The sequence below is a fragment of the Coffea arabica genome, chromosome 9e, assembly GCF_036785885.1.
Source record: "Coffea arabica cultivar ET-39 chromosome 9e, Coffea Arabica ET-39 HiFi, whole genome shotgun sequence".
Taxonomy (NCBI): Eukaryota; Viridiplantae; Streptophyta; class Magnoliopsida; order Gentianales; family Rubiaceae; genus Coffea; species Coffea arabica.
The window spans coordinates 28,549,329-28,621,417 of record NC_092327.1 but is presented as its reverse complement, the minus strand read 5'-3'; the positions used below and the strand labels follow the sequence as shown (position 1 = coordinate 28,621,417).

At 36.2% G+C, this 72,089-nt stretch overlaps 3 protein-coding genes across 6 annotated transcripts; 2 read left to right on the top strand and 1 right to left on the bottom strand.

The window, feature by feature from the left end:
- Window positions 1-27,360: 27,360 nt before the first annotated feature.
- LOC140014813 (uncharacterized) lies at window positions 27,361-30,420 on the bottom strand. Of its 4 annotated transcripts, none has more exons than XM_072066307.1 (4): window positions 30,201-30,420; window positions 29,979-30,130; window positions 28,403-28,484; window positions 27,361-28,083 (listed from the first exon to the last, which is right to left on the bottom strand). In XM_072066307.1, exons 2-4 carry the CDS (start codon window positions 30,009-30,011, stop codon window positions 27,470-27,472), a joined length of 729 nt encoding a protein of 242 aa, XP_071922408.1. In that variant the 5' UTR covers window positions 30,012-30,130; window positions 30,201-30,420; the 3' UTR covers window positions 27,361-27,469. The 4 variants fall into 4 exon arrangements, with proteins under 4 accessions (XP_071922408.1, XP_071922407.1, XP_071922409.1 ...); XM_072066306.1 differs by having other exon boundaries at window positions 29,979-30,118; XM_072066308.1 differs by having other exon boundaries at window positions 29,979-30,107.
- A 931-nt stretch (window positions 30,421-31,351) lies between these two features.
- Window positions 31,352-34,399, top strand: LOC113708265 (uncharacterized). Its single transcript, XM_027230727.2, has one exon. The coding sequence runs from the start codon at window positions 31,352-31,354 to the stop codon at window positions 34,397-34,399; it is 3,048 nt and encodes a 1,015-aa protein (XP_027086528.2).
- A 6,600-nt stretch (window positions 34,400-40,999) lies between these two features.
- On the top strand, window positions 41,000-44,093 carry LOC113709477 (uncharacterized). The gene is made up of 2 exons (XM_027232249.2): window positions 41,000-43,734; window positions 43,841-44,093. Exons 1-2 carry the CDS (start codon window positions 41,181-41,183, stop codon window positions 43,945-43,947), a joined length of 2,661 nt encoding a protein of 886 aa, XP_027088050.2. The 5' UTR covers window positions 41,000-41,180; the 3' UTR covers window positions 43,948-44,093.
- Window positions 44,094-72,089: the final 27,996 nt, after the last annotated feature.

Here is a 72,089-nt window from a genome sequence, read left to right as displayed (position 1 = left end):
CTTTGCCTTCCCTCTCTTCAACTGTGACCCCCGAACCATTTTTCTCTGATTTATCGTAGATTTTGGAGTCAATCTAAAAAGGTTTTACATTTAAATCCATATTTTTTGGGTGATTTGGTACACCCTAACTCAATACCAAGTGGCGACTCCTACATTTTACCAAAACCTTTTTAGATTACTATCTTTGGCCAAAACGTCGCATTTCAAAGTCCCATGGCCTTTCCCTTTCATTTTCACACACATCACCATTTTTCAAACCATACTTCACTCACTTATCATATTTTTATTTTATTAAAAATGGGGCGCGACAGTTGGCGACTCCACTGGGGACTTCCTAAATGGGTCCGAGCACTTGATTTAGTTATTCTTTTCCTTTTTTACCCTTTTCATGTATGGCATTTGGATGTTTAGGGTTGCATTTTCTCTTTTTTAGGATTTTTCCATATCGCGCGTATCAACTCACTCCCTCACTCATTTGCGTACGTTTGATTTGATGGATGGATGGTTTATTTATGCTATCCCGCGCTTTGCATTGCATTTGGATGGGGGGACATTACCCTAGGGCCTCGCGTTGGTTCTCGATCCCTCCCCTCCAAACGGCACACTAGCATATGTGCATACGCTTTATTTTTTATTCCTCATTTATTTTCCTTTTAGTGGCTTGTCAGCCACTCCTCCCTATTAGAATTAGGCGACCCACTTGGTCGTGTGATCGCGACACGATGTGTGCGTAGCTTGATCCGAGGGGTCACTCAATCTTCCATTCTAAGTTTTGGGTTGATAGCCTTTAACTTTTAGTCGAAGGTTGAGGATTTTTGATAGATTCACTCAGAAATGTAGCCGTGACACGATGTGTGCGTAGCAGTGTCTTGGGAATCGCTCGAGCCACCGACAAAGAACCTTGGGATTGATGACCTTTGGTTTCCAAGTTTGAAGATTCGGGGACCTAAAACCTATCGAGTCTAGATGCATTAGTGAGCCAATACCTCATGCATCCATGATAGTTTACCTAGGGAAGAGTCTGCCTTACCCTATTAGAGACACTATTCACGAGGGGAGGGATCCAACCCCTCTTTTCCTTTTATTGCTTTATCTCTTTATATTGCCTTGCTACAAATGTGTTATGTGTATTTGTCTGATTGAACTAATTTTTCTTGATTTTTGTCTCCATTGCATTCATAAGCCCTAGAAAATAAGAGTCCTGACATGGTAATCTCTAGGAGCCTACCCCGTTTGATGTGATACGTTTTAATTCAATACTTTGCATTTGTAACATTTATACATTTCATTTTAGGCTCACCCCGGCATACAAAAAAAGGGGTTCCTTCAGGTCACTTTTCATTGGTGTACTGCATATTTACGCGCTTTGATGAAATGACATCATGCATAAACCCTATAAAAGAAATGCCATTTAGGGGATCTCGTGTTAGAAATAAGCCATCTCGTGTCTCGGATAGTTAATCTAAGAAGACTGGCACGTTTACATTTTGAATCATCCAAAGGGATAGTGCACGAGATAAGGTAGGACCGACTTTTTCCTGATAATACAATAACTTTGGCACATTAGGATATTAGCATCTAACAATCATCTTTTGGCCATTTAACATACATAGTAAACATCCCTTGCGTAAAGGATATTAATTTGAAGAAATTTACAAATGGTCACTCATGGTTGAGACGATAAACATATTGAGACCAAATCTTGATTCTAGAAGACTCATAGACTAATGCATCGCAATGATTTTTTGAAACTACCAATGGGTAGATAATTCAATCAATTTTTGAATAAACCATCAATTTCATCCAATCCATTTTGTCAATTAATTCAATTTTAGGACAATCTAATCATTTTTGAATAAATCATCAACTCCATTTCATTCATTTGGCCAATTTGCCCATTTTTAGGGCAATCGAGTCGATTTTTGAAGAGATCATCAATTTCATTCAATTCAGTTGACCAAGTCTACCTATTTTTAGTGCAATTCGGTCGATTTTGAATAAATAATCATTTTCATCCTATCCTTTCAAGAGTAGACTCTTTTACACATCATTTTATGTGTTGATCAAAGCAAGCAATCCATTCTGATTTTGTCCTCACTTTTAGGACAAATGTCTTTTCTCACTCCAATTGACCAAATTTGTTAAAATTATTTTTTTCACTCAATAAGTTGGTCGGATTCATCAGGTATTGTATAGTGCCTACCCCAAAGGATTGTATTTTTCATGATAGGCCTACCCTTGGCATAAAAAGGGCTCCCCCATAGGACATGTATACCGATTTTACAATTTTGCTTACTAATTTTGGGTATTTTTTTTTCTTTTCATTTTTTCCCCTCCCCTGCATTTATAAAAGATGTTTCAAGAAGGTGAAAATATTTTTCTATATCTGATAACGATTTTTATCGAATAAATCTTGAAAATTCCAATTATCACTTGATTCTTGGGCAAACCCTACAAATTGAAGAATTTATCTGGAGGCGCTAGGCTAAAACACCTAAGAGACTTCATAATTGTTTGTCAAGAAAAATTTCTGATTTGTTAATACATTTTTGTTCCCAAAGAAAAGAGGACAAAAAGTGTGTATATGTGGAACTCTTTAGAAATTTTTTCTATTCTCATTTGTATTATAATTGAATAAGAAATTTTGTTTCAAACTTTTTCAGCAATAAAGTTTTCATTTGGACAATTATTGTTTTGTGTATAATCATGTATATTTCATTCTTTATTGGCTATTTGAGGGATTTCATGATGAATTTTAAGAAAAAAGACTAAAGTGAGATTTTTTCAACCTCTAGCCTGAAAATTCACAAGTGTATGATTTCTAAAATCCTTACATACACTAAATTAGTGATCCGAATTATACAATAAGCGTGCTCAAAATTAAAAAGAAGTCATTCAAAAGACCCAATGAGATACCTTTTCGTCCTTCACTGTACAGTTCATAATTTTTGCCCACTTCTATTAGTTCCCCCAAAATCAGTCACATTGATTGATAAATTGCAAATTGGGGCAATCTTTGCTTGAAAATGTCCACTGTATTTAACCGATTCAATCCACATCTAAGTGAAAGCAAAAATGTACATTATTCTTATTTATTTTGAAAAGTTGGAATGATACTTCAAGCGTTCGTTTCTCTATCTATACAGATTTCATCATTTGCTCTCCTATTTGAGCCTTCAAAGAATAATTTCGTCTCAAATAAGAGCCTTAATGATCACTACCCTACATTAGAAGATTTTTAAATATCAAATGGGATTGAATTCTCAACGAGCATTTCATTACTTTGGTTGTCATGAACCGTAAGAATGATGCCTTGGCCATCGTTTCTATAATCTAAATACTATTCATCTCTTGCATTCTCATTTGAACTAAAATAGGTGGTTCTTTTCAAGGCACCTAAGATCGCACCCCACACCGGGGAAGGAGATTGAAGAATTTTTCAAGGAAAAGAGAGAAAAAAGAAAAATGCTAAAATTTAAAAAAAAAATAGAGAGAACCACAAATTGGGGAAATTTGGTTCTATCTGGGCTTCAATTTTGAAAAGAAGAGAAAGAGAAAAGAAGAGTATTGTCCGACGGATCACTTATGTTGCATAGATATGGATGAACAGGAGTCTTCCTCAGTCAATTAATTCAGATACATGCAAAAAAAAAATAAAAACAAAAATAAAAAAAATCGCATTAATGAAAGTTTCCTTTCAGAGTTAATATAAGGAACGGAATAAAAAGTCAGGCCCTCTTCTTTTTCAATCAAACATTCTATCCCTAGAATAAATTATTTCGTTTGGCAACCCCTGAAAATCGCAAACCCCACACCGGGGCAAGTTTAAATTGAAAAGGAAAGAAAAGTCTCAAGAGGTGAAAAGTGATAAAGCAACAAAAGCAAAATGAAAGAAAAGAAAACCTTGATCAAGTATAAACTGGGGCAAATTTTAAAAATTTCGAAGGAATGGAAGAAGGCCGAAGAAGAAAAATCAAGATCAGAAAAGAAAGAGAAAAGAGAACAAAATGAAAGAAAAAAGAGCCTCAATTGAGAATAAACTGGGGCAAGTTCTGATTTAACCCTAAAAGAGGGTTGATACAATAATCCTATCTCAGATCATTTAAACCACCTTTGAAAATTCGCTTTCAAGCCTTAACTTTTCTAAGCACCCCACTAGACCCCATTACAAAAGTCTAAAGTCCTGACTTCTGTTCTTTGCAATATCTCTGTCAAGAAATTTCCTAATTGGCAGGTGATGCTCCTATACTGATGCCAAAAAATTTTTTAAATGTATTTCTGAATTGATTAGCTGTGAGGTCGACAGTACTCATCATCTTGAAAACCCATAAGGACACCTTTGAAAAAACAAGGGAAAAAGAAGTAAGAAAAAAGAAGAAAAAGCAAGAAAAGTAAATGTAAATGAAATACAAAAGATTCGATGGTGAAGTCCCTGTTGAGTGGTGATAAAAGTCAAAATCTTCGAGTTCAAAATAGGGGCAATTTTGGAAAAAGTGCGATCTTCAGTGCAATGTCCTTGAAAATCTTATTTCTTTAACTATCGCTTTCAAGCCACATTACAAGTTCATAAAGTCCATCGCTGACTTATCCTTCATGACAATTCGAAGTGAAGATTATGCTTCTAAGGAACCCATCAATCATTCGGGATCATAAGGCCATAACCAATTTTCACATGCTTAGCTATCGTTTCTACCCATATGTCACAAGCTTATAAAACTTATATGTTGACTAAGTTTTTTTAAGAAATAAGGGTGATAAACTGTTTGCTTTCACTAAGATGTGATATTGAAGGGATTACATATAATTTGGGCGCAAGAATAAGAGAAATCATGACCTCTCATTTTCCTTAGCCACCTCAAAATCAGAAATAACACCCACTCGATTGGTCTTGAAAGACGAGCTAACAAGAAGTGGTGACCCATTACCCTATCAATGCTAAAGTGAGGAAGAAATCTTCTGTAATTTGGTATTATTTTAAAAAATTCATCATAAAATTTTCTGTATGGGTTTAAGCAAGGCGTTTAATTGTCTTCACAATTATATCTTAGAAAACACAGTTTCTTACTTTGTTCAAATAAATGGAGAGTCATCCGAACAAAATTTTTGCAATCGAATGGGCCCACACTGGGGCAAATTTTTAAGTGCATATTGTACTTTGGTAAGCCCCCTGTGCAGGTATACATGGCTGAAATCGATGAAAAAACATCTAGTGATGTGGAAGGCCGATACCGCAGAAAGAGAAGAAAGAAGGAAAAAGGGCCTTACATTGAGGCAAATTATTTTTGAAAAGATTCTCTCAAACAAAAATCAAAAAATCAAAATCAGAAAAAATTCAAAAATTCAAAAAGTCAAAAATCCAGTACAAATTCTTGTTTCTTGGAAAATCAAATTTAATTTCTTGTTTCTTGGCACATCAAATTTAATTTCTTGTTGAAAGATTCTCAAGGCAGGCTCGGGTGTTATCCTACTGACCGATTCTCAAGGCAAGCTCGGGTGTTATCCCACTGACCAATTGTCATGGCAGGCTCGGGTTCAATCCCACTGACCGATTATCAAGGCAGGCTCAGGTTTAATCCAACTGATCAATTATCAAGGCAGGCTCGGATTTAATTTCACTGATCGATTCTCACGGCAGGCTCGGGTGTTATCCCACTGACCGATCATCAAGGCCGGCTCGGGTGTTATTCCACCTCAAGGCAGACTCGGGTGTTATCCCACTGACCGATCATCACGGCAGGCTCGAGTTCAATCCCACTGACCGATTATCAAGGCAGGCTCGGGTTTAATCCCACTGACCGATCATCAAGACAGACTCCGGTGTTATCCCACTGACCGATTCTCACGGCAAGCTCGGATTTAATCTCACTGACCAATTCATCACACTGGCACAAATTTTTGGATAATTTTTCAAGTAAATCTTATACAGTTTCTTCATACATACCAGCATTTCATTTGCACCGCCACTAGCCGTGGGCCAGTCCCACTTGTGAGCATTTCATTTTGCACTGTCACTAGTCGTGGGTCAGTCCAACTAGTGAGCACTTTATTTACATTGTCGTTAGACATGGGTCAGTCCCACTAACACTTCATTTCACTTCACTTTATCATGATTTAAATTCTTGTTCGGGTCAGTCCCATGATTTAAATTTCTCGATCGGGTCAGTCCCATGTTTAAATTCTTGTTCGATTCAGTCCAATGATTTAAATTTGTCGTTCGGGTCAATCCCGTGTTTAAATTTCTTGTTCGACTCAGTCTCATGATTTAAATTTCTCGTTCGGGTCAGTCCCATGTTTAAATTCTTGTTCGGGTCAGTCCCATTTTTAAATTCTTGTTCGGGTCAGTCCCATTTTTAAATTCTTGTTCGGGTCAGTCCAATGATTTAAATTTCTCGTTCGGGTCAATCCCGTGTTTAAATTTCTTATTCGAGTCAGTCCCATGATTTAAATTTCTCGTTCGGGTCAGTCCCATGTTTAAATTCTTGTTTGGGTCAATCCCATGAATTAAATTTCTTGTTCGGATCAGTCCCATGTTTAAATTCTTGTTCGGGTCAGTCTCATGTTTAAATTTCTTTTTCGGGTCACTCCCATGTTTAAATTTCTCGCCTGGGTCAGTCCGATTTTAAAATTTTTTTTTAAAGAGGTCAGTTCTGATTTCAAAAATATCAGTCGTTCGAGCAGTTTGCAGCCGAATAACACAAGTAAGTATTTTGGTGTCTACTTTTTTGTCTCAAGTTTTTTTAAAACTCAAACAAAGAGGGGCAAATTGTAGACACCAAAATTTTAAATTTTTATTTTATTTTATTTTTTTAGTTGATTTGGTTTTAATTTTTGCTTATCTTATATTTATTAAGAAAATTGGTTTATTATTAATTAACTGATTCATTGGAAAAAAAAAAGCAAGCTCATGCACTTTAAGTTGCACAAGATCCTGACCCTTTCTCCGTATCACATTTCAAGCAAAAATCATGCACGGAAGGACACCCCATTTTTCATTGATTTTTGTTGCTCCGTTGGATCAAGCCAGTACATGATCACCTGGCTTTGATTCAACAACATAAAAGGTACAAAATCAAATACCATATGATGGTTTGATAGGAAGTGCCAAAATGCAGCTCCAAATCTCATCCCTTGGTCTTAGGTTACGGGGGGATTTCGGATGCCTATATAAAAGAGAGAAATGAGAGGGTTTGAGGGGAGGAGAGGTTGTCGGCTGTGGGTAGGAAAAAACCAGAAGGCTAGAGGGGGGTTTTTGGAGAGAGAGGTGACGGCAGAGAAAATCTGGGAAGCGAGAGACAGGAGGAAGAAACCGAAGGGAAACAAAGAAAGTGGGGTCGGATGACGGCTGAAAGAAAAGGCTAGGTTTTGAGAGAGAGTTTGGGGGGAGGTTTTGATAGAGAGAATCAGGAGAGTGAGGCGGGCGGCTGAGCAAAGAACGAAAAAAAGGAACAACGGAAAAGGGAGAGCTTTGGTGAGAACCAGAGGGAAAAGCTACGGGTAACAAGAAAGGGGAGACCAGAGGAAGGAAACCAGAAATGGGAGGGTTGAAAGGAAAAGAAACGGAGAGAGGGCAGGAGGGTGACGGCGGAATAGAAGAAGAAAAACCGAGAGAGAAAGCGGAGAGAGAAAGAGCCGAGAGTGAGAAAGAGCTTGAGGGTTGGAAAAGTAACGGGGAGAGTGAGAGGGAGAGCCGGAGAAGAAAACTAAAAAAGAAAGAAGAAAGGAGCTTCAGCCACTATGGGGAGCAAGGAAGTAGGAACGTGAACCCAACGAAGTGCAGCCTCCAATCTCAGGCCAAGAGAGATAATCTCCGTTTCAGCTTCTAGGTATCTGATAGCCATTGCTTTTCACCCCTTGTGTTTTGGAATTGCAAATGCCGACTTCAACATCTTCCTTTTTGCTTCCGAAAATGTTGATAAAAATCAAAACTTTGACTTGCTGTTTGCTTCTTGTAGTGATACTAAGCATGTTGGTAGCCATGATAAGTAGAATCAGATTTGCTAAAGTGAAGCCTGGTTTCGTGTCTTTTGTTGGGGTCCCTGTTGAGTCGATATGCATCAATGTTTTGTCTGATTCGGCTGAAACTAAAGGCTCATGGTTGCTGTTTTCTTGTCATTTCTCCCTTTTTGCTTTCTGTCTATTCTTTATACAATGATCTGTTCTTTTTCTTGTAAACTTGGGTAACCTAGTTGAGTCTCATTTTCGGTGGCTATGCTGGGATTTGAGGTATGTGAGACAAAAATGATGGGTTCGGTTTGGAAAGTCCATAGCAGAAAATCTGCTGCAGCGTCGTCCATGTCGACTTGGCTACATTGTTTTTCTTCCTTTTTGTTCGTTGTTGTTGTTAATTGAACTATCATGGCTGTGTTTGTTTCAGTTTAGGAAATGTTCAGTCAGAGTATTAGGAAAATGAAGCTTTGTTTAAATTTGCTAATGGAATTTGTGGTCCTCTTGTTTGGCTGAAGTTACAAGCGCAAAAGCTGCTGCAATAAGCATGAAAATTTTCAGCTTATTGCAGCAGTACATGCGGACAGTTGTTGCTCCCTTTGGTTTGCTGAACTTGTGGTTTGGTTAACATGTTCCTTTTGTCTGTTGTTTGACTGTTATGTCATAAACATATCAGCTATCGATTAGTTTTGAACCTGGGGGGAATGTTAACTATGCATTTAGTATCCATTTCTTGTCTAGGTTCAATGTCTGGAAGAGCTAAAGTTTCTTGCTCATAAGCATAGCCCATTTCTTGTTTCTCTATGATGATTTCAGTGTTAGGTTGAAGAGTGGCATGTGTTTCTTTTGTTTTTGTTGAAAGTTTTAATTGGCCGTTGCAAATAGATTATAAATATAGCTCCGGTGCATTTTTTTATATACATATATGGTCGCACTTTCAAACCATTAGGAAGCACTGAACTTAGATTTCGCAGAGAGCCCGTGGTTGAGTTTCTTGCTCTTCCACGATTCCTTTTTCTTTCTTTTGAGTGTTAGCTCACGTTCTTTGTAATTCTGAGATGAATTGGGTCTTGTGTTTTGATTAAAAGTTGATGCTTGCCAATGATATATTTGATTGGCTATCAAATGCCGCATATTGCAAAAGTGGTAGAAGAAAGTTGCAGTGGCCAAAAGCCTTCGCATGCATGCATGAACAAATCTGAAATTTGCAATTTGACCTCTACATTTTCATAAAATTCTGATTAGGCCCTAAAATTTTCTGATATTTGCGATTTGGTCCTCAGCAGTTTTAATTTCGCAACTTCATTGCTTTTTTACTTCAATTAACCACCATACATCGTTTAAACTGCATTTAATGCATAATTTTAAAGGCTTTAGGACCAATTGAGTTTGTGTTTGTATATTTTCCTTAATTTTCTCAACTAAAGTGATGCCTTGACATTTTCTTTTATTTTGGAGGGTAAATAAGTAATTTCACTCTATTAGGGCCCCAACGCAAGAGAGGTACACCATATTCCTTGTTTCTCACTTTATTTGACCCTACGTGCCCTATGTTACTTTACGTGTTTAATTGCATGCCTCTTGAATATGTATTTATTTATTTCATTTATTTATTTGCATTATTGGCTTTAGTTTTGTATATTTATTTTAGTTCAATTTTGATCATTTGAAAGGCACTTGAATGCCAAATTTGTAATAGTTAGGTATTTAATCATTTATTATATCTCATTTTCCCCTTATAGATTGTAGTACGCCCCCCTTCAAATGTAATAGTTAGGGCTTATTTGCCTTGCGTGATTTGCATGCTTACTTGCTATGTGTTATCGCTTTTCTAGGATTTAGCATCTAGATACGCATGCTTATGTGTTATGTGAATTACGTGCTCACATGCCTATTTGTTTTAACTATGCCCATTTACTTGTGTATATATGGTGAATGCAAATGTACGATATAACCGTGGCTAGTCCAATGCTAGTCATGGTTACTTATTCCCGATCGCTCACAAGTCCAATGCTTGTGAGAAAGCGTTAGTAAAGGGCTAGTCCAATGCTAGACCCAATAGGGCCGTCCCTCGCTAGTACATACTCGCATGCCCTCACTACATTTCATGCATTTGTTAGTATTTTTACATTTTTGCATGATCCTTTCCCCTTTTCCCACATTCTAAGTATGATCTTTAGGACTTTGCATTTCACTCTAGTCATTAGGGTCATTTGCTTGATTAGTTTAGGGAGTTACTCTTTTGGTAAAGGGGATGGACGAGTTTGGCTACACATAGCCTTAGCACGCTCATTCTTTTTCTAACCAAAAGGAAAAGCAAAAGTCACGATTTAGGGTCTCCCCGTACCCATCTTGCTCGCATTTCTCTAGGGTTCATGCATTTCATTTATCCACTATTATTTTGCACTCTCACTTCATATTCTATCCCTTTTTCTACATTTTTCACTTCACACAACTCTTATTTTGCACATTTTCACTCTACCATTTGCACTTTATATACTACCACTGAGCACACATACACTTCACACTATCACTTTACATACCTCACCTTGCACCACCATTTGCACACTCTCACTTACACACTATTATTTTTATTATTACTTTTTTCATTTCACACAAGCTCATGTTTTCACATTGCATACATTCATTTCATTCATTCTTTTGTCATTAGCATTACTCGTGACCTCTTGGAGGGCTTATCCTTGGCTATCACAACTCATGTGATTTAGTCCGTTCGAGCCTCTAAGAGATATTTTTCCCTTCCGATTCCTCACTAAGTTTAGGATTGCATTCATATTAGTTACATCCAAATGCTATACATCTTTTGGTTAGAAATTAGGAAAATCATGACTAAATCATGCAACTAGCTTAGGCTAGGTTGAGAGGGTGCTTTAGACATTGTCTTTGCCTTCCCTCTCTTCAACTGTGACCCCCGAACCATTTTTCTCTGATTTATCGTAGATTTTGGAGTCAATCTAAAAATATTTTACATTTAAATCCATATTTTTTGGGTGATTTGGTACACCCTAACTCAATACCAAGTGACGACTCCTACATTTTATCAAAACCTTTTTAGATTACTATCTTTGGCCAAAACGTCGCATTTCAAAGTCCCATGGCTTTTCCCTTTCATTTTCACACACATCACCATTTTTCAAACCATACTTCACTCACTTATCATATTTTTATTTTATTAAAAATGGGGCGCGACAGTTGGCGACTCCACTGGGGACTTCCTAAGTGGGTCCAAGCACTTGATTTAGTTATTCTTTTCCTTTTTTACCCTTTTCATGTATGGCATTTGGATGTTTAGGGTTGCATTTTCTCTTTTTTAAGATTTTTGCATTTGGCGCGTATCAACTCACTCCCTCACTTATTTGCGTACGTTTGATTTGATGGATGGATGGTTTATTTATGCTATCCCGCGCTTTGCATTGCATTTGGATGGGGGGTCATTACCCTAGGGCCTCGCGTTGGTTCTCGATCCCTCCCCTCCAAACGGCATACTAGCATATGTGCATACGCTTTATTTTTTATCTCTCATTTATTTTCCTTTTAGTGGCTTGTCACGCCACTCCTCCCTATTAGAATTAGGCGACCCACTTGGACGTGTAATCGCGACACGATGTGTGCGTAGCATGATCCGAGGGGTCACTCAATCTTCCATTCTAAGTTTTGGGTTGATAGCCTTTAACTTTTAGTCGAAAGTTGAGGATTTTTGATAAATTCACTCAGACATGTAGCCGTGACACGATGTGTGCGTAGCAGTGTCTTGGGAATCGCTCGAGCCACCGACAAAGAGCCTTGGGATTGATGACCTTTGGTTTCCAAGTCTGAAAGTTCGGGGACCTAAAACCTATCGAGTCTAGATGCATTAGTGAGCCAATACCTCATGCATCCATGATAGTTTACTTAGGGTAGAGTCTGCCTTACCCTATTAGAGACACTATTCACGAGGGGAGGGATCCAACCCCTCTTTTCCTTTTATTGCTTTATCTCTTTATATTGCCTTGCTACAAATGTGTTATGTGTATTTGTCTGATTGAACTAACTTTTCTTGGTTTTTCTCTCCATTGCATTCATAAGCCCTAGAAAATAAGAGTCCTGGCATGGTAATCTCTAGGAGCCTACCCCGTTTGATGTAACACGTTTAAATTCAATACTTCGCATTTGTAACATTTATACATTTCATTTTAGGCTCACCCCGACATACAAAAAAAGGGGTTCCTTTAGGTCACGTTTCATTGGTGTACTGCATATTTACGCGCTTTGATAAAATGACATCATGCATAAACCCTAGAAAAGGAATGCCATTTAGGGGATCCCGTGTTAGGAATAAGCCACCTCGTGTCTCGGATATTTAATCCAAGAAAACTGGCACGTTTACATTTTGTATCATCCAAAGGGGTAGTGCACGAGATAAGGTAGGACCGACTTTTTCCTGATAATACAATAACTTTAGCACATTAGGATATTAGCATCTAACAATCATCTTTTGGCCATTTAACATACATGGTAAACATCCCTTGCGTAAAGGACATTAATTTGAAGAAATTTACAAATGGTCACTCGTGGTTGAGACGATAAACATATTGAGACCAAATCTTGATTCTAGAAGACTCATAGACTAATGCATCGCAATGATATTTTGAAACTACCAATGGGTAGATAATTCAATCAATTTTTGAATAAACCATCAATTTCATCCAATCCATTTTGTCAATTAATTCAATTTTAGGACAATCTAATTATTTTTGAATAAATCATCAACTCCATTTCATTCATTTGGCCAATTTGCCCATTTTTAGGGCAATCGAGTCGATTTTTGAAGAGATCATCAATTTCATTCAATTCATTTGACCAAGTCTACCTAATTTTAGTGCAATTCGGTCGATTTTGAATAAATAATCAATTTCATCCTATCCGTTTGACCCGCTTTTTCCCCTTCAGGGTTTAAGTCTAAGATTCACTGAATAAATTAGTCGAGACATTGCAATCCTTTCAAGAATAGACTCTATTACACATCATTTTATGTGTTGATCAAAGCAAGCAATCCATTCGGACTTTGTCCTCATTTTTAGGACAAATGTCTCTTCTCACTCCAATTGACCAAATTTGTTAAAATTATTTTTTTCACTCAATAAGTTGGTCGGATTCATCAGGTATTGTATAGTGCCTACCCCAGAGGATTGCATTTTTCATGCTAGCCCTACCCTTGGTATAAAAAGGGCTCCCCCATAGGACATATATACCGATTTTACAATTTTACTTACTAACTTTGGGTATTTTTTTTTCTTTTTATTTTTTCCCCTCCCCTGCATTTATAAAAGATGTTTCAAGAAGGTGGAAATATTTTTCTATATCTGATAACGAATTTTATCGAATAAATCTTAAAAATTCCAATTATCACTTGATTCTTGGGCAAACCCTACAAATTGAAGAATCTATCTGAAGGCGCTAGGCTAAAACACCTAAGAGACTTCATAATTGTTTGTCAAGAAAAATTTTTGATTTGTTAATACATTTTTGTTCCAAAAGAAAAGGGGACAAAAAGTGTGTATATGTGGAGCTCTTTAGAAATTTTTCTCTTCTCATTTGTATTATAATTGAACAAGAAATTTTGTTTCAAACTTTTTCAGCAATAAAGTTTTCATTTGGACAATTATTTTTTTGTGTATAATCATGTATATTTCATTCTTTATTGGCTATTTGAGGGATTTCATGATGAATTTTAAGAAATAAGACTAAAACGAGATTTTTTCAACCTCTAGCCTGAAAATTCACAAGTGTATGCTTTCTAAAATCCTTACATACACTAGATTAGTGATCCGAATTATACAATAAGAGTGCTCAGAATTAAAAAGAGGTCATTCAAAAGACCTAGTGAGATACCTTTTCCTCCTTCACTGTACAGTTCAGATTTTTTGCCCACTTCTAGTAGCTCCCCCAAAATCAGTCACATTGATTGATAAATTACAAATTGGGGCAATCTTTGCTTGAAAATGTCCACTGTATTTAACCGATTCAATCCACATCTAAGTGAAAGCAAAAATGTACATTATTCTTATTTATTTTGAAAATTTGGAATGATACTTCAAGCGTTCGTTTCTCGATCTATACAGATTTCATCATTTGCTCTCCTATTTGAGCCTTCAAAGAATAATTTCGTTTCAAATAAGAGCCTTAATGATCACTACCCTACATTAGAAGATTTTCAAATATCAAATGGGAGTGAATTCTCAATGAGCATTTCATTACTTTGGTTGTCATGAAGCGTAAGAATGATGCCTTGGCCATCGTTTATACAATCTAAATACTATTCATCCCTTGCATCCTTATTTGAACTAAAATAGTTGGTTCTTTTCAAGGCACCTAAGATCGCACCCCACACCGGGGAAGGAGATTGAAGAATTTTTCAAGGAAAAGAGAGAAAAAAGAAAAATGCTAAAATTTAAAAAAAAAAAAGAGAGAGAACCACAAATTGGGGAAATTTGGTTCTATCTGGGCTTCAATTTTGAAAAGAAGAGAAAGAGAAAAGAAGAGTATTGTCCGACGGATCACTTATGTTGCATAGATATGGATGAACAGGAGTCTTCCTCAGTCAATTAATTCAGATACATGCAAAAAAAAAAATAAAAACAAAAATAAAAAAAATCGCATTAATGAAAGTTTCCTTACAGAGTTAATATAAGGAACGGAATAAAAAGTCAGGCCCTCTTCTTTTTCAATCAAACATTCTATCCCTAGAATAAATTATTTCGTTTGGCAACCCCTGAAAATCGCAAACCCCACACCGGGGCAAGTTTAAATTGAAAAGGAAAGAAAAGTCTCAAGAGGTGAAAAGTGATAAAGCAACAAAAGCAAAATGAAAGAAAAGAAAACCTTGATCAAGTATAAACTGGGGCAAATTTTAAAAATTTCGAAGGAATGGAAGAAGGCCGAAGAAGAAAAATCAAGATCAGAAAAGAAAGAGAAAAGAGAACAAAATGAAAGAAAAAAGAGCCTCAATTGAGAATAAACTGGGGCAAGTTCTGATTTAACCCTAAAAGAGGGTTGATACAATAATCCTATCTCAGATCATTTAAACCACCTTTGAAAATTCGCTTTCAAGCCTTAACTTTTCTAAGCACCCCACTAGACCCCATTACAAAAGTCTAAAGTCCTGACTTCTGTTCTTTGCAATATCTCTGTCAAGAAATTTCCTAATTGGCAGGTGATGCTCCTATACTGATGCCAAAAAATTTTTTAAATGTATTTCTGAATTGATTAGCTGTGAGGTCGACAGTACTCATCATCTTGAAAACCCATAAGGACACCTTTGAAAAAACAAGGGAAAAAGAAGTAAGAAAAAAGAAGAAAAAGCAAGAAAAGTAAATGTAAATGAAATACAAAAGATTCGATGGTGAAGTCCCTGTTGAGTGGTGATAAAAGTCAAAATCTTCGAGTTCAAAATAGGGGCAATTTTGGAAAAAGTGCGATCTTCAGTGCAATGTCCTTGAAAATCTTATTTCTTTAACTATCGCTTTCAAGCCACATTACAAGTTCATAAAGTCCATCGCTGGCTTATCCTTCATGACAATTCGAAGTGAAGATTATGCTTCTAAGGAACCCATCAATCATTCGGGATCATAAGGCCATAACCAATTTTCACATGCTTAGCTATCGTTTCTACCCATATGTCACAAGCTTATAAAGCTTATATGTTGACTAAGTTTTTTTAAGAAATAAGGGTGATAAACTGTTTGCTTTCACTAAGATGTGATATTGAAGGGATTACATATAATTTGGGCACAAGAATAAGACAAATCCTGACATCTCATTTTCCTTAGCCACCTCAAAATCAGAAATAACACCCACTCGATTGGTCCTGAAAGACGAGCTAACAAGAAGTGGTGATCCATTACCCTATCGATGCTAAAGTGAGGAAGAAATCTTCTGTAATTTGGTATTATTTTGAGAAATTCATCATGAAATTTTCTGTATGGGTTTAAGCAAGACGTTTAATTGTCTTCACAATTATATGTTAGAAAACATAGTTTCTTACTTTGTTCAAATAAATGGAGAGTCATCCGAACAAAATTTTTGCAATCGAATGGGCCCACACTGGGGCAAATTTTTATTCTTGAGATTTTGCAAAATAGGCCCACACTGGGGCAAATTCTTGTAACACATTTGAGGATTTCGTCCAAAGACTCAAATAAGATGTCTTTGAATCAATCATACTGTTCTTTACATGAGTAGTAAGTGCATCAATTAAAAAATAATAATTTTAAGTGTATATTGTACTTTGGTAAGCCCCCTGTGCAGGTATACATGGCTGAAATCGACGAAAAAGCATCTAGTGATGTGGAAGGCCGATACCGCAGAAAGAGAAGAAAGAAGGAAAAAGGGCCCTACACTGGGGCAAATTATTTTTGAAAAGATTCTCTCGAACAAAAATCAAAATCAAAAAAATCAAAAAATCAAAATCAATAAAAAAAAATCAGAAAAAATTCAAAATTTCAAAAAGTCAAAAATCAAATTCAAATTCTTGTTTCTTGGAAAATCAAATTTAATTTCTTGTTTCTTGGCAAATCAAATTTAATTTCTTGTTGAAACATTCTCAAGGCAGGCTCGGGTGTTATCCCACTGACCGATTCTCAAGGCAAGTTCGGGTGTTATCCCACTGACCAATTGTCATAGCAGGCTCGGGTTCAATCCCACTGACCGATTATCAAGGCAGGCTCAGGTTTAATTCCACTGATCAATTATCAAGGCAGACTCGGATTTAATCCTACTGACCGATTCTCACGGCAGGCTCGGGTGTTATCCCACTGACCGATCATCAAGGCAGGCTCGGGTGTTATTCCACCTCAAGGCAGACTCGGGTGTTATCCCACTGACCGATCATCACGGCGGCTCGAGTTCAATCCCACTGACCGATTATCAAGGCAGGCTCGGGTTTAATCCCACTGACGATCATCAAGGCAGGCTCGGGTTTAATCCCACTGACGATCATCAAGACAGGCTCGGGTGTTATCCCACTGACCGATTCTCACGGCAGGCTCGGGTTAAATCCCACTGATTGATCATCAAGGCAGGCTCGGGTGTTATCCCACTGACCAATTCTCACGGCAAGCTCGGGTTTAATCTCACTGACCAATTCATCACACTAGCACAAATTTTTGGATAATTTTTCAAGTAAATCTTATACAGTTTCTTCATACATACCAGCTTTTCATTTGCACCGCCACTAGCCGTGGGTCAGTCCCACTAGTGAGCATTTCATTTTGCACTGCCGTGGGTCAGTCCCACTAGTGAGCACTTTATTTACATTGTCGTTAGACATGGGTCAGTCCCACTAACACTTCATTTCACTTTACTTTATCATGATTTAAATTCTTGTTCGGGTCAGTCCCATGATTTAAATTTCTTGTTCGGGTCAGTCCCATGATTTAAATTTCTCGTTCGGGTCAATCCCATGTTTAAATTCTTGTTTGGGTCAGTCCCATGAATTAAATTTCTTGTTCGGATCAGTTTCATATTTAAATTCTTGTTCGGGTCAGTCTCATGTTTAAATTTCTTGTTCGGGTCAGTCCCATGTTTAAATTTCTCGCCTGGGTCAGTCCCATTTTAAAATTTTTTGTTAAAGAGGTCAGTTCTCATTTCAAAAGCATCAGTCGTTCGAGCAGTTTGCAGCCGAATAACACAAGTAAGTATTTTGGTGTCTATTTCTTTGTCTCAAGTTTTTTCAAAACTCAAACAAAGAGGGGCAAACTGTAGACACCTAAATTTTAAATTTTTTATTTTATTTTATTTTATTTTATTTTATTTTTTTAGTTGATTTGGTTTTAATTTTTGCTTATCTTATTTTTATTAAGAAAATTTGTTTTTTATTAATTAACTGATTCATTGGAAAAAAAAAAAGCAAGCTCATGCACTTTAAGTTGCACAAGATCCTGACCCTTTCTCCGTATCACATTTCAAGCAAAAATCATGCACGGAAGGACACCCCATTTTTCATTGATTTTTGTTGCTCCGTTGGATCAAGCCAGTACATGATCACCTGGCTTTGATTCAACAACATAAAAGGTACAAAATCAAATGCCATCTGATGGTTTGATAGGAAGAGCCAAAATGCAGCTCCAAATCTCATCCCTTGGTCTTAGGTTACGGGGGGATTTCGGATGCCTATATAAAGGAGAGAAATGAGAGGGTTTGAGGGGAGGAGAGGTTGGCGGCTGTGGGTAGGAAAAAACCAGAAGGCTAGAGGGGGGTTTTTGGAGAGAGAGGTGACGGCAGAGAAAATCTAGGAAGCGAGGGACAGGAGGAAGAAACCGAAGGGAAACAAAGAAAGTGGGGTCGGATGACGGCTGATAGAAAAGGCTAGGTTTTGAGAGAGAGTTTGGGGGGAGGTTTTGATAGAGAGAATCAGGAGAGTGAGGCAGGCGGCTGAGCAAAGAATGAAAAAAAGAAACAACGGAAAAGAGAGAGCTTTGGTGAGAACCAGAGGGAAAAGCTACGGGTAACAAGAAAGGGGAGACCAGATGAAGGAAACCAGAAACGGGGGGGTTAAAAGGAAAAGAAACGGAGAGAGAGCAGGAGGGTGACGGCGGAATAAAAGAAGAAAAACCGAGAGAGAAAGCGGAGAGAGAAAGAGCCGAGAGTGAGAAAGAGCTTGAGGGTTGGAAAAATAACGGAGAGAGTGAGAGGGAGAGCCGGAGAAGAAAACTAAAAAAGAAAGAAGAAAGGAGCTTCAGCCACTACGGGGAGCAAGGAAGAAGGAACGTGAACCCAACGAAGTGCAGCCTCCAATCTCAGGCCAAGAGAGATAATCTCCGTTTCAGCTTCCAGGTATCTGATAGCCATTGCTTTTCGCCCCATGTGTTTTGGAATTGCAAATGCCGACTTCAACATCTTCTTCTTTGCTTCCGAAAATGTTGATAAAAATCAAAACTTTGACTTGCTGTTTGCTTCTTGTAGTGATACTAAGCATGTTGGTAGCCATGATAAGTAGAATCAGATTTGCTAAAGTGAAGCCTGGTTTCGTGTCTTTTGTTGGGGTCCCTGTTGAGTCGATATGCATCAATGTTTTGTCTGATTCGGCTGAAACTAAAGGCTCATGGTTGCTGTTTTCTTGTCATTTCTCCCTTTTTGCTTTCTGTCTATTCTTTATACAATGATCTGTTCTTTTTCTTGTAAACTTGGGTAACCTAGTTGAGTCTCATTTTCGGTGGCTATGCTGGGATTTGAGGTATGTGAGACAAAAATGATGGGTTCGGTTTGGAAAGTCCATAGCAGAAAATCTGCTGCAGCGTCGTCCATGTCGACTTGGCTACATTGTTTTTCTTCCTTTTTGTTCGTTGTTGTTGTTAATTGAACTATCATGGCTGTGTTTGTTTCAGTTTAGGAAATGTTCAGTCAGAGTATTAGGAAAATGAAGCTTTGTTTAAATTTGCTCATGGTGTGGTCCTCTTGTTTGGCTGAAGTTACAAGCGCAAAAACTGCTGCAATAAGCATGAAAATTTTCGGCTTATTGCAGCAGTACATGCGGACAGTTGTTGCTCCCTTTGGTTTGCTGAACTTGTGGTTTGGTTAACATGTTCCTTTTGTCTGTTGTTTTACTGTTATGTCATAAACATATCAGCTATCGATTAGTTTTGAACCTGGGGGGAATGTTAACTATGCATTTAGTATCCATTTCTTGTCTAGATTCAATGTCTGGAAGAGCTGAAGTTTCTTGCTCATAAGCGTAGCCCATTTCTTGTTTCTCTATGATGATTTCAGTGTTAGGTTGAAGAGTGGGATGTGTTTCTTTTGTTTTTGTTGAAAGTTTTAATTGGCCGTTGCAAATAGATGATAAATATAGCTCCGGTGCATTTTTTTATATACATATATGGTCGCACTTTCAAACCATTAGGAAGCACTGAACTTAGATTTCGCAGAGAGCCTGTGGTTGAGTTTCTTGCTCTTCCACGATTCCTTTTTCTTTCTTTTGAGTGTTAGCTCACGTTCTTTGTTATTCTGAGATGAATTGGATCTTGTGTTTTGATTAGAAGTTGATGCTTGCCAATGATATATTTGATTGGCTATCAAATGCCGCATATTGCAAAAGTGGTAGAAGAAAGTTGCAGTGGCCAAAAGCCTTCGCATGCATGCACGAACAAATCTGAAATTTGCAATTTGACCTCTACATTTTCATACAATTCTGATTAGGCCCTAAAATTTTTCTGATATTTGCGATTTGGTCCTCAGCAGTTTTAATTTCGCAACTTCATTGCTTTTTTACTTCAATTAACCACCATACATCGTTTAAACTGCATTTAATGCATAATTTTAATGGCTTCAGGACCAATTGAGTTTGTGTTTGTATATTTTCCTTAATTTTCTCAACTAAAGTGATGCCTTGACATTTTCTTTTATTTTAGAGGGTAAATAAGTAATTTCACTCTATTAGGGCCCCAACGCACGAGAGGTACACCCTATTCCTTATTTCTCACTTTATTTGACCCTACGTGCCCTATGTGACTTTACGTGTTTAATTGCATGCCTCTTGAATGTGTATTTATTTATTTCATTTATTTATTTATTTGCTTTATTGGCTTTAGTTTTGTATATTTATTTTAGTTCAATTTTGATCATTTGAAAGGCACTTGAATGCCAAATTTGTAATAGTTAGGTATTTAATCATTTATTCTATCTCATTTTCCCCTTTTAGATTGTAGTAGGCCCCCCTCAAATGTAATAGTTAGGGCTTATTTACCTTGCGTGATTTGCATGCTTACTTGCTATGTGTTATCGCTTTTCTAGGATTTAGCATCTAGATACGCATGCTTATGTGTTATGTGAATTACGTGCTCACATGCCTACTTGTTTTAACTATGCCCATTTACTTGTGTATATATGGTGAATGCAAATGTACGATATAACCGTGGCTAGTCCAATGCTAGTCATGGTTACTTATTCCCGATCGCTCACAAGTCCAATGCTTGTGAGAAAGCGTTAGTAAAGGGCTAGTCCAATGCTAGATCCAATAGGGCCGTCCCTCGCTAGTACATACTCGCATGCCCTCACTACATTTCATGCATTTGTTAGTATTTTTACATTTTTGCATGATCATTTCCCCTTTTCCCACATTCTAAGTATGATCTTTAGGACTTTGCATTTCACTCTAGTCATTAGGGTCATTTGCTTGATTAGTTTAGGGAGTTACTCTTTTGGTAAAGGGGATGGACGAGTTTGGCTACACATAGCCTTAGCACGCTCATTCTTTTTCTAACCAAAAGGAAAAGCAAAAGTCACGATTTAGGGTCTCCCCGTACCCATCTTGCTCGCATTTCTCTAGGGTTCATGCATTTCATTTATCCACTATTATTTTGCACTCTCACTTCATATTCTATCCCTTTTTCTACATTTTTCACTTCACACAACTCTTATTTTGCACATTTTCACTATACCACTTGCACTTTATATACTACCACTGAGCACACATACACTTCATACTATCACTTTACATACTTCACCTTGCACCCCCATTTGCACACTCCCACTTACACACTATTATTTTTATTATTATTTTTTTCACTTCACACAAGTTCATGTTTTCACATTGCATACATTCATTTCATTCATTCTTTTGTCATTAGCATTACTCGTGACCTCTTGGAGGGCTTATCCTTGGCTATCACAACTCATGTGATTTAGTCCGGTCGAGCCTCTAAGAGATTTTTGTCCTTTCCGATTCCTCATTAAGTTTAGGATTGCATTCATATTAGTTACATCCAAATGCGATACATCTTTTGGTTAGAAATTAGGAAAATCATGACTAAATCATGCAACTAGCTTAGGCTAGGTTGAGAGGGTGCCTTAGACATTGTCTTTTCCTTCCCTCTCTTCAACTGTGACCCCCGAACGATTTTTCTTTGATTTATCGTAGATTTTGGAGTCAATCTAAAAAGATTTTACATTTAAATCCACATTTTTTGAGTGACTTGGTACACCCTAACTCAATACCAAGTGGCGACTCCTACATTTTACCAAAACCTTTTTAGATTACTATCTTTGGCCAAAACGTCGCATTTCAAAGTCCCATGGCCTTTTCTTTTCATTTTCACACACATCACCATTTTTCAAACCATACTTCACTCACTTATCATATTTTTATTTTATTAAAAATGGGGCGCGACACTCTTTTGGGTACATACAAATGCTTAATCTAATTGACTTCCAATTTAAATAGGCATGCACTCTCTCTCTATTTCTGTCGTACATAATCATATACTTTTTTTCCGGAATTGAAATTAACACACACACACTTAATGTAAACGAACACAGAGGTAACCCCACTTCGGCCCAAATGGAGGGCTCCATCCCCCCGAACACGATAACCACGAGACTCGGACCTTTGCGGGCACTGGACACCAGCTCCTAAGGAGGCTTGCTGAGACCAATCGAGTTACCCATGAGGGGCAAGCAATTTGGTGGAAGGCAAAGGTTGAACCCCTGACCTCCCACCCCACCAAGAGAGGTGGTGGCCACTGAGTTAGAGCTCTGTGGTTCCTAAGGTCCTAACTACATACTAGTATTATTTTGCTTCGATGCATTCCTTGCATGTACCGCCCAGCAAACAAAATTAATTGATTAATTTGGATGCTTTTCAGTTTTCATATCATATCTTCCCATGTAGTAGAAGAATAAAACTAAGGTCACCCATCAAATTCTTTGCTTCTCTCACATAATCATACAGTCCCCAGTGTTCTCCTCACTGAAATAATTGCAGTGGCAGTACGGTTAACCCTTCCGGTACCTGAACTCGTACCCATAACCATAACTATCATAACAGGGTGGCGGGGGCGCGGGCCGCCCGTACCCGTAGTAGCATGTCCCCTGCCGTAAACATGGGACACAGTAGAACCCCACTGACACTGACGGGTGTAAGCACGGTTTAGCTGGAACCGGTGGTGGTGGTGGTGGTGGTGTAGGCACCTTCGGCTTTTGAACTACTATAACTGGGGGTTTTTCTTGAGGCTTTTTGGCGGTGGTATGTGCTTTTCTGTCTCTTTGGGCTTTTTCGGCTATTTGGGTTTTTCAGGCTCTTTGGACTGTAACATTGATACTCCTTTTATCACAAAAAAAGAAAAATTGATACTCCGTTGTATCTTTCATCCAGATGAATTAATATGCCTCAGTACATTAGTTTGTCTATTGACAATTAGATCTGATTAAAACTGATTCAAGTTCAAAAGAAATTTAGGTTTGTCAATAATGAGGAAATTATAAATTTGAGAAAATAGATTCTAAATTTACAAAATCTCAAATTTCACAAATATTAAAATCTAAAAAACTCTCATAGACAAAATCTATGAGAGAATAAAACTCTAATTAGAATGATTTAGGAAAAAAAAAACTCTCACTAAGGCATCCTAGGAATCATTCTAAAAGAGAATTTATTCAGACAAAAGAAACTAAAAATTATAAAATGTACTCCTCTGAGGGAAAAGACTAGATTTGGCCTCTTTTTCGTGGGAGAGAAAAAGAAGATCTTGGCGCGAGCACGATTCAGCTGGAACCGGTGCTCGTGGTAGTGGTGGTGGGATTATTGGGGCCGGTGCAGGTGCCTTAGGAGGTTCTTTGGGCGCCAGAATCTTCAGCCTTTCAACTACCGTTGACAGGGTTTTTCTTTTGGTTTCTCAACCACATCCTTAGGCGGATTAGATTCCTGGGGCGGCTTAGGCGGCTTGGGCTCCTCGGGTGACGCCATGATCTTAATGCTCTTAATGATTTTGCCGCCCTTGTAACATAATATGTCGCTGATTTTCTACAGACTATAGCACACCACAGTGATGGTCACCAGATTTTGCTTGTCATCATGTACCTAGTCTTTGATTTCTCGTCCAAAAAAAATGAAAAAACTCAAAATTTTTTCCTCTTTTTTTTGTGGGGGCTGGGGGAGGGGAAGAGTAGAGAGAGTGGGGAAGGGATGTAGGCAGCAATAAACCTATGTTTTTAGAACCGGACCGGATATCGATTCGATCGAGTTCAGGGATCAGGGGTCAATGGGTTCAACTGAGTTCGATAGGGGTTGAACCGGATGACTTCATAAATAAAATTTATTTAAAAATTAAAATATTATATGTAAAATACTTAATAACATGTTAATATTAATAAAGGTATATTCATATATATTTGATGTTTCAAATATATTTAACAAGAAAATACAAATAAATTAGAGCAATCAAGTAGCAATTTATATTATTTAATAAGCATTAACAAGTTTAGAATTAAAATTATGGACTTAATTGAAAAATAACACCAAATTTTAAGACAACATTTATAAAGTATGAAATATTTGAGGTATGTTAATAATTTTTAACAACTTAAGGATCAAAACATCATATTAAAAATATTCTGCCCTTTCAAAAAAGTATAAAAAAAAAAAAGAGACCAGGTTCATTTTTCCGGTCAAACCGGGTCAAAACCCGAGCCCTGCAACCCAATTACTGAATTGCCCTTTCTCTTTCCTCCAAGATCAAATCCGGACCGTCTATCCTTTGGATGGATGACACGTGGTCCGGTCCGAGTTTAAAAACAGAGCAATAAACGAAACTGATGCTAATAAATGGTTGAAGAATTAGATGGTAGGAGGCAATTAGGTAGAACAAAGGTGCGAGGGCTTTATGTAGAAGGATAGCAACCGGGCGGCTTGCAGTACTAGCATGGAAGGAAGGAGGGTGGAAATGAAATGAAATGAAAGGGGGCGTTGAATTTTGATGCGATTGTCTGCTTTGTAGTAGTACATAAGGTAATAAGGTGTATATGCTGGCTTGGAATTGCTGAGTTGTGCGGAGCAGTGACGGCTTATCCTCCCCTCCACAACATCCACACTCCGTTGCTGCCTTTGAATTGATAAGCCCACCTCACCTTCCAAAATATATTTATATTACCTCATCATTCACGTATTCATAATCCCCACAAAAGCATGACTTAAGCAAAATTTGAGATTTGAGAGCCGGCACCACCTATCGCGTCGTTTTCCTTCGTCCAACTCCAATCGAGATAGAGAGAGAGAGAGAGAGATCAGACTTCACCAGTGCTGCAAGTAGAAGGACTTCAACTTGAGGGACTTGCAAGTTATAGTATTATGTCACACTAATCGCAAGTCCAGTGGCGGTCACTTTGATGCTATGCATAAGTGGCAATCAAACTCATTTAATTAAATTTACTCATACCCATCCATAAATAGGTGGGTATGGATATTTTAAGTTTTTACGTATAAGTATAGATGAGTTACCTAATAATACCCATTTAAACTCAATTAACCCATTAAAATTGTCTTTCCCCAAATCTCCTTTCTTCATCCACCCATTTTTTTTTTTCAGATTCTTCATTTTATCATGATGTTAACTACTTTTGTTTCATTATTATTATTATTATTATTATTATTATTATTGATTGATTTTATTATTTTATTTTATTTTCTCTTAGTTTATTAACTTGCTCATTTTTCAGCATTACCAATTTATGACAAGTTTTAGCCTTTTTTCCTACTTTTCCAAAATGAAAATTTTAATTTACACAAGAAAAAATGCTAGGAGTTCAAAATTTTTGGAATAAGTTTTTATGTTAACTTTTATAGTTCTTAGTTCAAATTTCTATATTTTTATTGTTCAATTATTAAATAGTATATAATTTTGCGTTATAGAGTACGGATGGAGAAAAAATTGGTAATTTGGTTTATTGTGCATTATAAGCAAATATTTAAAACTAATGCTAGATGCAAAGGATGATATAAATTGATAACTTAGTTTGCAAAAATGAATTTAAATGAGTTTATAAAAGTTAAAATAAATGGGTTATAACTGGATAATTGGGTTACTCAATTCATTTTTTGACTTATCCATTTATACCCATCTAATTAAATGTGTATAAATGGGTTGATTCACTTATACTCATTATCCATTTTATTCAACCCAAACCTATCCAAATCAGCCATTTTGACATGTCTATCCAAAACCCCCAACCACAAAGTCGCATTTGAGAATTATTAAAAGCCTTTTTAGACCAAAATGGAAGGATTTGGTAGGACTGTCAATAGGGCCGGGCCAGCCCAAACTCGGCTCGTTCGGCCTGACAAAAAACCCGATGAGTCCGACCTTTTAGTAAGCCGATCTGAGTTTTAGCCTAAAAATTAGGCCCGAATTAAATATGAGCCGAGCTTGGGCCTTATGAGGCTCAAACCCGATATAGGTCCGGCCCTTTAAATACCTATAGATATATAATATTTATATTTTGATATTATGTATAATTATATATCCACATATATTATTACTAAATACTAAATATATATAAATTGCAAAATACAAAAATATATCTAAAGACTTTTCTTGAGAGCCAATATTAGTAATGCATAATTAAATGAAATGAGTTTGAACTTATGAAAATCCAGCTCATTAGGTGCGATTGACAGGCCTAAGATTTGGAAGAACAACGAATTACGTCGCACCTCAATTATTTTTTGCAATAATGGACGGATTGGCATTCTGGACCGTTGACAATTTATTACAGACAACGAAACCAAACCTAAATTAATTAATTAAATCTAGTAGAGTGAGCGAGCGAGGCTGTCTGTTACTATATACTTATCTGGAAGGTTGGTTGATCATTGATGATGATCATACTAACGTTGTTCTTTTGTTGACCACATTTTATTATTACATGCGGTCGGTTCACTTGCTTCAATCAACCACCGGTCCCGAACCAAATCCCATTCATTTCGTCAAACGCTCTCATCATAATTCATATATACCAATGCCGTTTTCCGAAAATACATTCAACCAAGCATCCATTGCATTGCACGTCAATTAATCTTAACCACAATTTAACTAAATTCACCCGCTGAATGCATCGACCATTTAAGATGGCATCATGCAAATTAATATGCGTTTTCACTTTTACCAACTGTTTGTTAAGTACTACTAGCTGGCTCTTTTCTGCATTCCTGTTACACTAGCACATTACTACCTTTTTTTTTTTTTTTGTAATTCTGTTTTTAATTTATTTCTGACAAAGAACTACTACTGCTAGAGAGCAAAGCGAGAAATCCGAAAAAGAAGAAGAAGAAGAAGAGAGCACCTTCACTTTTAATGCATATAATGATGATAGTAAAAAACTTTTATTATCTTATTATTATTATTATAAATAATGAAAGGAAAATTTGATGTAACGGCTTTCATTTGGGTACATACGAAAGCTTATTGTAATTGACCTCCAACTTGAATAAGCCCGCACATTTCTCTCTCTCTCTCCCTCCCTCCATAGTTCATAATCATATACACATTATTATTTTCTTCATCCTTCCATAGGTCTATGAGGGGCCTAAGGCCATAACTACGTAGTATTGTTATTTTGTTTCGATGCATTCATTGCATGTACCACCCATCAAACAAAATTAATTGATTAATTTGGATGCTTTTCAGTTTTCATGCCATATCATACCATATTGTAGTAGGATCACAGTAAGGTAACCTCATCAAATTCTCTACTCCTCTCACATAATCGTACAGGCCCCAGTGTTCTCCTCACTGAAATAATCGCAGCGGCTATACGGATACCCGTTCCCATACCCATACCCATACCCGTGCTCATAACCATAGCTATCATAACTGGGTACCGGGGGCACGGGCCGCCCGTACCCATAGTAGCATGGTCCCCCGCCGTACCCTTCCGAACATGGGAAACAACAGACCCCCACTGGAAGTGGCGGGTGCAAGCACGGTTCAACTGGAACCGGTGCTGGTGGTGGCGGTGGTGGGATTACTAGGATCGGTTCAAATGAGGGTTTGTCGGGATGTTTTGGTTTTTCAACCACAACCACTGTGGGCTTCTCGGGCTCTTTAGGCTTCTCGGGTTCTTTAGGCTTCGCCGGCTCTTTAGGCTTATCTATCTCTTTGAGCTTTGCGGGCTCCTTCGGCTTCTCTGGCTCTTTGGGCTTCTCGGGCTCCTTGGGTTTCGCGGGTGGTGGGGGTGGCTCCACAATCTCAATGCTCTTAATGACTTTGCCACCCTTGCAACATAATTTGTCGCGGATTTTCTCGGGGCTACAGCACACCACGGTGATGGTCACCAGATTGTGCTTCTCATCATATACCTGGTCTCTGATTTCTCTTGTCCAAAAAAATTGAGCATCACCCAAAAAAAAAAAAAAAAGAAAAACTCAAGTTCTTGTCCATACAAATTAAAGCCACTAACTGATCACTAGTAGTTTCATAAGCCACACTACCTAACCTTTGTTGTTCAACTCGCTTAATAATTATGGAGAAGGGGGAAGAAAAAATTTGTAGCTCATGGTGGTGCATATGCCTATGTACATAGTCGGTGGAACGGTGGATGTCCTCCAACCAACTGCACTTGCTCCAAAGAACTACTAGTATACCGGTAATGAAAACATAAGAGATAGAATTGATAATTATAAGAGACTCACGAGGAAATTTGCAGAGGATTTTCTTGACCTTCTTGTAGCAGCTGGGGCATTGAAGATCAACCTTGAGTCTCATTACAGTGACCTGTATGGTTTGTATATTATCGGAGCAAACTAATCATCCATATCTATATATATATATAACAATCAAGAAATGTAAAATTAAGATGCACAATTATATGGTACTGCTAGTTTAGCTGAGAGATGTGGCTAGAGATCTTGACATAAAGAGAAGCATATCTCACGCTGTATGTGCTGTCATAGACTTGCAATTAAAATTTTCAGATTGAACAAACACTAAAAAAGAACATTTGAGGGATGGTTTGGAAAGCTAGCAAGAGAATTGGCTTACCTTCTCAGCCATGGTTGATGAGGAAGGCAGTCAGTGGCGATGTAGGGGAGTGGGGAAGGGATGTAGGCAGCAATGTACTAAACTCGATGCTGATAAATGGCTGAATTAGATAGGAGTAGTCAACAGGTAGAAAAAAGTGCGAGCACTTTATGTTAGCAACCGGATAGCATGCAGTACTAGTACGGAAGGAGGGTGGAAATGATTGTCTGCTTTATAGTAGTATACTATAAGGTAAGGTAAGGTAAGGTAAGATGGGTGCATAAATATATGGTGGGTGTATTAATATACTATAATATATGGGTGTATTAATATACGGTGGCTTTGAGTCATGCGGAGGAGTGACGCCCTATCCTATTTAAAGTTATTAATGTAAAGAACCACTACATTTTTAATGTATAAAAAATTAATTCTTATTTTAAGTAGACAATGTATGAGTTAGATAGCTAGCTTCAAAGACTTTTTGCTTGTATGTTTCCTGATATGATCCTAAAATTACATTTACCTTTACCGGCAGCCAAAAGAAAAAAAAAAAAAGGTAAATCGTACAAAGTATGAAAGAAAGCCAAAAGCAAATGAGGAAGGCCGAGGAAAGATAGCTACTCACAATCAAAACTATGACCAATAATGATAGCTGCTCACATTAATTAAGTTGGGATGGAAAGAGTGTAGAATAGAGTGGAAAGATAAAAATGTATGTGTATATATATATATATATAGCTACTCACTTAAAAAGAAAAAAACAAAAAATCTTTTGGTTATTATGTACTAAAAGATTACAAATATTGTGAGCAAAATTGAACAAGTAGCTTTTCGAGACCATTTACCATAACCACTGTCATAAACCCTTTTTTTTGGGGGGGTTGTTGTGGTGGGGGGGGGGGGAGCAAATATTGAAAAGAATTGATAGAGAACCCTGCTAATTAATTAACTGCTGCTATCACCGATTAAAAAACTTTTTTTTATTTATGGAAAATTTTGATATATTTATATCGCTTCCAATACTGTTATCTATAAGAGTCAATAATAATAATTATCCTATGCCCTTTTGCAATTAACTATGATTTTTTTTAATAAATACTTGTTGGACAATATCATTACAATATTTAAATCACATCTAATATATCGTGTAAGTGCACATATTAATATTAATGACAATTGTTATGATACCTTGAGTTTATATACTTTTTCTATTTAACTCTATTTTGAAAAAAAAAAAAAGATTGTCACCTTCAATGTATTGTTCTCCTCGATGCAATCCATCTGGTCAACTTATCAAGTTCTTGAATTGGTGCAATTGAGAGCCATTACGTTAAGAAGACAGCCACAGAATCTCTCATCAGGCGTTATGCCTAAACCCTGCGGTTGGCCTTCCCATAACACTGCATCAGTGAAGTCAAGACATAGATAGATATTAGGCTCAAAGCCTGCTTCGAACATCTCATTTAATACCTGAACTCGTAGGAATTGCGCCTGAGCTTTGATAACCTGGAGCTATTGGGGTTGACCCAGATATAGCTTTTTGAGGAAGAAGAGATGGTTTTAGCATCTGGGCTGGGCGGTGAGGAATTTGCGAAATTGGGGGCTGTGGCGGGGATTGTTGTTGTTGTTGGGAAGCCGCTATAGAGAGGGAAGGTTTTGGATGGGGCTTGAGAGGAGGAAAAGTGAGGGCGTTATGATAACATAATATACTTAAAAAAAGTGGGCGCTTGTAGATTTAGTAGAATGTTTTAGATGCAAAACCTCCCACTTAAAAAAAAGTAAATTTTATATACACTGACAGTGCATGCACTATTACCGTTAGATTCATGACATATGTATAAAAGTTGAATTTCAAATTCAAATTTTGCATAATTGTCATTCATCCAACGCTGATAGTGTATACACTGTCAGTGTAAGAAAGATTAATTCTAAAAAAAATACTTTTAAAAAAATTTGGGGGAACAAGAGCAGGGTAATACTATATTTTTAAAATTTTTACAGGCTAGTTTAGAGTTTTCAAAAAATTGAGAGGGTGCAATTGGGTAAATGTGGCTCCGCCACTTTATATTGCATACTCAAATTTCACAACTAGAGTCGGTTTGGACTTTGGACCTTCAACAAAATATTCCTGATTCTTTGCTACCAATAGGTTAAACTATTCCAGATTTCTAAAGACAGCTGTTTCAATTCATACAAGTTGGCTCACAGTATTAGTTGACTTTGAATTTTTCTCATGTTTGGGCTCTAATTCAATTTCTTTAGGTGGGGAAAGAGAAGAAAAAAAAAATCTTGTAATTTCATGGTATGATACAATACATCTATATCTGCAATATCAGCTCTGATCTTAGGGAGGGTCTTCTAGTAAAGGTACTCAGTTTCATGGAAAAGCTCAAACTTGGAGAAGTCTCGAGAGCAAATTTTACCATGACAAGAACTTAACTTCACAATTTCAGCTGAAAGTCTGACACCTTCTTTGAGGTTAGTACCTCTACAGCAGTCTCTAGTTTCAATGCATCAGTATTAGTCATCTAGTCCTTTCATTCAACATCTTTCCTCATACCTTGGATCCAGGAAGACGTACTTACGGTATAACTCTAGCAGTTAAATTGACTCTTGCAATAATGAATCAATCATTGCAAATTTGTCTCTGGACTTTACTTGAGTTGTTTGCACTGTTTAGCTATGCAATATCTGATATGCCCATTTACTTTGATGATCCTCCGGTAGTCCATACATACAACCGGTTACCTGAGATTGAAAAGGAATGCAGCCCTTTTCTATCTTCAGCTTCCGAGTTAAAACCTGATGATGTTAGAGGTTATAAGATTAGAAAGGAGCTTTCCTTCTTCCAAGGTGACTGGACACAGGAACTTGGTAGATCACCGTTGGTACCTTTCGATGACAGTGATCTTCCAGGAGATAGTTTGTCTGTCTCTTCTCCTCTAAGACTTGTAGGATTTGAGGTAAAGGATGTTAATCGAGTCCATCAGTTGAAAAATGCTGTCAGTCTCCACGGGACTATGTGTATTGGCATGGCCAGGAACAGCACTTTGCTTTATGATCCGCGTTCCAACTTCTATATGGCGCCTGGTATGTCTGTCCTCAAAATTGACTTTGAAGGAGTTTATATTGAAACCAAAAAAGATGGGGGACAACGTTTACTCTGCATGTTGGGGAATACAACTCTGCCTTTCTGGACCTCAGCTCCTGGTACGTCGAGCTTTACAGTTTCTTTGAGCAACAACCGGCCCAGACTCTTGCAGGATGGTCGCTTGTTGTTGGTTCTTCATTATCCTAATATTTTGAGTTTGACAAAGAGAGCAATTTTGGGAGAACTTAGAAGTTTGAATGAGCCAAAGAATCCTAGGTACTTTGATGTCATTCACATATCTTCTCAGCTGAATGCTTTCTCAAAATACAAGTTCAGCTCTGAAAAACTCAAGTCAAGAACTTGTGATTTAAGATTGTTTAGGCAGGATCTTGATGACGATGGCGCCAACAGATTTAACAACACTGAATTCTGTATTGTCATGCGTAGTTTTTCAGGATATCTTTTCAACATTGTACCAAACTGGAGATTTTTCAACACTGGTAGACTCGGGCCTTTTTTCCTAGGACGGGGTACTCACAAAAATGTTAGGCTTATCATGCAGAAATTCATATGTGAAACTATGAGCAACAGCGCCAGGATTGCTGCACTTTTCAGAGCATTTCCTGCAGAGATGGAGGGAGATATAGCAGGTATAAGGACAGGGATTTCAGACATGACAATGGCTGTTGAAGGAATATGGGATGCCTCCAAAGGGCATCTTTGCCTTGTGGGGTGTCCTGGAGTCAGTAGTTCTGGACTTCAAGGATGTGATTCTCAGATCTCATTGTACTTTCCTCATTCATTTTCCATCAAGCAGAGGAGCATCATCTTTGGAAGCATATCCAGCATTAGCAGTGAAGACAACTCATATGATCCAATACTGTTCGAGTTGGAAATGCGTCCTTCAGATCTCCGATTGGTCCATGGTTGGTATGGTAGTTATTTTCTTTTATACAATTACTCAAAGATTGAACTGGCTGAAGCTTTCTGGAAAAGAAGCCAAAGTGTTGGATTGGTCAATCTTATCAAACCATTTTTTCTGTCCTATCCTGCGAAAATAATCCAGCTTCCAAGATTGGTAGCTGATGTCAAAAGGTTGGTTCTGAGTTATTCATCTTTGTGGAAAGCCAAAGATGTATTTGCTCATTATGAGATAAATTCTCTCTCTTATGACCTTCGTATTTCATGCTATGGAACTCCTGTATCTTCGTATAACAGCCATAAGCCTGACGTTTTCATTGAACTTGAGGTCCTCGCTTTGGGTCCTCTAGCCATGGGTCGCCGTAATCCCTGGTTGCACAAAGATACTGCTTTTTCCGATAATGCTGTCAAAGTCTCAAAGTCTGAGGTCCTGAATGTTTCACTTTCTCTCATGTTCACACAAGAACCTCTCAAATTCACGGAGAAGGATTACAAGAATGTATCAAAGTTGTTTCTGGAGGGCGTATATGATCCACTTGCAGGAGAGATGTACTTAATTGGTTGCAGGAGAGTCACAGTTCAAACTAGTACATTGAACCTTGAGAGGGGCTTTGACTGTTTGATTGAGGTAAAAATTCGGTACCCAGATGAAGCACTGAGGTGGTTGGTCAATCCTGAAGCAGAAATTACCATCACAAGCCTGAGGAATGAAGATGATTCCTTGTATTTTCATCCAATAGAACTCCAGACCTCTATGCTTCCGTATAACGAACACCAAGAAGATGCAGTCTTTAGAAAAGTTTTTGAAGAGATCCTGCGGAATCTGATGATCACAGCATCGATTGCACTCATTTCGAGCCAGCTGCTTTACATGAAGAAAAATGTGGATGGCATTCCTTATATATCTGTTATCATGCTCTCCTTGCAATTTCTTGGCTATGCATACCCAGTGCTCTCCAACAGCAAATTTCTGTTGCAAGAAAAAGAGTGCCAATTCCAATATGGCCTCCTTGGATATGACCAACTGTTGACTCTCCTTGATTACACTGCCAAGCTTCTTGTTTTAACTGCATTGGTGATGACCGCAACTCTTATGCGCAAGGTGACAGAATTTCGTAAGCAACCTCATCCTGATTCCCCTTCCAAACCCATAGGAGTTCCTCAGGATAAAAGGGTTCGCCAAATTATTGCTGTAATTCTTGTACCTGGGTTGCTGAGCTATTTCCTTCTCTATAGGAGTATCTTTGAGAACGAGGACGTGATCAGCAGAATTGGAGACACACAACTGGAGAAAATTTGGACATACAAAACACAGGAATTCATGGGCTTCATTCAAGATCTATTTCTGCTTCCTCAAATTGTTGAAAACGTGATATCCCATTCTCCTTTTAGACCCCTGGGGAAACTTTACTACATTGGATTTACTCTGATGAGGGTTGTTACACATCTTTATGACTCCGTAAGAGATCCAGTAATAGATCCCTACTCTGATGCGGCTGCATTTGTGAATTTGGACTTGCTTTTCACTTCTAGAGCACACAATATTACATTTGTAGTCATCATGACTGGATTAGCGATAGTGTTGTACATACAGCAAGAGCGGAGCCACCAGAAGTTCATCCAACGGCAAGAGACAGTCACAGCCAAATCTATGTAGTGACTCAAGTTCTAGTGAGTGGTGGAATTTTTAGTCATTTTAGAATACTTTTTGTATGCTTTCTGATTTCGTGTAGAAAAGTAGATTGATTTATCAACGTTAACTTCATAAGAACGATTATGATATAATGTAGATCAGAATTTCATTTACACCCAAGTTTGAGTTCATTCCTTCCTCCTAAAGAAGTCTTTTTTTGTTTTGCAGACTTTCTTCTTCCTTGATATCTTATTTCTCCCCTTTGCCATTTTGACCAGTAGTTTTTTTTTTTTTTTTAACTTTTTCGGTAGAAAAAAAATTTGTGTGGTTCGATTAGTCACCACCATCCTCTCAAGACTATAAGTCGCTTACAGGTATTCTTACATATTATCTACCAAGATAGTCCTCACGTATCCTTACTTCGATAATAAGACTAGAATACACAGTCTTTGTTAAATAAGTGGCTCGATCTTATCAACTAAACTAGCTTGTTTCGTTTTTGACTAATAGATACTCCCTCCGTCCCGAAATGAATGTCGCACTTCGGGTCTTGAGCTTCTTTTCAACAGTGTCGCATTTTGGTCTAAGTTCCAGCGCTGGCCCTTCCGTGCATTACTCCTTCCGTGCATTACTCCATTGAGTGGTAGAAAGAAAAAGCAAGGATGACAAGATGTGTGGGACCCATACTTTACAAATGTGTCCAGCCATTTTTTTTAGAAAGTAGCTTGCACGGCCATTGTTTGCATTTGCGGTGAGACTCACGCATATTAGAGCAACTCTTGTAGTTTTATAGGACCCATCAAAAACTTAAAAGGAATCTGGTATATGTAAGGGCATGAGATGGAAATGAGGCAAAGTTTTATTGCCAATTATAGTAAGTGACATTAATTTTGGGACAGACCAAAAAGGAAAGCATGACTTCAATGGGACGGAGGGAGTACATCATTTACTTTTTGCCCCGCAAGTAATACTTATAATAACCCAAATATAACATCTTTTCGATACTAAAATTCGGTGTGAAATTTTGATTGTTTACCTCATAGTACAATATCTTCACGAATTTTAGTTGCTTTAACTGATTATTATTACAAATATTATTTAAACTTGAACTCTTTGATCTACTATTTTTGAGCTTTTCTTGAGACTTTTTTGATGCATTACGGATCGAACTTTGATCAAAATTGTTAATATGTATAATTTCAGAAACCTCGCTCAAGGTTTCTGATAATTTCATAGAAACGCCTTTTAATATTGCATTGACCTTCCCTTTCATGTGGATGTGACCAAATGTCTCCATCAGGAGCCTTCAAATTACCAAATTACCCTCAAAACTTTGTGCCAAAAAATATTGAAAATATGAGAAAAAGAAATTGCTTGAAAATATGTTTCTTTGCTACTTGGCACGAAATAACTAGAGGTATATATGCTTAATGTGCCAAGTAGCGCTTATAATAGCATTATCTAAGAAAAACTAAAAATTTTTTTTTAGAAAAAAAAAAACTCAAGAACTAGAGGCTCAGCTATTTGTGATTCTTCATCTGGTGAAGAATTTGTGCAAAAAGGTGACCAATATACCACAATTTAGGCTCCATCGAAATCATTAGAAGTAAAAGATCAAAACTGTTTTGGTTTATTAAACCTATTTACAAGTTTTCTAAGTATTGATTGTTATTTATCATGTTAATTCTTGCAATGGATAAGATTTAAACTTCATAGAAGATCATATGTTGTGCTTATGAACGTGCCTCTATGCTACTTGATGATGGTTAGAGATGACTCTATTTATAGATACCTTCATTTAAAAATTGCACGAATTGTTTTGGCACCTTCATTAGCCTTACGTGCTAGCATGAAAAATCCATTACATTACCAATAGCTCTTGCAATGGATCTTCTTGGGATAACAATTAAAAGCATAGATTATTATTTTTTTTCCTTTTTTGCAGTCGTGAAAGGATCAGACTGGTGGCAATCTTTTTCCTTTATATTTTATTGGCATTTTTCTCACCCAAAAGTGTAATTAATTTTTTCTAGAGATAAGGAGGGTAAATTTGAAAGAAATTATGTGTAAAGTACTTTTGCTTCACTTTGAAGTCATTTTTATGACAGGGGCTGACTTTGATATCAAGCATGTCAATCAAGGGGAGGTATTTATGTGAAATTTTTAGAAACTTCGAGGGAGAATTCTGAAATTATCCCTTATTAATATTCTCATGTTTTTACTAATGTTGCTGTTCTTACCCTTAATTGTTAATATTATCTGAGTTGAATTTGTTAGCATTATGCTAAAATTCTTTATTATGAAGTGAGCTACACTAATTTTTTTGCACCATTTTTTATTTCATATAAATATATACTTTTTTGTATATGTGTCCTTTGTGTTTACTTAATTTTTTTTTGTCAAAATTGTGTTTACTTAATTAGGATACTTATAATCTATCATATTTAGCTGTAATTATATCTATATGGCTATTCTTTGTCATCAATTGAAATTTCATTGGCAAAGATACCTGGATTTTTCCTTTTTTATGTATCTTTTATTGTTCCTATAATTTTGTTTGAAGATAATGCCACATAAAGCACAAACAACAAGGCCTCAATTTTCCTATTAATCTTATAGAAAAGAATAAACTAAAGTTTGAAAAACTAAATTAGAATCAAATGGTTGTTTATAGGTGAAGTATATGAAATGTTTTTGTAGTTTTCTTGAATGTGGGTGAGATGAATTGTCATCTCAAATTAACTAAATTGTTGGTATGTTCGTTGGTTGCATTGACATTTAAGTGCTCTCTTTTATTTCCTACTAGCTGTTCAACTTTTTAGTTTTGTTATGAATTTGAATTGGATAAAATGAATTGCAATGATCATTGAATTTAAACCATTTGCAAATTTATCTAAATGTTGTACCTGTTAATGAGAGTGCAAGTAATTCATAATGTTCAATTATCTTAGGCTGGTTGTTTAGCTATCAATTGAAACTAGATTGGTAGAATAGTTGGGTTGTTTTCTTTTTGCTTTTGTTTTTGTTTTTCCCTAATAAAGATAAAAGGTACGTAATTGTACAATTGGCTTATGACTTTTATGTGAAAAAATATAGATGAATATGAACTCTTTTCTTTTCATACGTTTCTCTTTGTTCCTTAGAGCATCTATTTTTTATACGATATTCTTTACAATCTCAAATTGTGCTAATGAAAATTTTTTATGATGGCTTTGAGTGAGAAATTTTCACAAATAATAAATGGATATAGAGGGTTGTAAATAGTTTTAAAAGGAGAGTTTTCAATTTTAATTACCAACATTGTTGAGATGTAATCAAGTGAAATGTTTCATTTTTTAATTAGTACCACAATTAAAATACAAAGTTAGAAAACATGAGGGTAGGCCACTCTCTCCCTCTCTACCTATCTTCTTCTCTAACATTTTTCTATTTCTTCTCTTCTTTTTAGAAGGCCTTTCTCCTATTGACTCAGTTTTTACTTTGTATTACCAATAAAATCTCTCCTACGACTTTTTAGCAAGAGATTTCTATTTCTACTAGAGATTCCTAGTGAGATTTTTGTGTAGTTTCTTTTTTGTTATCTTATATATTTTGTTGTTAGATCGGAACTTATTTCAAATAGGCTTGTTAGATCTGATCTTAGGTTTATCTTGACACATCTCATTTTCATTATTGGAGTTTAAAACAATTGATGAGTTAGATTTGACAACAATAACACGTACAGAAGTGAGTTGCATTGATTTATCTTATTACAAGACATTTTGGAATTTCTTTGTATATTTCAGATTTGATCATAATTTTTCAAATGTATTATATTTGTTAAATTGTAGATTTTTTATTTCTAGTTAGTGCATATTTCTGTGATATAAACTAAATCAAGCTAGACGATTTGTAGCAATCTCATTAATGAAATTTGCTTTTTAATAAACAATACATGAGGGTAATTTAGGTATAATAAAAATTAAAATCACAGAGTGTTTACACTCAAGGATGGACACAAGGGGATGGGCAGGGGCAGCTGCGTCCCTATAATTTTAGTTGTCAATTAAAATTATATTATTTTGCCCTCTAAACATAATTACCGTAATTCTTTTCATTATTTTGTCTAAATTATCTCAATGAAGCATCTTACACCAAACTAACAATTAGTTTTCTTATAAAAGTATACCATTAGTATCTATTTTATAATTAATTAGTACTACTTTTGAATAACAATTACAAAAATATTGAGTTTTCTTTTTACCAAATTTCTTATAACAAATCAACTCTTCGTTTCTTTGATTACTATAACTTTGAAATAGCAACTAAGGTAACATTGCACATGTTATATAGGAAGTCAAAGAATATATACATATATATATATATATTCATATTCAAGTATCATACAAATTGCAAAAGTTTCAACTATGGTTTTGAATGCCTCACATTAATAGTGAATAAATTAAAAAGTATAGAGTCTATTCCTTCACATTTTTTAATGTATTTTTCTTTATTTTTTAAAAATTTCTTGTTCCTAATTATAGTCTATTGAACTTTCATTTTATATTTAATATGTTTTATGTGCTATAGAATATTTTTGCTCATCATACTTTTTCTTATAGAGTAATGACAATGATAATGATAAAAGTTAATGCAAATAGAAAGGAAAAACCACACACTAACTAAAATTTACCATGAAAGAAGCATTAATTTGGCCATTAGCAGCAGAAAGATCAATCTCGAGTATATACTAATTGATAAACAAATAAAGCAAATTCAAGGGTCAGTGGCTAAATTACTGCAAAGTTTCTTCTTACTTATCATTCATTTTCACATTAAAACTAATCTTTTGGTCAGCAATATAAAGTCATAGACCTCCATGTTCTTGACAATATATATATATATATATATATATATATATATTCATGCAGGCACTAATTTAACACGATCAAATAAATGCCCAGTTGTTGCATTTAAATAGACAATTTAAAAAGAAAAAAAGCTCTTTAGTCGAACGTTATCTTGACTTTAATCACTGATTCACTTCCAAGACAGATCATTCGAATAAGTCAAACCTGATTTGGCAAATAGCTATGGAGTCTTCGGGAATAAGCTTATATATTTAACTAGGCGTTAGGTAGTTTCGTAGTAATTTGACCCTAACTTTTAATCAATGAATTGTTTAATATGGATGACCCAGGATCCACGGTACCATGATCTTCTTGTGATATATTTTGTTTTTTAGGGGAATCTTGTAAGATATTTTATTCCTTTTGAATTTGGGCAGCAAAATTTGACATCAAACTTTAGACCAATTCAATACTTAATAGTTTATGTGGGAACACCACCTTTTTAAACTGCAACGAGTATAATTGAGATTGCCAGAAAATAATTTTTCAACCACCTTTTTATTTGCAATGAATCTTTTGTCTCGCTGTCTGTGCTATCCTATGTCCTACTTTTTATTACATTGCTAATTTTTTTCACAAACAATGTATGTTAATTTTTTTTTGTTCCTTAAAATCCAACAACTATCAATTGAGTAAAAAATAAATACAACAGTTTTAAAAAAATATATATAATAGAAAATAAAAAATATAGAAAAAATTCATTAAAAAAAAATCTCTTTTTTGTGTCTTCTGATTTTTTGAATTCATTAAATTAATACAACAGTTTCCAAAAAAATAGTATATAATAGAAAATAAAAAATATAGCAAAAATTCATTAGAAAAATCTCATTTTTTGTGTATTTTAATTTTTTGAATCTGTTAAATTTTGTGTATTATTCAATTAATAGTTGTTGGATTTTAAGGAAACAAAAAAGAATTAAAATACGATATTTATGAAGGAGAAATAGCAATAGAATAAAAAGTGAGACAAAAGTGTAGCATAGGAAGTGAAATAGAAGATCTGTTGCATTTTTTATCTCACATACATCACATTAAAAATGTAATGTAGTATTTTTTTTATTCAAAAAATTATCCCAAATAATCTACAATTCAAATACACTCAACGCCGTTGATGTTTGAAGGGATAACCCACTTGGAACAAAGCCTATAATTAAGTATAAATGTAGTTCTGACGGTAAAGCAAGATAATGTATTAGTGCATCCCTCTCATGGACTGGTACCTTCTAGTCTTCTTGCCCCAGTTGGACCTCTTAGCATAAATTAAAGTGGGAACGGTGTGTAGATGTTTCCGCTTGACAAAAAAGAAAAAAAAGCAAGCTGCTTAATTACTTGGGAAAATAACCCACACTATCATACTATCAATATAAACATTTTAAGTCACTCAAATTTGATCCCTCGCATTTTAGAATTGTTGCATTTTGGTCTCAATCTTCACTTCCATGTCTGGGAGCAAGAAGGGAAAAGACAGAGGAGCCTTTCCCCTTACAAAAGAACCCACCTTTTGGCTTATGAAATATTACACATGTAATTGTAATTTGACAATATCTTAATATTTTTTTAGGAGGCAATATCTTAATGTTTCAAGTTTTGGTATGTTAAGGACTTTAAGTCTTAAAACTGTTTGTTCCGTAAAAATTCTTGAAACTAAGAAGTCAACTCTATCCAAAAAAAAAAAAAAAAAAAAAGAAACTAGTAGAGTTCTTATCATCTTGAGTCAACCAACAAAACAGAAGAGGATCAAAAACAGGAGTGGCAAAACCAACACAAATCTCCACTTTTGGACATATCTCAGTTTTGTGTTCCTGTTGTTGCATTTTTAGCTATCTTGAACTAGTTGAAGATATCCTTTCCTCAAGGTGATTGTTTGGTGATATACTGAACATAGGCAGCAAGAGAGGGGAGCAAAATAAAAGCTAATGGGCAATATTCTGTGCCTTGAGATTCATCATCTATGGGGTCTACTAGTGCTGCTTCTCATTGTTCCAGTTGCAATTTCATACCCACACTTTCGTGATGATTTTCCAACACTAGACAATCCTTCAAACACATATTCTTATGCTCGTTTCCCAGAGGTTGAAAAGCATTGCGGGTTTCTTATTTCATCTGCTTCAGAGTTACCGCCCGACGATAATAGAAGCGGAAGAATGAAGAAAGAGCTCTTCTTCAGGAATGGAGATTGGAATCAGGAACCAGGTGGAGTACCATTATTGCCAATTGATAGCAGGGAAATGCCTAGTAACACTTTTGGCTATGGCCCTCCACTCAATTTAGTCTCTTTTTGGGTCAACGATGTTGATCCGGCTCGTAGAGCTAAAAACACAGTTAGTGTAAGTGGTGTAATGGAAATTGGAAGAATCAGAAGTGGTTCTTTTTCATACAAGCCTTACGATTGGTCCCCAAAGCTCTACCTGGAGCGGGGCATTAATAAGCTCACAATTATCTTTGAAGGTATCTATCTTGAGTCCCAGGAGAATGGAGGGAGGAGATTGATGTGTTTGTTGGGGAATGCAACCATTCCAAAGGATTCTACTCAGAAACTAGATTCGTGTGACCATGGAGATCTGCAGAGTCCATGCCAGCCAAAAGTCAACAACCTGCCCTCCACCTTGCAGGATGATCAGATCATTCTTGTTCTTGAGTATCCCAAGACCTTCACTTTGACCAGCAGAGGCATCTCTGGAGAATTGAAAAGCTTAAACCAGAGGGGAAAACCAGCATACTTTGATAAAGTTCACATATCCTCCCAGCCAGGGGATGGATCGAAGTACAGGTTTGGATCTGAAAAACTTGTGGCAAGGGCCTGCAGTCCTTATCCTTATCCTGATTCTTTGATCAATCAAGATGTTCAAGATGTTGAGATGTTTAAAGGACATGATTTCTGTGAGGACTTGAGGCAATTTGTTTGGAACGAAGTGTTTGAATTTGCATCCACCTGGAAAAATGTTGTCAGAATTACTAATGGTAGCAGCAAGATTGGCCCTTTCTTACTTGGCAATGAGATAGAAGCTAGTTATAATAGTTCTGACAAACTCAGGCTTATGATTCAGGAATTAGTCTGCGAGCCTGGCACTGATCAAGAGGGGTTCCAGACCGCAATGGTATCTGCTGTTTTCAGAGTGATACAGAAATCAGAATACCTCTATAGGGAAGAAGAGAAAAGAACAGGGCTTTCCACCATGACACTTTCTTCAGAGGGAAGGTGGCATTCTTCTCATGGGCAGCTCTGCATGGTTGGTTGCATTGGACCTGCTGGTTATCTTTCAGATAGCTGCAAGTCTCGGATCACTCTATACTTCCCTCTTACTTTTTCTATCAAGCAACACAGTAGAGTGGTGGGTACCATAAGCAGCATCAATCCAGCAGATGGACATGCTTCTCTTATGTTTCAGAAGTTGACTACTCCCATTGAGTTTACGAGTACGCACCCGAGGGACAATCACTTTAAATGGTCATACACCTACACGAAGCTAAAGCAGGCAAGGGAGTTCCAGAGTAGAAGCCAGCCTTCCAATTGGGAAAGAATTTTGAGGAATTCAATTCTCCAATATCCAACATCTAAGGGCGAAGATATTGCCAGTTTCTCTTTCCTAACTGATGTTCTGTCAATTGAAGTCCGGGCTGCTCCACAGACTTTGACAAACAGCCAGGCTCCGAAGACTAATGTCAAAATGGTGCTTCTGTCCATAGGTTCATTGTTCGGACGCTATGATCCACACTCGTATCAAGAAAATCCTGAAGCTGAAAAGGCCTTCCATTCCATTTCTGAAGAAATTGAAGTCTCAGGGCATCTCAAAGTTGAAGGTGGTCAATTTTCTAATGTTTCTCTTTTCTTTGAGGGGATATATGATCCAACCCTCGGACAGATGTATCTGATCGGCTGCAGGGATGTACTACAGTTTCAAGGCTTCAATAATGATGACAGAGACCTTGAAGGAGGGATGGACTGCTCAATTGAAATCAAAGTGGAATATTCTGCAAAAAACGCCAGGTGGTTATTGAATCCCAATATCAAGTTTTCAATCAACAGCCAAAGAACTAAAGAAGATTCACTTTATCTCTCTCCAATAAGCAGTAACACCTTTCTGCTTTCCTATAGCAAGAAGTTTGATTTTTTAATGGTACGGAAAGGCTTCGAGGAGGGGCTTCGTGTCCTGTTGCTTGTGATGGCAATTCTCTGTATTCATGGCCAATTACGTTACACTGAGAATCAGGGACACACCACGGCTTATATATCATTGGTCATGCTTGGACTCCATGCTCTTGGTTTCAGCATCCCATTGATCACAGGTGATGAAGTGCTGCTCAGATGGAAAGAATTCGCACCATACAAAAGCTCAGCATATGATCAATTTCAGAACTTTCATATATTTCAATCTCTTGACCTTTTCATCAAGTTTCTAATGTTGATTGCACTTCTGGAAACCGCAAAGCTTCTGCAGAGAGTCTGGGAATCGCGAAAGCTACGGAAAGGTCAAGCTATAAACTTAAATCTAAGAATTCCAAGCGATAAATTGGTTTTCCTTTTATTCTTGCTCATTCATATGCTCGGATTTTTCACCCTTCACACCATCCGCAGAATATATGGAATTCCATTACTATTGCAGTCAGAAAACAGTGTTGCAAGTGCTAACATCAGAAGGCTGCAAAGATGGTGGACAGAGTTGGAAAACTATGGCGGGCTAGTTCAAGATTGCTTCTTGCTACCACAAATCATTGGAAATGCTGTATGGGGAGTCCAAGGTAAGCCTCTCAGAAAACTGTACTACTTGGGATTCACGACTATCAGACTGGTGCTCCAGGCTTACGATTATGCAAGTGATCCTGTTCCAAATCCCACCAATAGCGAGCTTGAATTTGAGTATTTGGGTGTGGAATCATATTACAAGCATGGCAACGTAACCATTGGCGTAATTGTGGTTATATTGGCAATGCTGCTATATTTCCAGCAGAACGGATGGTGTAAAATTAGGCCAATACACAAGTTAGAGGATGGTGAAAATGTGGAATCCAAGCCTGATAATATATACGAAAGGCTGCTTTCTGAGTAACTTGTAAATCTTCCTTAGCTAAGTGTTGAGGGGGCTGGCTCCGGTGTGTTTCTTTCGTTTGGTTTGCCTGTACTCATTTTAAACCCACTCTTCTCAGCTGAAGGAAATGTTTTGAGTATGTTATCATATTATGCTGTCTTAGCAGAAATTTAGCCACATATGCAATGTACTTTATGTTGAAAACCAAGATCCTAGTCATTTTAATGCAAAGAAAGTGAGTAGGAGTTCCTGTAAAATCTGTGATGGAAGATGGACTTTGCTTGATTAAGTTGGGAAACGTTTACTCATCTAATTAAGCTGCCTTTTCTGCTTCTTGAACACAATTGAAAGGAATTAGTCAAAGAACGCCATCCACATTTGCCTTACGAGCCCAAACTCATGTTTGTTTTATCTTTATATGCTAACTGGAGTAGATTCAGAGGAACAAAAACTCACGTTTGTATTTCCTTTAATTAAATTATTTTTAGGAATACGCGTGCATGGGCACACACACACATATATGGGAACGGGACAAGTACAGTTGGCTTAGGTCAGGTTAGGTACGATTGATATATTTCACGTATAATGTGGGTTCATACTTATAGAGATGGGTATATTTTTTGCATTGATATGGTATACACAAATAAAATTTACTAGGAGAGGAACACCGTGCTTGCGCATGGTGGTAAAATTTAACCATGCCCAAGATTTAATGGCACCGACGAATACTATATATAAAATAGTATGTTACAAACTGTTTAAGTTGGTCATAGTTTTAAATCTTGGCTTGGGCTCAAATGAAATATAAAAAATGTAATTCTGGTGAATTTTACATTTAAGTGATCATGTGAGGCTTTGATTGGGAAAGAATGTGCAAATAACTGCATCAGGAGTTTTCCAAATGGAAAAAAAATGTGAACCTGATTAAGGTATATAAATGTTGCAGAAAGATGATGCATTAGGTAAGTTGCAATGGACCAAAGATATACCTTATCTATTTTGTGAAGTTCATTTATAAGCCTTTCTTAGTAAGTGCTAGAAAATGCACTGCTCATTCAAGGAAGTAGCGGTTGCAGTACAATGAACCAGAGATGTTCTCTATCTGCCTGGTTATCCAGTTAATCTTGAAGTCTGCTTCAGAGGGTGTTAGATAGTACAGTGAAAAAGCAAGAACGAGTTATTTAGCATGCCTCAGAGAGTACATTGAAAAGGAACGAACAAATACATCGAAAATGCCAGAACAACCAGTTTGTTTGATTACAAATGCATTTTGTGATATGTCAACATAAGAAAATTTAGGCCAAGCCCCAGCAGATGGCTTTGTGCTCACCAGAACATGTTTCAGAGTCCTAGAAGTAGATGGCTAAGACTTATCAAAGGTGATAAAGTAGGTAGATTCTCCTGTTAGTACAGTTTGACAGCAGGCTAACAAAGATTAAAACAGACCTAACGAAATTGGCATGGCGAATTACTAAATATAGGGATTTGTTTTCATTCTGAAGCTAATGTAAACACAAAACTTTGTAAAAATTCAGTTACTAAGTAAACCTGATTGTGGTAATCTTTGAAGATGTAAACTTTATGACAGAGCTTTCTAAAAGTGGAGTGACCAATTTAAGCTACTGCCAGCATTCTCTGAGGGTTGAAAATTGTTGCTGGCAGTTTTTGAAAACTAAAGGTCCGACAGGAATTCCGGGAAGATGCAAGACAATACAAATAAGATGTAGCAAAGAGTATACAAAAGTGCAAACACAAAACAATCCACTACTAGAAGCAGAACCATCTGCAGCTCGAAATCTGTAACAATACTCATAGGAATGCATTGATTAAACAGTAGTAAGGGCTTCACTGAATGAAAACTATGCAGGAAAACAAAGCCAATGGAAACCATGAACAGCTCAAAAAATGCAAGTTTCACCAAAGAGTAGCCACTGGCAAAGCATTTTAAGAGACTTCTAATACAATAGAAAGATGACAAGAACAGTTTTTTCTTTTTTTTCTTTTTTTTTTTTTCCAAAAACAAAGAATTTGGCTATCAGACGGGATAGTAGTAACCGGACTGACAGAAGATGATGCATGCCTTTGAGTAGATTCTAATTCATTGCATACAGAGTCTAGCAACCATTCTAATTCATCACTGTCGATAGCATTTCTAGGCTCAGGGAAATAAGACAGACGACTTTCTAAATGCTGACCACTCACAACCTTAGGATGCTCAGCATAACAGTCCTCGTTAGAATCTCCAGGGACAGATACACCTGTTTCTGTAAATGGCCTAATGGTGTTTTGCAAACATGACTCGCATGCTTTCTCTTACACGTGCGACCTTGAGCAGCAGAATCAGAAGCAGCAGAAGACATTTTATGTTTCTTTGCAGCATTAGCCTCTCGATGACAGTGCAAGAGGTCATCTTTTTTATCACGTGGCATTTTTGCATACCTTTGACGGCATTTGGTGCTTGTGTCCCTGGAACTCACAGAGACTAAACTAATAGTGCGCAAAAATTTTGTCATGTAAGGTAATGATTAGACAAAATATCTTCAACAAGACAAAAATATCATCAAGGAATACAAAAAAAAAAAAAAAAAAAAAAAATCAGCAGAGCAAAAGCTAAAGAGAATACGTAATTACGATATATAGTAGAAGAATTGTCAAAGTAAATTTAAAACCATCACACGAATTATCTATTTGATAGACTAACTTCTGCAAGCCACAGCATACTACCTTGAAGAAGCATAGCTTGCGAGCAAAAAAAATAAACTCCCCCTCCAGAAAATAAAAAAAAAAAGAAACAAACACCATATATTTCTAAAAGGAAACTTTCCTCTGAATAAACAGCATCAGGGTATAGCAAGCACGTAAACATGCAGCCTCAATAAATAACCAAGTTCATAGAGTTGGAAGGAAAGGAAGTACCTGAAATCCAGAAAACCAAGAGCAAAATATCTGGAAGAAAGGAAGACAGACAATGAGAACAACTAAAGAGTACAGCCCGATCAGTTTACAACTTCAGTGCGGAGAAACAAGGATGCGTAAAAACCAATAAGCGAATGCAAAGTATTGAAAGTCACTACCTTGGCTGCTTTCTTGGTTTTTCAAGCATCTTCTGGTAACTCTTTCTGAAGTTTATTAATCTCCAACAGTTTTATTCATGTGAAAAGAGAATCTATATTGTCAAGTTACATAGTTCAATTGATTAAAATTTGAAATATGATGTCATAGAAGTGCTGATTCTTCGCACTCTATTGTCTCAAGTTTGGATTTTGGACGCAGTTTCCCTTTCTGCTGCAATCAATTAAGCAACTTAAGTTATTGATATAAAACATTGTAAATTGGACAAATCTATTCTCTGCATGCAAAATTTCATAATTTCATAGACTACGAATGTAATCAGTCTGTTTCACTAATTTCAGTATTTAAAACTGTGGTTAAAGCGATATTGTTTTCTTTCTGGAACTCTGTAGTCATCCCTTCTCAATTCAGAATTTTTTCTAATGCATCACAGTTAACATTGCTTTTCTTTCCGTTCTCTGTGTTTACCTATATATGTAGTTCCACCAATTCTCAGGAAGCAAGAAAATAATAAAATGCAAGACATGTAAACCACCATGTAGGATAAATGTGAAGTAGCGTGCAGGATAAAAGAGAACCACGAAAAATATTCTAGATCACTTTTCACAGCTATAACAACGCGTCATCTGAGGAAAAATAAGAAGGAAAAAAAAAAAGAGGAAGAGAATGAATAACTGTCTTCTGAAGAAACAACAGCAGTAGGCAGAAGGATGCTGAGGATAATGCGAAGGGCAAGAAACCAAAGCAGCAGAACACATGCAACAGAATAGAGAAGCTAAACACAGAGCTGAACAATAAAAACGCCAAAAAGAAGAAGAAGAGAGTAACATAACAGAAAACAAAAAATAGCTTTTCTTCCATGAAACGCTGGGCAGAGAATGTTCTCCCGTTGGAAATCACTGAAAGAATTAAGTGGTCCAAATCTTGCTAATACAAACGAGGGCGGTGGAACTAAATGCGGAGCAGGTGTACTATTGACATCGAACATGTTTGAAGGCTGGCTTGGCACACCCAGGCAAGTGTGAGGAGAGGTCTTAGTAGTTAATCTGAAGCATTATCCCTAATGCTTTGCACTTGTCTCCTCTATTGAATTCTCTCAATTTTCTGCCATATACGTATGGATGTATGATATGTGTCTTCAAAATTAAGTTAAAATGATCATGTTCATATCCCATCTAATAAATAAAAATACATATCATGTATTTAGATGTGCATTGTGAGAAAAAGAGAGAATTTCTCACACATAATCCATCGGAGGAGAATCAAATTTATATGCTTTTTTATATAAGCACACTTATTTGTTTTCGGTCCCAAGATACAAAAGAGGGTTTTTCTCTTCATGAAAATCTCTTCTGCAGTCTTATCCTTGAGTTAATCTAGAAGCATCATCGATGAATTTTAGGCTTTTTATATAAATACACTCATTTGTTTTAGGTCCCAAGACACAAAAAGGAGCTTTCCACTTCATGCAAATCTCATCTGGATTTCATCTCAAAGCAAATTCTTCAACAAACAAAAATAACAATATACATGTGCAGTGCACATGGAGGAGAAGGGCGATCATGATTTGGCAAGAACTCCTTGGCGCTTCATATTAATTTTCTAATGAGTATAATAAAATTATATAAATATACACCATATACTGTAAAAGGTACAACAACTAAACAATTGTACGAAATCTCCAATTGTATCTGCCCTTGATCCCATAATAAATCCCGAGCTTTGTAGGTGATTCTATTGTCCTAAAAATTTTATATTTTTTGATATTAAAATATTTTGACAAATGCTGATTGTTAACATCGTAATTTTTTTTTCTTTTTCTTTAAAAGTGGTCTTTTGAAAAATATCATTTACATCGAGACCATGAATCTAATATTTGTCAAAGTAGTTTTTGAACTTCTTGGATAATATTGATACCCATAATGTCATTTCATAAAATCATAATATTATGATATGTTATAAACAAAACAATATTGTTAAACAACGACCATACCTCTAGACACTAAAAGCTGGAGCAACCCATGGGAGCTTATAAACATCCATAAAACAAATATTTAGACAATAGTTTCGATTTCAAAAAAGACATTAGAGTAAATAAATCAGTTTGTTTTATTTTAATCATTCTAGGATGCTTTTCATGTTGTGCATTCATCTCCTAATTTCAATCTCCCGACGAATTCATTTATCAGTCAAACTTTATATATGTCTAGGTTGAATGAACATCAATGGAGGAAGTTCCAATGAAATCATTTTATTTTGACAATTGAAAATATGAGTTTTGACCAAAATACTCAATTTTTTGACATAATTTCAATAAATTCTGACTACTTCTTGTACTTTTCTAAAAACAAATTGTATTAGTACAATTATAATAGGTTGATTATTTATAACTAGATTGTGGGACCCTTTTTTTTCCAAAATTTGAGTGATAAATTTTCATGCCAAGTAAAACTTGAGTCTTTGTGCTGATGCTGTCCACATACTTTACTGTGCCGATTTCATATGTTATATGAGTTATATTTTTTAGTCGACACTGTTCTAAAAAATTGTGTTAGTACTATTATAATAGGTTGATTATTTATAACTAGAATGTAGGACCATTTTTTTTCAAAATTTTGAGTGATCTAAATTTTCATGCCAAGTAAAACTTGAATCTTTGTGTTGATGTTGTTCACATGCTTTACTATCTTATATGAGTTGAATTTGTTAATCAAAACTATTCAAAATGAAATGCAGTGACCTATTCTTTAATTAAGTAGATATGAATTCTTTGAATGTGAAATTTCTATATTCTTTTAAGTGTTATGTTTGTTAATCATGGGATCTAATATTCCACTATAATTGTTCCTAGCTTGTTGTTGATTTTAATAGAGTAATTAAAATTTTATTAGTAAAGATAATGAGTTTATCCTTTTTTATTCTTTTCTTTTGTTCCTCTTCGTAGTTTTATTTTTTTTCCCTTTTTTTAAAATTTGATTTGTAGTTTTTATTCTTTTATTTTTTATGTGTATTTTTTTTTTATTTTTGTAATTATAAATCTATTTCAATAGTATTAATATTTTTGACCAACCATGAGTAGGTAAAGAGTTTTGAATAGGAAAATTTTCATATTTGTTACTTTTATAATACAAATATAATGGAATGCAGTCTTATATTAATAATTGCCATCGTAAATGAAATACAATAAATTACATACTAAAGGAAGGAGGGCATAACAGGAAGTACAAAAACTAAGACTGTGATTACACTCCAAAATAGTAAGACTCACCAAACTTTTATAATAGCAAAGATAATGACAATGATATATATATATATATATATATATATATATATATATATATATATGGTATATACTTTGTACTTAGTGAAACTATAATCTCCTCAAACTAACAAAAAGTTAAAGAGCTTTAATGCTTTAAGCTACTCTAAATTATTTTCAGCTAGGCTGAAGGAATCGTTGGTTGAATTGATCAATTTTGAAGTCTGATTCTAAATTATGTTCAGCTAAGCTGAAGGAATCATTGGTTGAATTGATTAATTTTGAAATCTGAAAACACGATCTAACTTAACTAATGTTGTTCTGGAATAAACATGTACTAGAAAGATTTAGTTCTTGTGTCACTCCATTCCTCAAATGAATGGTTAAGTGTAGGTGCCATACATGTATATCAAAAGACAGACATAAAACTCAAAATATATAATCACACTATATGAATAACAGTCGTATAAATAATTGTACATCGTTTTTTCGCTAATTTTTTTTACCTTTCTTGTTTTCTCTTAGTACTTCTTCTCAGTTGGAGGCTATACACACATATAACATAAATATGGGTGCTAATAGTTAATGATGCAACTATTGTTCTCCCAATAAATTTACAACCTTTTAGTTATGAACACGTATTCATTAACAGCACAATTCTACTAGAGTTGAAATTCCTTTAGATATTCGCCTAACATAAGCCAAATTACATGAGCATCCTAAAAGGAGCAAATTTGGTAAACAAAATACAGATTTCTAATTCGACTAGCGAATAAAAATCCATCAAAAAGGCAAACTTAAACCGAAGTGCCTCATGTGTTTTTTTTTTTTGTGTTCTGTTTGTTTTTCTAAATAAATTTTGATGAGCGTGAGGTATGCATATAATAATTAAAGTAAATCCATAGTTAAGTTTTAAATTTATAAATGCCTAAATACCCCACACGCGATTTTCTACAAGTATATAGGTCGTAAGTGAATATAGGATATTAAGGGTCGATCTCTTAAGGAAGAAGGACAACTACCAGTACTACTAAAGTTTCTCTAATATTTAGACTATCAACAATTTAAAATAAATAAACTAAACTATAAATGGAAAGACAAATGCAAATAAAAACTCCTTGGGTAATGGAATCTCTACCTATTCATGCTAGTGCAACTCCTTAACTAAATGAGTACCAAAATCTCAACTAATTTATGGCGTAATTTTCTAATATATGTGATACCCACTCTTGCTAGCGTACCAACTATATCTAGTGTTATTTCATACCTACTTTCGTGGTTATGAATTTAACTACAAATTCATTAACTTTTGTGAAATTACATGGAACAAAACCACAAAAGCCGCAAAGGTGTACCTCTACTTTGGTGAGTATAGTCCCTAAGTTTAACACTTCTATAAACTAGTTCAAATTTCAATTCTCATTGCAAATCTAACAACTTTAAATAAACATGATCAATGGCTAGTTAATCATGATTATAAGACCAAAAGTGCTAAATAACTCAATCAATATAATAGCAATCAATTAGCCAAGAAATCAACTCCAAACAATCATAGAAAATTCAACCAAATACCCAAACCATATGCTTTAAATCAACATCACAAATACAATATCCAAATCTTCCATTAATAAATTTAGAGTTCAATATAAAGATAAAGATGTGGAAAGAAGAAAACCCTTGTTACTAGAGCTTCTTGACCCTCTCTTTCTTCATCTCCTTTGACCTCCTTGTTGAGTCAATACAAGAATGGATAGCCACAACTTGCCTATACTACACTAACCTACACTAAAACAAGAGAAAATAAAGAGAGTTACATTTGTTAAGGGCTTGTGTCTTGTCTCAAAGGGCAAGACACAACCCTTTGGTTGTTCTTCTTCTTTCTCCAAAGTCTCTCTCCCTTCTATCAAGCTAACTTGAATTAACTCCCCTGAAGTTAGAAGAACTATGTAGTATATATTCTGGTCTTCCATTATTGGAGTCAAAATGTCAAAAAGAGAAGCTTCTAGAACCTCCAAAAGTAGGTAAAGTTGTCCCTTTTTGTCTTATCAAAGACAGAGAAAGAAAGAAAATTCATGTAAGTTGGCAATTTGCAGCTGCCAGGAATCTCTTGAACGAATCTCTAGAGGGATTCTTCCAGAGATTGGGCAGAGCAAGTGCGAAACAACTCACTAGCCACAAACTGTCATTATTGGAGTCAAAATTGCCAACATTTTGGCATTATTGGAGTCAAAATGTCAAAAAGAGAAGCTTCTAGAACTTCCAAAAGTAGGTACAAGTTATCCCTTTTTGTGTTATCAAAGATGGAGAAAGAAAGAAAATTCATGCAAGTTGGCAATTTGCAGCTGTCAGAAATCTCTCGAACGAATCCCTAGAGGGATTCTTCCAGAGATTAGGCAGAGCAAGTGCGAAACGACTCATTAGCCACAAACCGCGGGAGAAACCGCGAGCGGATTCCTCGAGGGTTTCTTTCTCTCTTTATATATATATATATATATATATATATATATATATATTTATTTATTTATTTATTTTATTTTTCTTCATTCTTCAAGCTTCCCTTGCACCACTTCTTTTAGCCAATGTTGTGATTTCTCAACATTCCTCACTTTGTTAAATCACCATTTCGCTTTCAATTGAACTTGATCATTTTACCTACAAAAATAAAGAGATTTTGCAAGTAAAATGAAAAAATCACAACAAATTCATCTATCAACACAATGTACAAATTAGAGACCAAAGATGGACAACTTATACCATTTAACCTTACAAATTGACTCAAAAATGATATGAAATACATTTAAAAAGATCACAAAATTAGCAATTATCAACTCCCTCACACTTGAATCATTTGTTTGTTCTCAAGCAATATCAACAACTGCACAACCAATGATCCAAGTGCCTAGCCAAAATATATGCTTTTTTAAATTCAAATCCCATAAATCATTCAAATTTTACTAAATACTCATAATATCTAGTAAGGAGAGACAATTATACTTGAATTTAACCATGTTCAATTCAATCTCTCACCCTAACCTAACTCCACAAATAAGCAACTCATATAGTTAAAAGATAGTTAACACTCACCACCATCATATTTTCCTCACAACTTAAATTTAAAGAGGGAATTATTCATATCAACTATAACAAATATTTAAATTATGAAATATCTTTTGACGCGAAAATTGACACTTTTAAGTGGAGACCCTCGGTTACTTAACACTCACACACTCAAGTCACTCTCAACTACTCCTAATTCAAGTATTTTTTTACACGAAAGTGGACATTTTTAGATGAAAACTCCTGATTACTAAGTACAAGAATCATTGGAGTAAAAACTCTTGTTTTATTCTTCTTTTTTTTGAATTCTTTTGAAGATATACAATCCCTCTTAAAACAATATATATAGAGTAGGAAAAGTACTATTTAATTGATTGTATCAATCACTTAATTGTAAACTTAAATAAAAGAAAGAAATCTCATTAAACATGTAAATATAAACATAATTCTCCCTACTTGACAGGTTGTCGATGTCTGTGCAATAATAAAAATAAACCTAGTTGCCAATTAAAGTAATCATAATCCAATTCTAAGTACTGGAGCAGGGACTCTGGATGTACAATAGATTACTTGATTCACCCTGTTTCGGAAAAGTTTGCTTAATCCAATATACCATAATGGGATTACTTATTCACAAGGAATTATTGATTTGTATAAAAGGCAAGTAAGGTCGTCTCCTCAGGGACTGTGGATATTTGTTTCTTTTGAAATTCAAAGTAACAAGAGGGGTGATTTTGTATAAAAGATGACAATTAAAACAGTTCAAATAAAAACAAATAGCTAACTAAAAATTAAGTGACAATTTACTAAAATCAGATTAATAATAACTGAAGATCTAGCCAGAGAATAACTTCAGCAATGTTTCACCTAATTGATCATCGATGCAGAGGTAATTCCAACTATTTACTAATAAATAGGTTATAACTGCCAAACAAGCGATGATAGTCAACCCCTCCTTACTGTGCCGGTGATTAAGGAATGCCCATAAGATTTAATTCCCCAATTGTTTTACGTATTAGAGGAATCCTATTCTAACCAAATAACGCACTACCAGGGTTATTTTAGATTAGCTTGCGTATTTCCCTGACACAAACCCAATCATGCCAGTTGTCACTATTCCAGAGCAATTAAACAATTACGGATTTAATGCTCCAATTGACAATAGATTACTAAATCAATTCATCATCCGGATCCAAGGTAATCAATTAATTAAATAACTATAAGCACTGCAATCAGAGAATATGCAAATACCAATAAATAAGAGAAATAGATAAAATTAATTCGATCTCACAATTTTTAGATGAACCAAAGCCTTCATTGTTCCTTGACTAGAAAAAAAGAGATTTAGTTCATCTCTGTGGAGAAAATCCCAAGCGAAATTGCAGAAATACCAGTCACGGATATTGCTTTCAATTGAGAAAATTCAATTCGTTCGAATAATGAAGAAAAGCGAAGCTACAGAGAATGCTTAATTGTTCCCCTTTGTCTCGACATATGAAGGGGGAAAACTCCTAAAAGATGAAAAAGAAAAAGTCAAGAGAGAAACTAAAGTAGTCCAAATTGGCTGCTATCCTTTTTCCTATCTAATTCTGCTACTTCTACTATGTGGCTCTCCAGAGGAAAAAGGAAGACTCCTAGTCCTTCTCGATCTCCTCTCTCTTCGGAAACTACCAAAAGAAGAAAAGTTCCAATTTTTCAAAAGCGCCCCTGAATGCCGTAATGCCCATGGGATAAGGAAGCAGTGTTGAATTATTCTCCACCGTGTTGACTGCTGCTAAAACTCTTCTCTGATAACCGTCAAATTGGCGCCTTTTATGGTATTTTTGTTCTACTCCCTGTAATAAATACAAACTTTCAAAAGTGAATGGAATCTGACAATTAATCCACATTTGGTAAGGTAATAGGGGAAATTAATTATAAAATAAATGACAAAATTGTGACTTATCAATTCCCCCCACACCTAGATCATGCTTGTTCTCAAGCACGAGAACATCAAACAAACACCAAGATTTGACAGTGGCTATTGCTCCATCTACCTTATTGCCAAGACACCATGAAAACACATGTCAAGCCTCAATGGTCAAGATCCAAGAAACATCACCACGGTTAACTTTTAAATCGCGGACTCCTCCAATTTAAGGCAAATTAATCTAAGAAAAAGGAATGGTCACTCAACATTCATTAGCAACTGGTCCAACTATTAACCAAAATCTCAACATTAAATGCACAAATCGGCAAGCTGACTTTAATCACGTATTGACACAACTTTCACCTTTTTATCATACTTTTCTATTTTTCTTTTTCTTTTTTTCCAATAGTAACAATAGACTTAGTCTCTAGTCATTAGAGCCTTTTGACACAAACTCCAATATTTTTTAAGGAGTCCGGTTACTCAGTTCCTATCGCTATACGACCATCTACTCATAGAAATTACTACTTTTTGACTCGAGAACTGACACTTTTGGTGAAGATCTCCGATTACTCAGCAGTAATAACTAGCGGATTACAACCAACTTTTATTCACGACCAGGCAACAAAATAACTCAAAGTGTCACATACTATAACAGCAGCTAGCCTCAATTCTTCAAACATGAAGAACTAAAGTCAATAATTAGACCAACTCACATCAAAATGCCAACAATTATTCCCTATACCTAGAAAAGTTAACCAAAAATTATAGGGGTCATACAATCATCTATATTCACCAAAGAGATGTTATTGGGTTCAACCAAATTAACTTGATATACTTTTATTGTTAAAATTTGACAATAGCAGAATTAGAGTTAACAATTCAACATCAAATCTTGGCAATCATAGGAGAGCTGATCACTAAAAAAACAGAAAGAAAATAAATGAAAAAATAGACAAATAACAAACTAAAAATAAAGAAAAAAATCTAAAAATTTAAAACTATAAATACTAGCACCACCGCTGTCCTCCCGCCACACCTAAATCTAACATTGTTCTCAATGGAGGTAATAAAGCAATTAAAGCGAAGAGGACAACAAAATTTCCCTCTCGAGCGGCTACGAGATAGGCGGGAACGATGGAGTGAAGCCGATATGGAGGAAGTACGCAACCAAGTTCTGAGACATCTGCGCCATCTGATTGGCGATGTTCGTCACTCTCTCATCCATGTGGTGAACCTGAGTTTGCAAGTGGCACTACTCAGCATCAGAGGCCATCAGTGGGGGAGGCGTAGAAGAAGAGGGACCAGTAGTGTCCTCTACCGATCCAAGAACTAAAGAAGACCCCGCTCATGTCGAAGGGCGCTTACCCAGAGGTCAAATGGGTCCCGAGAGGGTAAAATGGTAGAAACCATCGACCCGCTCGACAACTCCCATCTTCTCTAAATAGTCCTCGTCCAGAAACTCCATTTCGAAAGCCTAATGGAAATCATGGTTCTGCAAATTAAGAACTCGCAACTGGATTGCTAGGTGTGTGATATACGACCCGAGTATCAGGGGTTTGTTCTTCTTAGCTAGAATTGTCTTAAACTGTGAAGCCAACCAACAACCCAAATTCACCTTAATATTGTTCTTCATGCACCAGATAAAGAAGAACTCAGGTCGAGAGAGGATACCAGAGTTGTCCTTGCGGCCCGAGTAGCTGTAGGCCAAGAATCGCTGAATATACCGGGCACTAGGGTCCTTGAGATAAGAGCTCCTAGATCTAGAAGGGTCATAACGGTCCCCGTCAACAGACATATCCTCCAGATATCGGGGTAGTGAGAGAAAAAGGGTTCTATATAGTCACAAACACTCTCAGCGTACTCCCTAGTCTCAGCATACTCCTGAGGGAAGAATCCAAACGCCAGATTAAACTGAGTAATGGAGAAATTGAACTCCTGACCCATTAGATGGAAATTAATTACATTTGGAGTAGCGACATTATACCCCGTAGGCAACTCAAACTCAAATGATGAGTAAAACTCCTAAATCAGCCCGACAAAGGCGGGACAAAAGATATCAAGATAGGGCGCCACCCGATAGCGGTAAACATCCGCTCAACCTCCTCCCTTATACTTAGGGCACCCATAACAATTTTCTCAACATATTTGTAGGGTATGATACGGTGCTCACAAACCTTAGCATATCTCTGCAAATCAGCAGGCCTAGTAAAGTTCAAATGCTCCCCAAAGTGAGTGGGTGTAGCCACATGAACACCCCTACCCCTATCGAGACGTGTTCGGACACCCGAAAAGGAAGGTTGGCTTGTAGGTTCATTGGCTTGTAGGTTCATTCACAGGAATGATGAGTTGGGGTGGCGTAAGCTTAGGTCGAGTGGCTCTAGATTGAGAAGTTGATTTTGGTCTCACCATTGCCGTAAACAATCAACCCAACCAACAAGAAATAAAATGTTCAACAATTATAGGAAGCAGCAAATGCAATTCAATAATCACAGGTGCTACCCAATTCAATCAGTCAAACGCACACTTTGTCCACCCAAAATCTCAACAAACCCACTCAAAATGTCAACAAATGTTCCCAACAGTCAAACCGTAGCAAATGCCTCAATAATTGGGCAATTCCAGCAATAGCAGGTCAGAAATATAACAATAACAACACAGTCACGAGCTCTGAGCTTTCAATCTGTCAACTAACAAAATAGAATTAACAAGTTCTAGGCAAAATTTTCCAACCAATACCACTAGTGCACCGCACAGGTAATGAAACAATTCAAGCGGCCAACCCAAATTCATCACAAATGCTCCAAAGAAATTAACACATCAAATCAATGAGGCAAATTTCTCCCAATAGTGCAAGTGAAAGCAACCAAAATGCAGCAAAACGACACCTAGTTGAGTTCAAAAATGGCATCCAGCATTTGAAAATCAGACAACCAATCAAGGGTGAAATAATGGAATACCTTCACTTTGACGAATCCAGGGAATTGGCAGACAGGAGAACAGCGCACAGGGGAGATGAAACGGCGCAGCGGCGGCTGCGACTGCGCTACAGTGGCAAAGGAGGCGCTAGGGTTGTTGCGGTGACTGTGGCCGGAGGCGAGGAGAGGGAGAGACGTTGGGGCTGTCTCGTGGTGCAGGAGAGCTAGAGAGGCGGTATGTGAGGGCGGTGGCCACGAGTGGAGATGGAGAGAGGGAGACGCGATCGACGCTGATAGGGGTGGATGTTCGCGGCTGGATCGGAGAGAGAGAGAGAGAAACGGAAGCAGTAGCGACGTGCGACGACGGCGAGCGTTTGAGTTGCGGCCAAGAGGTGGTGCTATGGTGGGTGCCTCGGTCGAAAGAGAGGGAGAAACAGGGGAGAGCAGGGGAAAAGGGGAAAAAGAAAGAAAGAAAAGAGGAGGAAAGAAAAAGAAGAAAGAAAGAAAAAAAAAAGAAAAAATAGTTTTTGGGTTTCGGATTTTTTTTTTCTTTTTGAATTTAAAATTTAAAAATTTGTAATTTGAAAATCAAAATTTAAGGTTAAACGGAAAAAAGGAATTTTTTAAATATTTTTTTATTTTTTTAACAAAATTTATTTTCGAAATGCGATATTTGAAATTAAAAGGAAATCAAAAAAATTTTCTTATTTTCAAGATTCAAATACATACCTTTCCAGCGAACCTGACGCGGGCACGTCAAAAAGGCAAGAACCCTTCTACCAAATGGATCAAAATTTAAAAGTTATTGCGCGCCTTGTTGACATGGGCACGTCATGAGGATGGAAATCCTTCTGATGAGGCACCTGAGAATCGCATATTACCATGCACCCTGATGACGCGGGCGCGTCATGAGGGTGAAAATCCTTCTGACGAAGATTTGGAGAATTATGCATTATCACGCATGTTAGTGACGCGGGCACGTCATGATGGCCAGAACCCTTGTGCTGAAGAGTTGTTGAAATAAAAGTTACCACGCGCCTTATCGAAGCAGGCGTGTTATGACGGTTGAAACCCTTCTGATCAAGCAGCAGGAAGTTGCATCTTACCACGCGCCCAGTTGACGCGGGCGTGTCTTGTCAGAAAATTACCTACTCATCATCAAAAATAAAAATTTAAATCAGAAATCTGTCAAACTCTATGAAAACATATTTAAGCTATCAAACAAAACTGAACAAAAAACTAAAAGAAATTGGATTGCCTCCCAATGAGCGCATTTCTTTAACGTCTTAGGTTAGACATGTCTAGATGTCATTAATTGGAACAAGTTTGTGCATCCAGGCGTATCATCTCCACTTCTCTACTTGGACAACCCTCGGAATATTGTTTGAGATGGTGTCCATTCACCACAAACTTATTGTCCGTCTTAATACTCTGGATTTTCACTGCACCATAGGGAAAGACGTGAGTAACAATAAAAAGATCAATCCAACGAGAACGTAGCTTACCTGGGAATAGCTTAAGCTTGGTTTGGTATAGGAGAACCTTCTGACCAACTACAAAGGTTTATCTAGAGGTTTGTTAGTCATGAAACGACTTACTCCTCTCCTTGTAAATTAATGCATTTTTATACGCTTCGTTCCGGATCTCCTCCAATTCTTGCAAGTCCAACTTTCGATGGGCACCGGCCTCCTCTAGATTCATGTTATACCGTTTTATCGTCCAAAAGGCCTTGTGCTCGAATTCCATTGGGAGGTGACACGGCTTCCCGAATACCAATCTATAAGATGACATGCCGATAGGGGTCTTATACGTAGTCCGATAGGCCCAAAGTGTATCTTCCAACTTTTGACTCCAGTCCTTCCTATCGGAACGAACCATTTTCTCCAAGATGGATTTGATTTCTTGATTCGATACCTCCACTTGACTATTGGTTTAAGGATGGTACAATGTTGAGATCTTGTGGAGTACACCATACTTTCGAAACAACGCCGCCGTGATCTTATTGCAGAAGTGCGTCTCACTGTCACTAACAATAACTCTTAGCATCCCAAAACACACAAAAATATTAGACTTGAGAAAATCTGCAACCACTTTCGAATCATTAGTCCGAGTGGCTTTAGTCTCCACCTATTTGAAAACATAATCAACTGCCAACAAAATATATATAAAACCAAACGATATAGGAAAAGGCCCCATAAAATCTAGACCCCAAACATAAAAAATTTCTACAAAATCAACGGGACTTGGGACATATGATCTCCACGAGCTATATTAGCTATCCTTTGACATCGATCACATGATTTACAAAACACATATGCATCTTTAAACAACGAAGGCCAATAAAACCCACTCTCTAATACCTTATGCACAGTTCGTTTTGGTCCAAAATGACCTCCACAGGTAAAAGTATGACAAAAAGTTAAAATTAACTGAAATTCAGCTTTACTTATCCATCTTCTTATTACTTGGTCAGCACATCTCTTCCACAAGTAAGGGCCATCCCATATGAAATACTTGACATCGTTCTTCAACTTGTCCCTCTTCGCTTTTGGCTAACCTGCAGGGAAATTACCGGTTACTGGGTAGTTAACTAAATCAGCATACCAAGGCAATTGAGAATTTAAAGAAAATAATTGTTCGTCAGGGAATGTATCCCTCCATGGCACACTCTCTTCTCCAACTGGTATGCGACTTAAATGGTCAGCTATCAAATTCTCCGAACCTCTTTTATCTTTTATCTCCAAGTTGAATTCTTGCATGAGCAACATGCACCTCATTAGCCTTGGTTTCGCATTATTCTTAGTCATCAGGTACCTCAACGCTGAATGATCAGAGAATACAATAATTTTAGCACCTAACAAATATGACCTAAACTTTTCTAAAGGAAAGATAACTGCAAGAAGCTCCTTTTCAGTGGTGGAGTAATTCAGTTGAGCTCTATTCAAGGCTCGGACGCATAGTAAATGATGTGAGTTGCCTTTCCTACTCTCTGTCCCAACACTGCTCCCACTGCATGGTTACTGGCGTTGCACATGATCTCAAAAGGTAAACTCCAGTCGGAGGGTTGGATGATTGGTGGCGATGTCAATAACTCCTTTAACTTGTCGAAGGCCACATCTTTTGGTAAGAGCTGGAATAGAAGAGCTCCAATTTTTGAGAAATCATTGGTGAACCTTCTGTAAAAATCTACATGTCCAAGAAAAGAGCGCACTTCCCTCACACTCGTAGGGTAAGGTAAAGCAGATATAATGCATATTTTAACACGATCAACCTCAATACCCTTAGAGGACATTACGTGACCTACAACTATCCTATGTTCAATCATAAAATAATATTTTTTTCAGTTAAGCACGAGATTAGTCTCTATACATCTCAATAAGATCAATTTCAGGTTATCTAGACAAGTATCGAAACTATCACCATATATACTAAAATCGTCCATAAAAATCTCAATGATTTTCTCAACATATTCTGAAAAGATACTTACCATACATCGCTAAAATATTACAGGTGCATTACACAATCTAAAGGGCATGCATCTATATGCAAAGATTCCGAACGGGTACGTGAAGGTCATCTTCTCTTGATCCTCTGCTGCGATTGCGATCTGAAAATACTTTGAAAATCCATCCAGAAAATAATAACAAGCTCGACAAGCTAATCGCTCAATCATTTGATCAATAAAAAGAAGAGAAAAATTGTCCTTTTTTTGTGACGGCGTTTAATTTTCGATAGTCAATACACTGCTACCATTCAATGGGTTTGCGTACAAGCATGAGCTCACCCGTTTGGTTGGCCTCTACTATCACTCCTGCTTTCTTCGGAATGACCTGTACCGGGCTCATCTAGTGGCTATCTAATATTGCGAATATGATCCCCACCTCTAAGAATTTCAATATCTCTTTTTTCACCACTTCCATCATGAGGGGATCGAGCCTCCTTTGAGCCTGCCATACAGGTTTTACATCCTCTTCGAGTCTTATTCGATACATACAGATAGAGGGGCTGATTCCCTTAATTTCGGCGATGATCCACCCTATCGCCTCTTTATGTTCTCTAAGAATTTGGATTAGCTTCTCTTCTTGGGTTTCTGATAGTCTCGCTGAGATAATCATCGGGAGTGTTTTCTTCTCGCCTAAATACGCATATTTCAAGTACTTTGGCAGAGGTTTCAATTCTAACAAGAGTGCCTGCACCACAGATGGTAGTACTCTTTGGTGAGGTTCGGGTGTAAAAATAGGTGCGAACTCATACTTTCTCGTCATGGTTGGCAATGAGTGTAACGCCTCTATTGTACATTTCAGCTCTTCACACTATTCTACCTCAGGAGTTGTTTCCAACTCGAGGTCTTTGGTTAAGGCAACCTCTAACTCATCGCTGCCAATATTTTCAAACACTTCTTGCATCGCAGGGTCAATAGTACTCATAAAAAAAATGGAGCTAAAATTAGAGTTCAAGAGATATTTCATAATCTCAAAAATATTGAAGTGAACAATTTTTTTTATCAAATTTCATGGACAAGATACCCTTATTAACATCAATTTTGGTCTGGAATGTGCTTAAAAAGGGTTTATCAAACAGCAAAGGCGAAAGTTCGGGAGAATGATTATTATCTATGTCAAATACATAAAAGTCAGTTGCGAACACCAATTCATTAACTTTAAACAACACATCCTCAACCAACCCATCAAGGTATGCATTTGTTCGGTCAGCTAATTGAATGATTATCCCAATTCTTTTAATGGACCTAGGTTCAAAGAAGCATAGATAGATTTAGGCATTACATTGATCGATACTCCTAAATCCAGCACGACATTTCTAATCATAATATTATCTATCCTACAGGGGATAGTAAACATACTTGGATTCCTGCACTTCGATGGGAGTTTTCTCTGTAGAACCGCTGACATGTTCTCCCCCACAATAACTCTTTTATCTCCTTTTAACCACCATCAGTTGACACACAGGTCCCTCAAAAATTTTGCATATTTGGGTACTTGTTTGATTGCGTCTAACAGGGGAATATTGATCTCTACCTTGCAGAACAACTCCAGGATCTCTTTCTCCTTGTCTTGCTTCTTCGGTTTCTCTAACCTGTTAGGAAAGGGAGGCGTGTTAGTTTTAACTGTAATGATTGGGTCCGGAAGTATCTCTGGATCTTTGTTGCCTCTGCCTTGCTCTTCAAACTCTTTTTCAATTCGTTCCTCGTCCTTGTCCTTAGGAATCACGAATTCGGGTCCTTGGACTTCCTTTCCACTCTTTAAAGTCATTGCGCTTACATTTTTCGAATTCAATTCGGGTTGAGATGGCAAGTTTCCTTGAATTTGGGATTTCAAACGGTTGATCATTATTGCCATCTGATTCATCTGATTGTGCATTGCTTGCATCTGGTTCATTTGATTTCTTATGTTCTGCAGTTCAAAGTCCGTCTTTTGCTGATGTTGCGCAGTACTAGTCATCAATTATTTCATCATCTCTTCCAAAGATGGACTGGAGCTCGGCGGAGGAGGTGATGGTCGAGGTTGATAGTGCTGCTGATACCCTTGTTGTCTACTTGACACAAAATTGGACTGCCTATTTTCTCCATAACTGAGGTTGAGATGATCCCTCCAACCCGGATTGTAGGTGTTCGAATACGGGTCATATTGCTTTCTTGGTTTGAGCGCGTGGCCAATCATGTTTACTTGTTCTGCATTTTCTTCTTGAATCGGCGAACACATCTCTGTAGAATGACCAAGGCAGTGCAAATCCCACATACTTTGGCTTATGGGGCATTTTCCACAGCCAGTTGTCGCACGAAAGATGTTAACTCAGAGAGTTACTGTTGGATAGAGAATGTTTCTACCAAATTCACTCTAGTATCGAAACATTCTCTCTTGAACTAAAATGCTGTGAATTCTCAGTCATCCCTTTAATCAACTCTCATGCTTCTCGAGGAGTCTTGTACACCAACGCTTCTCCACTTGTAGCATCGATTATGTTTCTATCTCTGAAAAGTAACCCCTCATAGACATATTGGATGAGTAGTTGCTCACTTATTTGGTGCTGAGAGCACTTGATGCATAACTTTTTGTATCTCTCCCAGTACTCATCAAGAGACTCGCTTGGGTATTACTTGATGTCGCATATCTCCTTCCTCAGACTGGCAGCTCGAGATGCAGGAAAATATTTTTTCAAGAATTTTTTCTTCAACTGCTCCCAATTGGTGATACTACCTGAAGGTAGATAGTACAACCAGTCCTTTCCCGAGTTCTTGAGTGAGAAGGGGAATGCCCTCATTTTTATTTGTTCTTTCGTAATTTTTGGGGCTTTTATACTGTTACAAACAATATCGAACTCTTACAAGTGCTTATGAGACTCCTCAACTGGTAAACCATGAAAAAATGGTGAAAGATGAATTAGACTAGATTTTAACTCAAAAGATGTGTTATCATTTAAATGCAAAAAAGTAATGCATAAGGGCTGTTGATTTAAATCAGGAGCAGCTAACTCCCTTAATATTCGTGCATTAGCCATAGTAATTTCTTTTCAATCCGAGTCACCTGAAGTATCACCAAGTGAACTTGCTGCTTCACCTTTCGGATCAAGTCTCTGAGATGCAGCAGTAGATTGCTCTTTTCTGAGTTGTCTGGTCTCTTTTCGTGTTCTCCGAGCAGTCTTCTCTACCTCAGGGTCGAAAATTAATTCATCTGTAGGAGAAAAATGATGCATACATTAGAAAAGTACCAAAAAATTAGAACATATTAATCTCAGTTCTTAACTTTTGATGATTACAAAATAAATGGATGTTACTAATATCTCCTCAAAAACCTTTTCAGAAATGAAGCAAATCAGGATCAAAGATTAAGTGCAATTGAAAGAGACAAAGATTGCTGAAACTATCGGACACACGTAAAGATTAGATTGGACGTCCGACAATCATTGACTAACTTCGGACGCATGAAGAACTCTGTCACCGAACGTCCGAAAGAATTTAAACATTTCTCCTAAACTCACTGAACTCGATCGAACGAAAAATATTAGATATCGGACGTCCACAATTTGCGCAACACTTCGGACGAAAAGCATTGGAGGCACTGGACGTCCAAAAGGATTGAAGAAAATTTCTTAATTTTATTATCCGCTTTCGGACGCAAACTTTGAAGGTACCGGACGTCTGAATGAATTAAAGAAAATCTCTTTTACTCACTACCTACTGTCGGACGCAAGAAACAAGATTACCGGACGTCCGACATTACTAACGGCTAGTTGACTTTTCAACTGCCTTCTATCCATTGGAAGCATTAATGGATGAATTTTTTGGTCTCATATAAATATAGCAAAGTCAACCACTCAAAACTACTTTTGTACATTAAAATTACAAAAGATCTAGGGCAATTTTAGTGGAAAAATTCTCTTCAAAGAAGATTTGTACTCTCAGTTGTGTAAATCTTGTAGAAGCTTTTCTTGTGTGAGACAATTACTTCAATAGTGTAGATTTGTGAGGGTTATCCGAGTAATTGTAAAACTTTTTAACTTGACCAAGTGTAGCTTAGGGCAAGGAGGAAGTGATCCTTCTTTTGTACACAAAGATTGATTGTAATTGATCAACAAGAAGAAACTTACTCTATATAAGTGATATTCAAACTCAAGAGGAGTTTGGAATTTGGTTTGTTATTCTATCTCTTTCATTTACTATCTTGCAATATAAATTGTTCATCTCTTCTTTTCACGAGCATTCATGCTTTCTCATTAATTGTTCCATTGTGTGATCATCTAGAAAAGAGAATAAATTTTCATATTGAGCAAAAAGTGTCTCATAATTTGGTTAGTTTTTAATTAACTAAATTTACCCCTCTTTTAGGTTGTCTTCGATCCTTACAATTGGTATCAGAATTTGGTCTCCTAGAAATTAAGTTCAATTGGCTTTGGAGTAAAAATGACAATCAATAATGCCATATTTTTTGAAAGACAACCTGTCACTAGACCCATAATATTTAATGGATCCAATTATGTGAATTGAAAGAAAAGAATGATTATCTTGTTGCAATCTATTGATATTGAACTGTGATTTATTGTTAATGAAGGTCCATATGATGTCTCCATAATTGATGATGCTACTCATAGACCAAGACCAAAAACAAGAAATGAGTTGATTGGTAATGATAGAATCCATCTCACTTTGAATGTTAAGATTATAACTGTGTTGTACAGTATTTTAAATTCAAATGAGTCTATTAAAGTTAAAAGTTGTAGGTCTGCTAAAAAGATTTGAGATAAACTTAGAAAAATTCATGAAGGGAGTGAAAATGTGAGAGAACAAAAAAAATCTATCCTAGTTACTAGGTATGAATCATTCAAGATGGAACCTTATGAAAACATTGACAAGATGTATTTTAGATTCAATGATCTCATTAAGAACTTAGAAGTACTAGAAAAGGAATACTCTCTAAGTGAAAAAAATAGAAAAATTTTGAATGTCTTGACCAAAGATTGGGAAAGTAAAGTGACTGCCATTGAAAAGGCCAAAGATCTGAATTCTATGCCTATTGAATCTCTCATTAATTCTCTAATCTCTTATGAACTGAACCTTAAGTCTAAAGTGCAAGAGAAAGATGATGCTAAAGTAAGGAGGAGCATTGCTCTAAAAGTTTCTCAAGATGAAGATGACTCAACTTCCTTGGATGGAGAAGATGTTGAATTGATGACAATGACCTTGGTCTCATCACAAGGGGTTTCAAAAGAATCCTCAACAATAGGAGATTTAGAAGAGAAGGACCTAACAATACATTTTTAAATCAGTTCAACAATGCAAGAAATAAAAGAAAATAATAGGCCAACAAAAAATAAGTTGAAAAATATTTCGAGTGTAACTAGCCTGGACACTATATAAATGAGTGCCCAATGAAGAAAAAGAAAGAAGAAAAAGTTGAACGAAAACTAAAGTTTAACAACTTTCAAATCACATGGAATGATTGCAACTCGGATGGTAATATTGAAGAGGAAGAAAAATCTGCTCAAATGGCTTTCATGACCATTAGTGATGATGAGGTAACTACTTACAACTCTCAACCTGACAGTGATGAAGAATCTGATGATGATGTTAGTTCTTTCATTGAAAGATTGCATAGCGGTCTGAAAGATTCTTATGCTACAAACAAGGAACTAAAACAGAAAATTAATTTTCTTATCCAAAACTGAACAAGAATCTGAAAGCTGAAAATGATAACTTAAATAAAGTTGAGACTGATCTACGTGTTGAATTTGATAGAAAAATAAAGTTTTGTGAATTGTTCAAAAGGAACAAGGTGATTTGAAAAGAAGAATGGATGGTCTAAATGAGTTACTTAAACACAAGAAACAAGTCTATTTTCAAAAAAATGAATCAAAATCTCACTTTGACATTCATAAGAGAAGGTTGAATTTTAATGCAAACAAATTTACCATTTATAAAAGAAGACAAATTAGATTTGTTAAACCTGTTTATATAAGTAATTCGCTGACTATGTGTAGTTTCTGTTGTCAAGTTGGACAAATTAAAAATAATTGCTTTGTAAGAAAGAATATGAAAAGTGGCATGAAATGCATATAGATAGTTAGATATAATACTAATTCTCAAGGACCCAAAAAGTAAATGGGTACCAAATATCATCTTGTGAATTCTTGTGTAGGTGAACTTAGTGAATATCATTAAAAAATTAAAATGGTTCATCCATAGTGGATGATCAAGGCATATGATCGGTGATCTATCACAGTTCATCAAGTTCAAGTCAAAATCAAATGAAAAAATAATATTTGAAAATGATAACAAAGCCAAAACAGTTGGAGTAGGAGATGTTGGTGTTGATAATTTGATTTATAATTTATTGAGTGTTAGTCAATTGTGTGATAGAAATCTATTTGTGCTTTTCAAAAAGTATGAATGTCTTGTTCTTGACTCAAAGTTCAACATTATCTTCAAAGGAAAAAGAGTGAATGACATTTATGTAGTTATTCTTGAAAATATTGATTCTTCTAGTCTTAAATGTCTTAAAGTTGCAAATAAAAATCCTTGGTTGTGGCATAGAAGGTTTTGTCATTTCAACATAGATTTGTTAAAAGAAATTTTCAAAAAGGAACTTGTTAGAGGTCTGCCAAAAATTAAGTATGAAAAGGACAAAATATGTGATGCTTGTCAATTTGGAAAACAAGTCAAAGTTTCATTTAAACCCAAAAAATGTGTTTCTATTTCAAAACCTTTGGAACTTTTACATCTTGATTTATTTGGTCCTACACAAATTGCTAGATTGGGTGGTAAAAGATATTGTTTGGTCATTATTGATGATTATTCTAGATACATTTGGGTGATATTTCTTGCTCACAAGGATGATGCTTTTAAAAATTTTGTTTCATTATTTGCAAAAGTTCAAAATCTGATTGGATTAAAAATTATTGAGATTAGGAGTGACAATGGCTCAGAATTTAAATTTCGTGATTTTTCGAAATTCTGTGATAACAATGGAATCACACATGAATTTTCAATTGCTAGAACTCCTCAACAAAATGGTGTTGTTGAAAGAAAGAATAGAATTTTTCAAGAAGCTGCACAAACCATGTTGAGTGAATGTAACTTGCCAAAATATTTTTGGGGCAAAGCCGTTAATACCGCTTGTTATGCTATGAATAGAATTCTTTTGAAATTTATTTTGAACAAAACCTCTTACGAGTTAATGTTTGATAAAAAAACAATTGTTGGTTATTTCAAAATCTTTGGTTGCAAATGATTTATTTTAAATATTAAGGAACATCTTGAAAAATTTGATAAAAAATCTAATGAAGACATTTTTTTGAGATATTGTGAAAACAAAAAAAAGTTTTAGACTCTATAATAGAAGGACTCTTATTATTGAAGAAGTCATACATGTCACTTTTGATGAATCTAATGATGATATTTTCAAGAGTGATTGTGAAGATGATGATGTAGGTGTTCAAGAATAACTTAAGAAACTCATAATTCATTATCAAAACAATGCTCCACAAGAAGAGATCTCAAAAGAAAATGATCCCTAAGACAATCAAATATTGAAAGAAAATGACAATCATGATGATGCACATAGGGATCTTCCAAAAGTTTGAAAGTTTGTTCAAAATCATCTTAAGGAGCTCATCATAGGAGATCCATCTGAAAAGGTAAGAACTCGCTCCTCTTCTAAACAATTGATGGATAATTTTGTTTTGGTCTCATATTTTAAACCAAAAAATGTTGTTGATGCATTGAAAGATGAAAACTGAATTTTAGCTATGGAAGAGGAACTAAACCAATTTGAAAGGAACAAGGTGTGGATATTAGTTGAAAGATCTCAAAACCATCCTATCATTGGTACAAAAATGGGTATTTAGAAATAAAATGAATGACAAAGGTGAAGTGGTAAGAAACAAGGTTAGACTAGTAGTTAAGGGGTATACTCAAGAAGAAAAAATAGATTTTGATGAAACATTTGCTCCCGTAACTAGATTAGAATCAATTAGAATGTTTTTAGCATTTACATGTTTCAAGAATTTTAAATTATTCAAATGGATGTTAAAAGTGTTTTCTTAAATGATTTTATTGATCAAGAGGTGTATGTTGACCAACCTCCCGGTTTTAAGAATGAAATATTTTCAAATCATGTGTTTAAACTCTCAAAAGCGTTGTATGATTTAAAGCAAACTCCAAGAGCATGGTATGAACGTTTAAGTGATTTCTTGATTGAAAATGGTTTTAAAAAGGGTATTGTAGACACCACTCTTTTCACTAAACAATGCTCCAATGATCTACTAATTATACAAATATATGTTGATGATAATATATTTGGTGCTACTAATGAATGGTTGTGCCAGAATTTTTCCACTATTATACAAAAAGACTTTGAAATGAGTATGATGGGATAATTGAATTTCTTCCTGGGGTTTCAAGTGGAACAAACTCAAAAAGGAACATTCATTAATCAAGCTAAATACACCAAGGAACTACTCAAAAGATTTGGTATGGAGGTATCAAAGCAAGTTGAAACACTAAGGTGCACATCTACCAAGTTTGGCAAGGATGAAGGAGGTATAAATGTTGATGAAAAGAAGTATAGAGGTTTGATTGTCAGTTTACTTGATTTAACCGCAAGTAGACCTGATATCATGTTTGTTGTTTGTTTGTGTGCTCGTTTCCAATCGTGTCCAAAAGAATTTCACTTGATTGCTGTGAAAAAAATTTGAGATACTTGAAAGGAACTTTGAACTATGGTCTTTGGTATCTTAAATGTCATGAATTTCCTTTATGTGATTTTTCGGATGCTGACTTTGGTGGACATAGAATAGATAGAAAGAGTACAAGTGGTACATGCCACATTCTTGGTAACTGTTTAGTGTCTTGGTTAAGTAAGAAACAAAATGTTATTTTCTTATCTACGGCCGAAGCAGAATATGTTGTCGCCGGTGCCTGTTGTGCTCAATTAATGTGGATGAAAAGTACCTTGAATGATTTTGGATTAATATATGATTGTGTGCCTGTGTATTGTAACAATACAAGTGCTATAAATTTGACAAAAAATCCCATTCAACATTCTAGGACAAAGCAGATAGACATAAAGTATTATTTCACTAGAGATCTCGTCCAAAAAAATGAAATTTGTGTACAATATGTTTGTTTAAAAGATCAAAGTGCTCACATTCTTACAAAAGCCCTTCCACTGTATCAGTTTGTATTTTTGAGAACAAAATTGGGCATTATTGAAAAGTTTTCCTGAAAAAATTGTCTGGTCACACTTTATCGGACGTCCGATACCTGATGAACGGACGTCCGACAGTGTTCTAAGTCTCTTTTCTAGAAAATCTTGTTTCGGACGGTAGTATCGGACGCTTCATTTCGTTTGGCCATCCGACACTCAAAAAATGCTTGTTATAAGTCTGTCCTCTTCTTCATTTAGTTCATTTTTTAGCCGTTGTCTCGGACGCAACTCCTCATCCTCTCCTACTTTCAAATTTCAAAATTCGTCTCTTTTCTGAACAAGTTTCAAGAAATTGATTTGTCCAAAACCATTACACTCCTTTTGCCCGATCATTACCCCTCATAACTTCCTCTAACTGCCAACTACGCTATAAATCTCAATTCTCACCCGAAACCCTAGTCATTCAAAATTCACTCTCTTTGGACGATTCAAACCTGCATTGTAATCCATACCGCACTTCTAGTCAATTTCATATACATTAGCATCATACTCTACAACAAAAACTCTCTGCATTTCATCATAGTGAGAGTGAGAGGAGAATCTGCTGGTGCCAGACTCATCACCAGACTAAGGGATGAAGACATTGAGATTGTAGAGCCTTCCACCAAATCACCCAAAAAGGGAACTGGAAGTCGTGGTGGAAAGAGGAAACAACCTACAAGAAAAACAAACTGCTCAAACTATTGAGCCATCTGTTGAACAAATTGAGGGACATCAAACTGAGGAACAAAATGCTGAGGAACAACAAACTGTTGAACCTTCTACCAGGAAGTCACCAAGGACAAGATCTGAAGTCCGAACTGCTATGCCAACTGCTCAACGCAGTGGAAAGAGAAAGCGTCCAACCAAAGCACAATCTGAGAT

Coding starts and splice junctions, on each gene's coding strand:
- LOC113708265 (XM_027230727.2), top strand. CDS start 31,352: ATGAATCAATCATTGCAAATTTGTCTCTGGACTTTACTTGAGTTGTTT.
- LOC140014813 (XM_072066307.1), bottom strand. CDS start 30,011: ATGGATTGCATCGAGGAGAACAATACATTGAAG. Junction 28,485..29,978: donor AGGAGAACAATACATTGAAG/GTGACAATCTTT, acceptor CAAACCATACAG/GTCACTGTAATGAGACTCAA. Junction 28,084..28,402: donor AATCCTCTGCAAATTTCCTC/GTGAGTCTCTTA, acceptor TTTGGACAAGAG/AAATCAGAGACCAGGTATAT.
- LOC113709477 (XM_027232249.2), top strand. CDS start 41,181: ATGGGCAATATTCTGTGCCTTGAGATTCATCATCTATGGGGTCTACTA. Junction 43,735..43,840: donor ATCGCGAAAGCTACGGAAAG/GTCAAGCTATAA, acceptor CACCATCCGCAG/AATATATGGAATTCCATTAC.